A 65,080-nucleotide genomic window follows, 5' to 3' on the forward strand; every position below is an offset into this window, starting at 1 on the left:
TTTGAGATCTACTGATGAAGCATGCCCCAGAAGAGCTAGGGATTGCTATTTATTATTTTTATTCTGGAACAAGAGTGGCACTTCGCAGTTCAGATTAAACTCCGCCTAAAGCAGCATAAACTAAACTGCAAAAGGTGCTCGGATTCCAGAATACTCATCCGGGGATTATACCACTCTCATTATAGCTATTTAAATTCACATCCGAGCATGTCTTGCTATAACTTTCCCTTGTGGAGAAGCCCTTATTTTAAACATAGCCTGTTTTTCTAGGAGCCTCTGCTTCTTTAATCAAAGCAGGGGGCTGGCCCTACTTTGCATAGCCGCTCCCACTCCCCCATCTCCTACTTCCCAAGGATATTTGAGCCGAGATCCGTGCGAGTGACTCAGACTGTCAGTAGCAGCGAGGCAGACACAGGCGTGGGGAAGGCAGCTCCAGAGATCTGAGTCACTGACCCGTGCTCCTGTCTCTCTGCCAGGCTGTGAACCGCGATGGACACCCCATCTCAGAAGAGGGCCACACGGAGTGGGGCAGGTGGCACCCCGCTCTCTCCCACCCGCATCACCCGCCTGCAGGAGAAGGAGGACCTGCAGGAGCTCAACGACCGGCTGGCCGTCTACATTGACCGGGTGCGCTCGCTGGAGTCGGAAAATGCAGGTCTCCGGCTGCGCATCACCGAGTCCGAGGAGGTGGTGAGCCGCGAGGTGTCGGGCATCAAGTCGGCCTACGAATCGGAGCTGGCGGATGCCCGCAAGACCTTGGATTCTGTGGCCAAGGAGAGGGCACGACTGCAGCTGGAGCTGAGCAAAGTGCGGGAGGAGTTCAAGGAGCTGAAGGCACGGTAAGCACCAGGGTAGTGCCCATGCTAGGCAGTGGGGCAGCTGGTAGTGGATGAATTTCCCATTTCCCTCTTTTTCCAAGAATGGAGCAGTCCCTAAAAGCCTGAGTGGGAGCAACCAGGGCTGGCAGCCTTGGGAAAGAAGCCACAAATATCCCGAGGCCGCAGGCCAAGCGAATAGCCTGTTGTAATGTGTTTGGCAAACAGTGAGGGACGTGTAGGGGAAAAAAACAATCCAGAGTAGGAGGATGGGAAAAATCTCTACCCTGGCTGGAACGTTACTGAGGAAGCTGGTGTGTCGTGGTGGGGTGGGATGATTCTTGCCTTCCCCCACCACCTCTCAATAAATTGCTACATGGTCTGTGTGTAAATTCAGCACTGGGTGTTCAGGAGCTGGCGCCGTCCTTGGAGCGGGATTGTCTCGGCAGCTGTCAGCTGGTGCGGCGAGATCCTGGTGAAAGTGCCTTTAATAATGTGACGTAGAATTAGCCTGGGAGTTCAGCTCAGATCCCTTGCTTTGGAGGGAGTGGAGTGGGGTCGGTATCCGAATCTGAATCTAAATTCTGTGTCTGGCCTCCATTTCTCTGATAGGCTGGACCCAGTGCCCTGTGTCCAGATGCCTCTGAATTTGCATCTCAGGACCTGTCTCTATCTTCGATTCTCTCTCTGAGGCTGCTGAATAAGCCCTGTGGTAATTGGTCTAGCTGGCCCTGGCTCTCCTGCCTGCAGATCTTTCTTCCCTGGCATATTCACCCACTCCACCTTTGCCAGTCATTTTAAAAACCTGTGTTATGGGAGCTGAGATATCCCTGTTGCCGGTGGCCAGAGGGTTTTCTGTGTTTATGGTGCGAGACACCAGGCGGGAGGGTCTTTGGGAATGGGCTGGAGTGCAGATCCATGGCTTTGCTGAGCCTCTTTCGATTCTGCTGCATCTCTTTCGAAACTAGCCTGAGCCTGCTCAGCCAGTGGATTCAAGGGCTTGGCGGTGCGTCAAACTCACCTTCTCATTGCGGCGCTCTGGGGTGTGCTGGGGTCTCCCTGGTTCTGTCTGTCCAGTAGCTTCAAATTCTGCCCCTCCCCTCCCTGTATGGTATTTTCCTTTCCCCTGCTGCTGCCAAATTTGCCTAAACTCCCCTTTCCCCACGCAAGCGCCTCCCTGCTATGCTAGAGTTGGCACCAGGGAGCTCAGTAGCACATGGTGGCATTCTGCCCATTCTGACGAGCTGGTTCCCTCCCATGCTTTGGACCTTGGCCCCCAACCAGCAAGGGTTCCCTGGAGACTTGGGTTTCCTGTTCTGTGTCTCCTTGGCCACATGGCAGAGGCACTTGTCTCCAGCGGGCAGTGGTGAAGGTCAGAGGGATCCAAAGGAGGTTGGGAGTGGCGCCTGTATCCAGAAAGCTTCAGAGCCCTGCAGCTTCACCCAGTGGTCCTGCTTCAAAAGTCCTGGACTCCCATGGACTTCAGATCAGAACATGACCCTTTAGGGTCCACAGCTCTGGCGTATTCTGGTCTCTGCTGAGACTCGATCCTTGCTGAGCAGCAGGGGACACTCCCGTAAGGCGAAATCTGCTGCCTCCATCAAGCTCCCCCCCACAGTCAGTTCCAGGGAGTGTGAGCGGGATTTGAACCCAGGTTTGCGTGATGGCAAACAGAGCGCGTCTCCCATTCCTGCATTAGATCCTCAGCGTCTTACCTCCCTGGCTTTGCTATAAAGGAGTTTGTTTTCTAAAAGGCCCTCAAAAGGGACATTCCGCCATGAATAATCAGTTCATGTAGAAAGCAGGAGGAACATTTTACAGACTTCTTTAAAAGCTGCCCAGGATTTTATATTTAGCTTCCTGTCTCTCCCCCCAACCACGGATCTGTCTCTAGATAACTCCATGGTCATCTCTGCGTAGAACTGTAGCTAGTTCTGCATTTAGATCAGAGAGTCTTGTTACTATTTGGAGATGGATTTTGAATGCAGGTTTCCGTGTGCTGAATGTCTGTGTCTGTTCTCCCCTGGCCATGGGCATGCCAGAAATCAGGGAGGATTTTGGAGGGATGGGGAGAAAGAGATTTTGCTACTACAACAGGAGCTGTGTTTTCTAAAGATTTTGCAGCCTTAAACTTTAAAACAATCTCCTCTATCTTTTTCTTAAGCCATCCATTACAATAACGCCCAGCCTGCAGCCGGCTCCTGCTGTTGTTTGGCTGTTATACAGCTGGCCTGCTCCACTCCAGAGGTGGCTGCAGTGCAGAGATCCCTGTATATAATCTGTACGATCTGTTGCTTACTGGAATGGAATGTGCATTCTCGAAAACTGGATGTTGCTGCTACCTTTCTCTGACACAACAGACCCCTTGGGGAAAAAAGTCCCTTCCCCAAGAGGATTCCCAAATGACCACTCTCCTGTTCTGAGCCTAATTATTAAAAGCGACAGTTGGTGACTCAGGGCATTTATCTTGAAAGCTCCGCTCCTACCTTGCTCTGTGCTTGGAGAACAGGCAGTGACGGTCGTTACCAAGAGAGACCAAAGTGTTGTGATATCTCAAATAGAGACCCGTGAATCAGCAGTGAGAGTGAAGAACAGGGTTTATTTCCCCGGCTGTCAATATTGCATTATTCATTTACTACTTGGGGTTACTGTACCGGTTACTGTGAGCACGACTTCTGGGAAGAGCTTGACAGTGAATGCTGGGGTGGGTGAGTGTGGAGGAGTTGTGTTGGGTTTCAGAAAGTTTTCTGATCTGAAAAATCCTTCTAAGGGACTTTCCCCCTTGTAATGAGCAGAGTTCATTGCATTCTGCTCTGATTGCTTCCTCCGGGCTGTGAAGTTATTCAGAGTGAGGCGCAAGATAAATTAATCAAAACAACTCCGCTTTGGGGAGGCGTTCCAGTAGAAACAGTGTTTCGTGCCTCTGTAGCGTGACTCCTCCGAGATTCTCAAACCACTTTAATACACTGCCTGCAAGAGAGGTAGTTACTTGACTCACTTTACACATGGAGGGTAACGGAGGCATGGAGCTGAAGTGACTGGTTCGAGGTCCTTCACTGAGTTGCGAATGGAGTCCCGGGGCCCTGGCTTTCATCACCCGGCTCTAACCACAGACAGGGAATTCCAAAGGATAATCTTTTGGGGCGGAAGCTCCAGATTGGGCAGTCAGGGCTCCTGGTTGCAGCTGGGGCACTGCGACCTATGGAGCACATCCTGTCCCCTCTCTGTTACTCAGTTTTCCCCTTTGTAAAAGGGGGCAGGGACAATAACGCTCACCCAGGTCCCAGAGAGGGCTGTGAGGCTGGACTCATGGGGCAGGACAATGGAATCAGGCCCCTCCTGCAGTCACTTATCCCATTGCTAAAGGGGTGCAACACGTTACCAGCTGGGAACAGGTTCTGAGCTTGCTTTGAGCTGGGGTAAATGGCTACACAAGGGGACGAAGGACGGGGCCCATTGTCTGAAATACTCCAAGCGGCCCTGGGGGAAGATGCTCTAGGAGCTCGACTAACCCAGTCCACGCGCGCACTCAGTCTTGCATCTAGCGCCGAGGCGGAAATGTTTCCTTGGTATCTTCCCCCACCAGGCTCCCCGACCTCCAGCATGAGCATTATCTGGGGCGAGCAGCCACTGTTCCATTCGAAGGGCTGGTGTGATAGCATCTACAGCACGAGAGAGATGATGAGAGCGAACCAAGTGTCTAAAGGCTGGTGGGTGTCAGCAGCCAGCGTCTCTCGCTCATGAGCTCTGCATTGAGTGTCTCGTTCCCCAGGCGAGCTGAGCCATTGGTGTGGCTGGATCCACCCGACAGGGTGTGTCAGGAGAAGGGAAGCTGTGGTGCTACTCATAGCACTTGGCTCTGTGTCAGTAAACGCAGGCATGGTGATGATCTGGTGTTGGGGACGTTGACTCGCTCAGCGGAGATGCCCTCCCCTTGCTGTAGGTGCAGATCCTGCTTCCTTCCAGGGCTGGAGTCTCTAGTTCTTGCTGGTGAAATGAACGCCGGAGAAAGGTGCCGCGTTGGCTCAGGCCAGGGGCTGAGTGCTAAATTAGTGCCGCTTTCTAACTCCTTTCCGCAAAAGTATTGGGTGGTGGCTTGGCAACTGTTCACCAAGCCTCCCGACAGCTTTGTGAAGTAGGAGGTACATTATTGAACCCATTTTAGCAATGGGGAAACTGAGGTAGAATAAGGCTCAGTGACTTGCCGAAGTGCTCAGATTCTGTCTGGAAAGGGACCCATAAGTTTTGACTCCCCCATTCGTCCCCCAGCCCCTTGCTCGGATCATTAGATCACACTCCCCTCCCAGAGGTGGGGGACTTGACCCAGGAGTCTGATCAAAGTCCTCTGCTCTAACCGGTAGGCCACACGCTCTCCTGAAGGCATTCCAGTCCCTTATCAGCTGAATCCGCCTGGTGCAGGCAGTGAGAGTGTAACACCAGGTCTACCCTAAAAAGTTAAGTCGCCCCAGCTACATCAATAAGGGGTATGACAAAGCCACCCCCCCCATCAACAAAGTTGCTCCGACGTTACTCCCAGTGTGGACAGTACTAGGTCCAGGGAAGAACTTCTAGCTACCACGTCTCGGGAAGCTGAATGAACTACAGTGACAAAAGAACCCTCCACTCCTTGGATTTGAGACCGAGCCCCCTTCCTGGAGCCCCTGCCACAGCCCTGCATGTACAAGGCCGAGGGAGTGGGGTCTCCCTGTCCTCATTGGCCTGGGGCACTCGCTCTAGTGTTGCCAGTTTCCGTGGTCCAGTCCCTGCGCCCTGCCATAGAGGGTGTGGCTTATCGCTGGGCTTCCAGCAACATCCGGCCCCGAGTTCACACCCACCCCTGGGCACGGGGTGGCACGTCGGGTGACCAGATGTCTGGACTTTATAGGGACAGTCGCGATTTTTGGGTCTTTTTCTTATATAGGCTCCTATTAACCCCACCCCCCGTCCCGATTTTTCACACTTGCTGTCTGGTCACCCTAGTGGCATGTGCCAGGGTCGGGCTCTCCCAGCGTGACTGGTGGTGGGAGATGGGCACGTGGCTCCTTCCGTGTAGGGCCGGCTGTGAGAGCTGATCCCCGGTCTCAGGCAGCAGCTGGCGCGCTGGAGCTCCTAACGCTGCCCTTGTGTAAGAAGGCGCCTATTGTGTGCCTGCTTTAACGAGCAGGACTGGGCCGGTGCGTGGAGGTGAAAGGTGACGAAGCAATAGACCACAGTGCAGCAAGGGCTGGGTTATGATTAACTAGCCTGGTCCGGGCTCCGAGCTCGGCAGTGGAGGCACAGCAGTCATGCATCCCTGGGCAGCTTTGCTGTTGCCTAGCTCTTCTCACTCTCCCGGCAGTGCCCTCGTCCAGACGGGGCAGGGGCGTCTGGTTCCTCCTTCGCTTGGCTCTGAGCAGGGCTGGGTGGCGTGATGGTGAAGATGCCAGGGCCCAGTGGGTACTAGCACTCCAAGTGGCAGGGGCTGCACCTGTGCTGGAAGAATGGAGGGAGATTGAGAGCATTGCAGAAACAGCCTATAGATTATCGCGCGGCCCAAGGCAGATGGGCACAGGACACCAGCCTGAGCCCTGTCCTGTGCTGGTCTCCCAGCTGGCTGCTGGGCCGTTGCTCCTGTGCTGTGCAGAGCTGGCTCTGGGGTGGGGCCAGCCGCACGTGTCCCTAACAGCCAGGCTTGCCTGCCTGCCTCCGCCCCCAGCAGCCAGCGGTTTTCCAACAGGCCAGTCACACGCCAGGGCATTCCCTGGCAGCCTGTGATTGGGCGGTGGATTGGTAGTCTGCGGGGGCTTTGGATTTAAAGGGTGAGATCACCTCCGGCACGAAGGCGTGGCAATGCCGGGGCGGCCCATGTCTGACTCACATCTGCAGGCGGCAGCCAACGGCCTTCCCCTCCCGCTTCAAGAGGCCTGGGATTCATGGGGAAAGCCAGGCCTCCCCTACCACGCCCAGCCAGGCTGGAGGGATTGCAGCCCAAACACGCATCTGCCCAGTGCCCCTCAGATCTGGGCCCCCTTCACGCCACCCGCTGTGCCACATCACAGCCGTTTTCCTGTGCCGTGGTCCCTGCCCCCACGGCGGCGATTTTCCCCAGCACTGCTGTGTCGGCTCGGCCGTGCCTCCGAAGGACAGCCATGTCTGCACTGGTGCATCTTGGGAAAACCTGGGTCGCTCTCCTGGCCTACCTTAGCTGCTGGAGGAGAGGATTGCCGGATGCCATGCGATACCGTGGGCTGCTCTCCCAAGTGGAGCAGCACGAGCTAGGCTGGGAGCAGGCGGTCACCAGACGAGGGCAGGTTGGGGGTTTCCCTTGGAAAGCTCTGAAGGGCAGCAGCACTGGGACTCGTTAAATGCAAGTCAACTGACCTCCTCCAGAAGGTGATTGACAGCCCCATGGGACAGGTCACTGGGAGAATAGGTTTGTCAAGCGCTGCTGCAGCTTATCCTTTCCTCTCCGTGGTTCTCTGCTTGGGATGAAGGCGTCTTCAACAAGCACTGCTCAGCCCAGCCTGTCTGCTCCTTCATCGCCCCCTTTCCCAGCTTGGGGCAGCCCAGGCGCATTGTATCTTCCAGGCGGTGGTATCCAAAGTCTGCACAAGCCATTGCTCTGGGCCGGGGGGAACCTGCAGGCAGGAGAGGGGCTGGGATGGAGCCCTATCTTGGGTTTACTTTGCTGTAAAAGCAGCCCCAGCTCTCCTGCTGCTCCCTCTCTCTTTCTCACTGCCCCCCACCCCCGAGCCACGCAGGAAGCTCAGTGGTTGGTTTCACGTGTGGTTATGTTCCTGTCTTAATCGGATCCTGCTGCTGCCCTCCTGGGTCCAAAACCACATTTGGCCTGATCCTTTCAGCACCACGGTTCTGCCAGCAACAGATCCCAGCTGGGTGGAACCAGAGCCTCCATGGGGAGCTAGTCCCTCGTGCCATGCTCCCTTAGTTGCTTTGTGTTAGGCAGTGACGGTCTGGCTGTCTCTGGGGCCCCCATGGGAATGGATCTGGACACCTGGCTCTACAGGGCTATTTCCTCTGGTGAACGAGGAGCTGCATTGCCAGAGTAATGTTGATGCCCTCGCTCTTGTTCAGGCGAGTTAGCCCTTTGTGGGTACCTGACCCACTCTTCTCTCACTGCTGGAGAAATCAAGGGCCTTGCCCCACAGCAAAGGGAACTGGATGTTTCCTGGGCCTCCCTGCTGCTGCAGTGCCTGGGGAAGTGCAGTGTGCTTTGGGCTCCCCAAAGTCTCCAGACGGTATACTGTTCATCTCAGCCAATGCTTTGTGTCTGGCCTAATAATTAGCTAGTTCCATTCCCGCCTCTGCTGGCAGTTTTGGTAAGAGCCTGATCGGAGACGAGGAAAGATAGAAGTGGTTTTTTTTTCCCCCCCCATTCCTTCTCCGAAACAGGAACCAGACCCTGCTCATTATAAGATTGTCTGAGCGATTGCTTCCTGAATTGCAGCCCCTAACCTGATTAAGCCAGTAGCTTGGTAGCTCAATATTGACTTTCGCTCCTTCCCCAGCCCAGTTCTTCTCCTGCTTCTTAAAGAAGAAGAGTCTCTCGGCCTTAGAAATCTGTGTGGACGTGGAGTGACCAAACAGCCGCATCTGGCTGTGGGCAGTGGATGGTTAGTTAAATCTAACACTGATTTTTTTCCCCTTCCTCACCAGACCTGAGCAGCAGCACTTTGTTAGTTGTGGGTGGGTCTTTGCCTCCTCTGGGATTTAACAGGAGACACCTGCCCTACCTGCTGGGAACTCCAGTGAGGCTCCATCAAACTCATTCCACACAGAGGGTCTCCAGACATCCATCAGATAGAAATAGTGTTTGATCCCTACTAAACTCGGCTGGACTCAAGCAGGCAGGCTGGAGATGCCAGGCTCAGCTGCACATGGCTGGTCCCCTGTGCCAGCCAGCCCCGTAGAACTTCCACGTCTCATTGTATAAAAAGAATTACAGGGCTGGTGTGTTTGTTTAATCTGAGGGCTCTCTTGCGTTGTCTAAACAGCCGATCTGAGCCTTGTTCCTGGATTCACTTCCTAGGTCTGGAAGGGGGAGTGTGACCCAGGGGGTGAAGCAAGGAACTGACAGTCAGGACTCATGAGTCCTGGTCCCAGTTCTGGACCAGAGCAGGGGAACTTGGGAGTCAGGACTCCTGGGTTCTGGTCCCAGTTTGCTACTGATTTTATGTGACCTTATGCAAGTCACCTTGCTGCTGTCTGCCTCAGTTTCCCCCATTGGTAAAATCTCACATGGGGACATGAGACTTAAAGTCCCCAGAGTGCTTTGAGAGCCTTGTGTGTATAAATGATCTACAAGTGCACATGGTTGCTAAAACTCCCCATGCTGGAAGCGATCTGTCCTCTTCCATTCATCTTGCGCGGAGCTGGGCCAACTCCTCTCTGAAATGCTTCACAGTGATGATGATGTGGTTTTGCTGGAACGTTGTGCGTGGGGAGAAAAATTTGATCTTTATGGAACATTCCTCCCTCCATCACCACCCGCTTCGTGAAAGGCCTCCAGCGGAAAAAAATTTTACTTAGGGGGAGATCTGCCCTTCTGGGATGAACAAAGAGCAGATTGTACGGTCAGACAGGACTTCACAGGACTGTACAGGAATCACAAGAGTGATCCGCTAAAAGAAAGGTACATTGGGCAGGGGAATATCCTTGCTAATTTCATAGCCACGGGGCCTGATGCTCATTCACACTTGGGCCCCTCCCCCCCGCCCCACAACATAATGAAGCCTTAGAGTGGGTGTCAATGCGAATCGAGCCCGGTGTGTTCAGTTAGAAGCCCCAGATTATTTCCCCCAAACATTCAGTCATTGGCACTCCAGCCTGGGCCCTGCAAATGGGAATTGGCCAGGCTGGGTTAGACTCGAGGTCTGTCAAGTACAGAATCCCGTCTCTAACCGGCCCAGCAATGCCTACTGCTTTGGAGGAAGGGGCACAATCCCTGCAGTGGTGGGGTAACTCGCAGGGGACTTGCCATGCGTGTTGTGTGTATAAAGCCAAACCCAGCTTTTCATTTGTATGTCAACAGACCTGACTCGTCTCTCCGTTAGAGCCATTTTGAACTCCTCTGGCAACGTAAAGGGGCCTTAGTGCAAATGATAATGTTCGGACCCAGGCAGGGTTTAGCTGGCAACGTCCGTGCTGTACACAGAATGAAGACTCCCGCTTGCTCCCCTGAAGCTTCAAGGTTAGCGGGAGCAACAGTTCCCCTATCCCAGACAAACCTGACCCAACCCCAGAGAGGCAGAAGGGATGTTACGTTAGGAGGGAGGATCCTTTTTCACATAGGGTACTTAGACCATGAGCTCTTTGGCACAGGGACTTATTTTGTTCTGTTTGTTAGTTGTGGGTGAGAGAGTGTCCCAAAAGCGCTCACAGCGAGACTGGAAAGGGGAAACTGAGGCACAGAGCGACGCGATTTGCCCATGGTTGCCAAGCAGGTCACGGACAGAGCTGGGACTAGAACCGAAGTGTCCCAGTCTAGTGGCTCTATCCACTGGATTGTTCTGCCTCTCTGATTTGAAGGGGTTCTTCCCAGGTCCAGCAATGCTGCAGGGTCACGGGGTGAGGAAGCCAGATTGTTTCCCCAGCACCAGGCTCGCTCTGCGGAGTCCCTTTCTGCTGAGCATACTCCAGTCGCTCGATCTTCCTGCATGAGGCTGCATGGCTGGGATCTCCATGTCCCTGAGATAGCCGCCGGTATGACAGGCGTTTTATGAGAACCGGCGCTATACATAGCCCCTGTCAATCAGACCCCGGCCTCGTCTCTGATCATCCACCTGTTCTCGTGTTCTCTGCCTCCCCAGCAGGCGCTCAATAGCCTCAGTGTGAGGCTAAGCAACTGGCCAGGCAGACAGCTGTGGAGGGGACTGGAGGTGGCGGGGGGGGGAGGTTAAAGAGGATCCAGTGACGAAGTAGGCAATCTGTGTCAGTTTCACATCCACAGCTGCGGTGGAATGCAGCAGCCTGTCTTCTAGCAAGGCCTGGCAGTTGAGCTCCCCGCGGCATCAGGAGAGCTGAGGACAATGAGAGAGCAGGGCTCAGTTCTCCACTGCCCCGTTACATGGGTGCTCATTTGCACCAGTGCGTAGCGGGTCTGAAACGTTGCCATTCTCACCTGGTACCACGTTGCGCTGGTGCAGCTGGGAGCACAAGGAGAGCGGGGCAGCGGAGAATCAGGCCCCGTGGTGTTGCCCCGCAGGCCCTCTCGACTCTGCAGCAGGCTCCAGACAGCACTCAGCATTAACCCAGGGACAGACGCACACCCTGGCTGCACCGTGAAAATATCTGGTTGGGGTTGGGGAGCCCTCGCAGAGGGGCTGTGCGCCTCTCCGGGCGGAATTAAACTGGACAAAACACATGTTAATCACACTCCAAACTGCACTGAGACCTTGGACTGGTCTGTGGCTAAAACATGCTTCTGCCCTATTTAACGCTGCAAGAGCAGCTGTTCTAACCATGTTGGTGTGGACACCCATGTTGTTAGCAGCTCCCTCCAACACAGTATGTTCTGTAGCATTGCAGGATCCTAACTGGTTGTAGGTTATACAATAACTTCCTGAGCACACTGGATAGGGAGATGGCAGAACAACCATGGGAGAGCACTTGTCAGTCCCCATTCTCATAAGAGGGATGGTCTTGGGGTTAAGCACTGACCTGGGATTTGGAAACCTGCCTTCGATTTCCTGCTCTGCTGCAGACTCCCCCGATGACCTTAGTCAAACCACTTAACCTCTCCATGCCTCGGTTTCCCCAGCTGTAAAACGATGGATGATTCTGACCTTTGTAAAGTACTTTGAGACCTACTGATGAAAAGCACTATAGCAGATCTAGAGATTATTATTCCTTGTCTTGTCGAGTTAGACTGCCTGTGGCAGGGACAGGCTCTTACTGTATATATGTACAGTACCTCGGACAATGGGGTCTTGATTTCAGTTGGAGCCTGTAGATGTTGCTGTAACACAAACACAACTGTGCTTGGAACAGTGTTGCTAACACCATTCCAGCGGTTGTGGGAACGGATCCTTGCTATCTATGGTGAACTGGACCGTTGTTCTGTTTAAATATCGCAAGTGCCATAAACATATCGACTGGGACAAAGTCCTCTGTTAAGAATCAGGAGCGGAAGAGATAAAACACACACACCTGGAGATCAACACAGGCCGATGTCAGATTTTTTTTCCCGGATTCTAGTGTCACTGCTATATTCTGCCATAGTATAAGCTGCAGTAACTGCCTATGAGAGGCAGTAGAGTTTGTAGGTCTTGTGGTTTCAGAGAAGAGCTTGAAGCTAGAAGGTAAAAACCCAAACCCCCTCCCTTTTTTAAAGAGCCCCTCATGATTTTTAGACCATTTTCATAGGTTTTTTCATTGTAATCCCTGTCTCCCCCCCCATGGTAAAGTTCCTATGTTTGCTATCAGTTCCTTAAGATCATCATCAGAAAGCAGCAATCCTGACTCAGTCTGCTCTCAAGATCCTCTCCCTTCCACCCGTGTTTTGTTCCCTGGCTTCCTGCAGAGGAAAGAAACCCCTGGGAATGCACAGCTTTGGATCTGATGCCGGCCTTTCTGTGATGGCAGCAGCAGATGAGGCTCATGGAGCTCTTTGCTCATAAGGGGATGTGGCGCTGAGCTCACCTATCCTGCCATTGTGCTGAGTGGCTGCTTTGAACGTGCTTTCTACATTGGTCTTAGTGCCTGCAAACCCCCGGAGGAGGTGGAAGCCTCCTGTATTGGGCCAGCTTATGATGCCGTAGGTACAAGGCAGTAACAATCCCCTGCCCCCATATTATATGTATTACAGTAGTGTCTGGAGACTTCAGTTGAGCCTGGGGCACCACTGTTAAAGCGTACAAGCTAAACAAAACAAGGGGTGGCAAGGGAAACTGAGGCACAAAGAGGGGCCGCATGACTTGCCCAAGGTCCCACAGGGTTCGTCTCACAGCACTAGCTATGCACAGGCTGAATCCATCCAGCGCGCGGGACAGTAGCAGAGATGACACTGCAGCGAACCCATCCGGGTGCGTGGTTGGCTCACAAGCCTGTCCTCAGGCATGCGCTGCCCTGTCTTCGCTCCTGTTGTTACCTGTGCTGGCAGGAGTTGGGCTGGCTTGGGTGGCTAGCCCATGCACAGCTGTCACTGTGTATACGTACCCACAGTGAGTCGGGGGCCAAGCAGGGAATTGACCCCTCTGGCTCCCAGTTCTATCCTGTGTCCGCTGAACTGTGGAAAATGCTGGATGCTCAGCATCCCTTCGTGTTGCTCTGCTGCAGCCCCGGGCCCTGGAGTAGGAATTGAGAGGAAGTGAGGAAATTCTGCTCTCTTGGTTGGTAAAAGTGGTGGGGTCGGGGTGTGACTCATGTTCAGCTGCCTGCAAGCAGAATTTCTCCAGGGAGTGGTTGCTTCTGGGGAAAGCTGTAAAAACTGAATGGAAAGGTGGTGGTTGCCTCCCTGCCTTCCTCCCTCCCATCCTGACACACACACACACACATTATGCTCTGCTGCTGTTTCCTTCCTTAAATATTGCATGAGCCGACATATGTGCATCGGTGGAAACGTGATCTAACCAGAATGTCGTCTCTCTATAGTGATCCCAGCTGTTTAGCCGCTACCTCTGCCTGCCGCACCTGGCTGCTTGGATCAGAGGCCTTGCCTGCGTTGCAATTTCAGCCATCTCTGTATTGTGCCAGTGCAACTGCCCCTAACGCGGAGGGGATTTGCCCTGGCACAAATGGTTCTGCCCCAGGGTGAATGGGCAGTGGCGGCTGAAACCCCAGCATAGACAAAAGCCAGAGGCCTGGTTCTCCGGAGAACCGGGATAGTCCCGCAGCCAGAATGTCGTGGCCAGCTGCAGACTGCTGTTCTGGCGTAGTGGGCAGTATTGTGGGTCTGAGGGGGCTGTGTATTGAGCCAGTAAAGCAACCTGCTCTGTTGCACATGGGGAGTGAGGAGCCCTCAGTTCTCCAGCAAGAACAGCCCTACTGGGCTGGGTCGGTCTCATCTCATGTCACAGCAGCCAAGCACGCGTTTGTCTTCCCCCAATGCAGCCAAGCAAGAAGCCCAGCTTTGTTTGTCCTTTCTGGCAGGAGGTCGCTCTGAATTCCTGAGCTGGCACCAAGTGACTGCAGTGCTGCCAACCCCGCCCTGCCCTGGGGGGGGATACACCCACGCTGGATATGCAGTCTAGGCAGCGGAGTCAGGGCAATTGGATTCCATGCTACAGGGAGTGAGATGATTGTCCAGTGAGTCAGAATTTCCCCATCTCCTTCCCCTCTTGTTCCTCAACTGCGCTGGGAAGTGGGCATTGGACATGAGAAATTTTCACTTCTCACCATAGGGAAACAATGGGGTCTGATGGTTAAAGCTGGAGACCGGAGTTCAGGACTCCTGGATTCAGTTCCTTGCTCTGGGAGGGGGAGTCTGCTGTTGTGTTAGAACAGGGGTCCTGGGTTCTAGTCTTGGCTCTGTCGGTAGCTTTCTGTGATCCTGAGGAACACTAGACCTAAAGTTTAAGTGTCTGTCTAATTTTGTGCACCCAGCTTGGGAACACATGGAGGCAGATTTTTTTTATCTCCTGTGTTGGAACCCACAACTCCGAGTTAAGCACCTCTGAAAATCAGGCTCCAGAGGCCCCCAGAGCTAAATGGATACTTCAGTAAACTTGGTGTCTCAGTTTCCCCATCTGTAAAATGGGGGTAATGCTCCCCCTTCACCCACCCTGTGGGTTGGCAAAGTTGTATAGATTACCAAGCTAACTTCTCTCTGTTGGATGTCAACGCTCCTTTTGTTGAGCGTCGGGCTGCTTATGATTTCTGGCCTTGGTCATGAACAGAATCAAAGATTAGTGGTAGCTCAGACTTGCTGTGTACCCGGTGCTGGCATTTTTCTTCTCATAAATCTCAGCCCCGTTCATAAAACAAGGCGCTGTTCATAGTCCCCTAACGACTCTCGGTTACTCTGTATCCTGATCGCACAAAGGTCGCGGCAGGGCTGTTTACTCCGTGCGTGCACGTACAGGAGAGCCGAGCGCTATGCTAACAAACCTTGTCGCTGCTCCTTGCGGGGAGGCGCATGCTTGTGTTTCTGGATGTGCCACAAAAGAGCCTTTGGAATAACTGCCAGCCAGGGCACGTTGCAAACATCTGCCGTTCTCTTTGGGTGCAGACAGCAGAGCCGGTTTGACTGCAGCACAGATCGTTGACTGTACATGGAAGGAAGGATTGGCTAGTGGGTGGGACACTGGAGTTCAATCCCTGGTTCTGCAAGACTTCCTGTATGACCTTTCCCCTGTGCCTCCATTCCCTGTCTGTGAAATGGAGTAATCCTTCCCTACCACCCACAGGGGGATTGTGAAGATAAAATCCCATCATCATCACACCTCGCTCTTTTCAGCTGTGGATCTCAAAGCACTTCAGTAGTAATAGCTCTGTTTTTACAGATGGGGAACTGAGGTACAGGGAGGGTTGGGGACTTGCCAAAGGTCAGCTGGCAGGCCAGTGGTAGGGTCAGGATTAGAACTCAGGTCTCCCGAGTCCAAATCCCCAGTTCTCTATCCATTAGGCAACACTACCTCCTTTGGTGTTTGTGCCTCAAATACTACATTTCCGAGGGTCATGTCGGTACTTAGACAAAATTGAATTCTTTCTCTCCCTCCCTCGTCCTCTCTTTTTTTCCTTTCTTCTCTTCCCTCTGAATTTACAGGCCCATTTTCTGCAGCAGCAGTTACTGCCAGCCCTACAATGCCACGTTTATAGACACAACAGGAGTTGAAAACTTGCTTTAAAGGGAAATGACTCATTCACAGGCATCCCGAACTGGGCAAACAAGCAGGCTCCTCCGTCTGCTGCCAGCAGCTTCTGTCAGGTCTTTCTTCTGATGCTGCTGCTTCTCTATCTCATGCAAAACAAATGCCCCGGCCTTGTGTAAATGTAAATAATTCTCCTGCATTTATCTGCGTCTTTCCCTGCCAGTCAAAATATAAACCCCCCTTTGTTCCAGCAAGGTCAGTCGTGGCTTATCTTTAAACAGGAACCTGCATTCCCTTTTCTTTTCCCCAGATATTACCTACTGGAAATTTGCATATAAAAATATGTGCAAAAGGCGGAGGGAGAGGAGAGTTTCTTTTACTGCGGCTTGATGATGGATAAAGAGCATCTAGTGGGGAGCTCCCTCCCATTTCCCAGTATGATTGTCACCACCCTTTGATGCCCGTTTGGCAAGTCCCTGATTCAGAACTTCTCTCCTGTGTTAGAATTTCAGGTCTTGTCTGCTCGCCCCCCAGACAACTGGAGACCCAGAGGAGCTCTGGTTATAGAACCAGGATCCTGGATACTATCTAGAGAGGAGTTGCTGCGTGGGCGAATTATCTTTGGCTACATCAGTTCTTCCCAGTCACTCACGATTAAATTGCAGAAAATCTCCAGCGCTCTGTGGGTGCTTCTTTGAGTCTGTTTGTATTACAGACTCCTACGGAGATCTGGACACTGCACAGACACGTAGTAAACAAGATCTGGGGCCCATTGTACTAGGCTCTGCAGAGACCACTAGGGAGGGACAGTCCCTGCCCTAGAGAGAGCACAGTCTAAACAGACCAGATGGATTCAGGGTGCCAGAAAGGAAGGATGGTTCTCCCCATTTTAGAGCTGGGGGAAACAAAGGCACAGAAAGATGACATGACTTGACCAGTGGCACCCAAGGAGTTTGTGGCAGTGCTGGGAATCGAACCCAGCTCTTCAGAGTCTCAGGCAGTGTCCGAGTTACTGCAGAGAATTCTTTCCCAGGTATCTGCCTGGCGGCTCTCGCCCACATGCTCAGGTCTAACTAATTGCCATGTTTGGGGTCGGGAAGGAATTTCCCCCTGGGTCAGATTAGCAGAGACCCAGGCTTTTTTTTTTTCACCTTCCTCTGCAGGATGGGGCACAGGTCACTTGCAGGTTTAAACTAGTGTAAATGGGGAATTCTCTGTAACTTGACGTCTTTAAACCATGGTTTGAGGACTTGAGTGACTCAGCCGGAGGCTAGGGGTCTGTTACAGGAGTGGGTGGGTTAGGTTTTGTGGCCTGCAATGGGCAGGAGGTCAAACTAGATGATCACAATGGTCCCTTCTGATCTTAAAGTTTATGAGTCTGAGTCTTAACCTCAGAACAGCCTGTTGATCTACCCGCTCTATGTGTAAAAAAACCCCAACCCCCCCTGAACATAGACAACAACTGGCGAGGTCCAGGCACGTTGACTGTGGAGGTCCCCCTTGATCGCATGTCCTGTGCTCCTCCATTGAGCCGCTGTCTCTGTCTGGTCTTGTGAGTCTTCAGACTGTGTGACCCTTTCTGCAAAAGTGAGCATAAGACCTTGGAGGCCAGGCTGTCCTAATGCCGACCACTTCAAAGAAGATCACGCCCCGGCTGTATGACCTGTTTGACAAGCTCCAGCAAATGTGGGCTATGTGTATATAGATACGTAGAGGTAGCAAGCTAACCCCTGATACATAAACACAGTAAGTGCAAGGTTATCAGTGTAAGAGATTATCACGGGTTAGCCTGCGATGGACACTTGAGCTGAGTGCATCTTTTGTCTAATAAATCCATGTCTACCAAAGCTTTCACCTCTGTTGTGCTGCATGTTGGGTCTCCAGCAAGAGTGGGGCTCTGATCCAAAAGCACGGGCCCCTACCACTCGGGCTAAAGGAGAATCCCTGTTAACATTACAGGGTATATGAAACATAGTTGGGCAATTCCAGTTCCATCCAGGAGAGGGCAGCAATTTCACCAAATCTTAAAATCTGGCACAAGACATGTAAATTAGCTGTGAGGTTTGAGAACTGTCGGGCCGGTTTCCCAGCTACCTCATTCCTGTGCTCAGGGCTAGGGTGGAGCAGAGAGGTGGCTTTAAGCCACCTTTGCACTTCTCATATCCTGGGCCCTACCTGGCACCCTGGGGGGCCCTGGGAAGCAGAGAACAGCTGTAGTGTGCTCCAGTCACATACTTGATCTGCCCCCTGTGCTGGGAGCAGGGCTGGCGCAGGGTCTTACATGCTGGCTTGGGAGACCCCTACATACATGGGATTCTCAGGATGCTCTTTGCACCCACTTTAAGGCCCCCTGACACTACCAGAATGGCAAAATGGGGCCGATGAGTAGCTGATCTGTGACTATGCCAACACTCTCAAGTCCCATCCGTTCTATACAGTTCATTAACCCTGCTCTTCTGCCTTCATTTCTCATGGGGAGCCACATGGGGGCGACAGTGAGGGGTGCAAACATTTTGGCCTGAGGGCCGCATCCGGTTTCGGCTGTGCCTTCCCAAGCGCCAGGCATGGCCCAGCCCCGCCCCTCATCGGCCCCCTCCTGCTTCTCGCCCTCTAATGCCCCCCCTGGGACTCCTGTCCCATCCAACCACCCCATCTCCCTGACCTCCCCTGGAACCCCCTGCCCCTGCCCCTGGCTGCCCCCTCCTGCCCCATTCAAACCTTCCTCTCTTTCCTGACTGCCCCTCCAGGACCACTGCCCGCATCCCCAACGCACCCCTTTCCCTGTCCCCTGACCGTCCCGGACCACCCTGCCCTGACTGCCCCTGCCGCCCCATCCAACTTCCCTCCTTCCTGACTGCCCCCACCCCTGTCCCCATTCAACACCTCTGTTCCCTGCCTCTGAACTGCCCTGCCCCCTATATACCCACAGCCCCCTGACCACACCACCCCAAACTCCCCTGCCCTCTATCTTCCCCCCACCCCACTCCCCACCCCCTTACTGCGCTGCCTGGAGCATCAGGACAGGGAGCCACGCTGCCCGACTGGATCCAGCCACGCCACCACGCAGCACAGAGCACTGGGTCAGGCTGCGGCTCTGCAGCTGCGCTGCCCGGCAAGGGCAGCCCCACCGCCCAGAGCTGAGGCTGCAGGGGAGGGGCCAGGGGCTAGTCTTCCGGGCCAGGAGCTCGGGCTGGGCAGGAGGGTCCTGCGGACCGTAGTTTGCCCACCTCTGTTCTAGCTCCGTTTTTGCTTCGGGAGCATGGAGCCAAGACTAAGACGTGGCAGAGGGTCACATTTTCCATTTCAGTGCAGCTCTCGGCTGTGTACGAGCCTTTCCCTCTGGTCTGAGGCCAGCTGTTGTTCACATGTGTGTACAAGGCGAAGTGCTCGAAAAAGGAGCTAACCCACAGCGTTTGCATGTTGGAAGCAAGTTTTTGGTTACTGCCCTCTGCCCTAAAGGGAATTAGACAAGACTTCTGCATTCCTACATTTAAAGGATACGTATCAGCCCTTCGTATTTTTTGTCAGAGTAGCAGAGTCGTCAGCTCTTACAATTTTATGATGATCCTGTGAGGTTTGGAGTTTTTCTTTATGCCCCATGTAGTTATCTAAGAGTCTCAGCTTTTATTTAACAAAAAAAGTAAATTTCCAGCCTTCCTGGTTACAGGGCAAAGTGAGAAAACGTGACTCCTAAAGGCTCAGACACCAAAAGGCCAATAAAAAGGACCTCAGCTGTTTTATGCTTTAGCCAATCTCGGTGTGTCTTGGGGTGAGACTCATGATTTTTGAGTCCCTGAGGTTCGCGATGCTGAGTTTGCGATCCCTCGGCATTTGCACCTATTTGATCTTCAGAGCTGCCTGAATATTGCTGTTAGCGTTATGTTCTTTTTACATCCCTGTAGATTCCAAGGCGCAAGGAGCCACTGTGATTTGCTTGTCTGATCTCTGGCTTTCGATGGCTTTTTAAAGAGGAGGAGGACAGTTCAGGCTCTGAAGCTGCCCTCCCTGAAAAAACAGCCAAGCTCCTCACAATCTCTGTCCTGTGGGGGCGGAATTGTTAGGACTTCAGTCTCCTTTTAGGGCTTGTGTTAGGCACTCAAGTTGCATCCGTTTAACTCAGGCCTTGTCTAAATGGGGAAATTGACCAGCATACACAAAGCGGAATAATTATCTGGAATAAAATCGCTTTTGTTCTGGAATAGTGTCTATGTGGGGTAGTTAGTCCAGAAGAGTTTAATAATAGCAATCTATAATAGTTATGCTGGTCAGTTTCCCATGTGTAGACAAGGCCTTAAGTCTGGTTTTTAAACTGATTTAGATAAACCTATGCAGACCCCGGTGTGGATTCTTTCTTCACTTTAAGAGCAGCTTTTTTTGATTTATCTTAAACTTGTTCCTAATTGACTTAAACTAAACCGCAATAAGCCTGCTTTAAACTGAAATACAGGGGTTGGGTCCGAAAGGCTGTGTGGTTTAGCTGATCAGTTTGAGGTGTCACACTGGTGTGGTGGTAAAGTAGTTCTGCATGAAGACTATCTCTTAGACAAGGGTTAAGGCTATGTCTACACTACCGATACAGTTGTGCCGCTGTAAGATCTCCTGTGTAGCCGCCCTGTGCCGATGGGAAGGACATAATTAAACCACCCCCAACGAGTAGGGGTCGCTATGTTGACGGGAGAGCGTCTCCCACTGATATAGCACTGTCCACATGGGCACTTCTGTCGCTGTAACTTACGTTGTTCAAAAGACTGTTTTTTTTTCCACACCTCTGAGCGACTTAAGTTATAGCAACAAAAGTGCTAGTGTAGACAGGGCCTTAGTTACAACCAAACTGTCTTCAAAGTTGCACTAGCTGAACTGAAGATGCGATTTGAGTTAAACTTAATCAATATAAACAGGTTTAAATCAGATTAAATGTGCCCACACAGAGATTTGCAGTAATGATCCCTAGCTTTTATCATCCATAGATCTCAAAGCACTTTACAAAGGAGGGCAGTATTATTATGTCCATTTTACAGATGGGGAAACTGAGATGGACAGGGTGGTGATTTGCCCAAGATCCCCCCGCAGGCCAGTGGCAGAGGTGGAACTAGAACCTTTCAGTCAGCGCCTTAACCACTAGTTCATCCTTCCCCTCCCTTAGTCTTGCAGGGGTGGGAAATGAGGCCAGTCATCCGAGTGAGATTGTGAGGGGCTTGGCTGTGTTTGCTGTGGGTGTGTTGCGCGGTGGAAGTGATAGCAAGTCTGATGCTGAGCCAAGGAGCCGGGGTGTGTGGTGGAGGCACATGAGCTGCGGGTTGACCTGTAAATAAAAAATGTCTCGTCTTCAAGCTCTTGTCTGGTGACTGGGAAATGTTTTTTCTAGCCCGCACAGCTCCTCTTATAGGCTAGAGAACCCTGTTAACAAGGCAGGAGCCTGGCAGTGGTTCTGTGCCTGCTTTCCCACACATTAGGGGGCTGATGGGGCGTAAGGCAGAGAGGGAAGGGTCCTTTGCTGCCGGATTGCCTTGGGAAGACCAATGACCTGGATTAGCTTGTCAAGGCAAAGAGGCATGTGTATGCTCTGTTTGTCTGATGGGAGCGGTCCCAGGGAGGCTGGAGGGTGGATTTACGCACACAGGGCTGAATGCCGATCTCTGTTGCATCGCTGTGAATCTGGAGTAACTCCATATTTCACTGGGCGTTGCAGTATAGCTGAGATCAGGGTAAACCAATGGAGCAACTCTGGATTTACTGCAGCAGAATACAGATCAGAACCTACCTGAGCATGGCCAGCTTTTCCCCCTGTTGCTCCCAGGGGCCCTGCTGACTACAGTGAAGTTGGATGGGGTGCTTTGCAAAGGCTGCCTGAGCCTCACAGCCACCTGTGGGGTAGCATTATGTTCTTGCACATGGGGAAACTGAGGCACACCAAGGTGGCATCGATGCCAGAGCTGTGACTAGAACCCAGGTGTCCTCGTGCTTGCCTTGAAATAACCACTGGGCTACACTTCCTCCCTGGCTGCGCACTTTTGCACGGCATGGGTCAGCTACGTGCATGTAAATAAGCACATGCATTCAGTATACAACATGCTTCTCTACACGTATGTTGCTGAACTGTGGTGCATTCCCAGGGCTGGCTGTCCTGCAGAAGGCCGAGCAGGCTGCAGCATCGGACAGCAAAACGTCACAGGCCACAGCGTCTGGTTAGTGTGTGACGGCCAGGTGCTTCCACTTTGCCTGGAGAACGCAATGTTTTGACCATTGGCATTTTAATGAAGGCCTGGGAATGCTGTCTAGTGGTGAGAGCCAGAGGGGCTGGGCACTAGGTGACTGAGATTCTGTTACCAACTCTGCCACAGACTGCTGACAGACTGTGGGCACATCACTTCCCCCATCCCGTGCCTCAGTTTCCTTGTCTGTAGAAAGGAGATATAATTATTTAGCTGGCCCGGGGCAGCGTGTGTGGGGCTGATCTGATTCTGAAGCGCTCCCAGATACTCTGCAACAAGGCGCTACATGGGCACAGAATAGTCACAGCATCTCAGCCTATGTCAGCATGTGCACTAGCTTGTTCTTTCATCTGTACGTCCTGGTAGCACACAACTATTTGCATGCACCCGGCTCTAGAAACTCCCCATGTCCTGCCTAAGCCAAATACAGCTGCTAAGGAGATTCCCTAGGCAAAGAGCTGCCTGATAGACTGTAGCAAAGGGAAGAGGAAACTTTGTTACTCCAGGAATCAGTTGATACCTGGAAATCAGGCCGCCTGATCCTCTGCCCCCCGGCGCCTTGTGAAGTCATTCCCACCAGATCAGCAAGGTCGTGTCCTGAACCCGGTGTGAATGACTGGAACGGGCCCCTCGACCATGCTAGGAGATCGGTTGATGCTCACCAGCTGAAGTTCTGGCCCAGCCTTTCAGCTGCTCTGTGGGAAGCAGAGTTCCTGTCTCTTTTCCCTGAAACTGTCCCAGCATAACTGGCTGATTGCTCATGGTTAAAGCTCTGCTAAACATTACCATTTGAGTCAATCGTGGCCCACTCCTGGTGAAACCCAGCCAAGATCCCCTCCCCTTCAATACTGCCCTCCACCTGCAGCCGTTCCTAACCAGAGCCCAAGCCCACCCCGTTGCTAGGGCCACATCAGCCCAAACAGGAGCGAACGATGGTGACTCGGGGTTTCCATTTCTGGCCTTATGGAAACCCGCTGAGTGGCTGGGATGACTCATCAGTATGGGCGTGGCAGGTCTGGATGGATATGGGATCGCTTCCAGCCACTGGTCTGTGTGAGGTTTGTTAAACGCAATATTTGTTCTAAAATCCTGTTTCTTGTTCTTAAGCAACTGAAAAAAAAACAGCTGCTCTGTGCTCACAGATTTTGATCTGTTGTAGGAGTGACTGACTCCAGTAATCAGTAGCTAGGTAAGATCTGTTGGGGAGGCAGGTGTGTTGAGGTGCGTGTAGATGTCTTGTGTTGTGGTGGGAGGAAGGATGGCGCAGTGGTTAGGGGATTAGTCTAGGACTTGGAAAACCCAGGTGCAATTCCCTACTGTGCTACAGACTTCCTCTGTGACCTTAGGCAAGTCACTTAGTCTCTCTGTGCCTCAGTTTTCCATCTGTAAAATAGGGGTAACAGCACAACCCTGCCTCACAGGGGTGTGTGAGGATAAATAAGTTGTGGTTTTTTTTAAATGATGAGGCGCTCAGAAGCTGCGATGGCCATATAAGTACCTACGGTGGTTGTTTTTCACATAAACAGCAGGATCATAAAAAAGCACACAAAAAATCAGTGTGTATTGCAGTGTCTGAAATCAGAGCTCCAGTGTGCCAGGACCAGTACAGACACACAGCAAGAGACGGGACCTGTAAGTTTCATTCCATGCTGGGCTTCATTGGTGGTGAATTTCTCCAGTGAGCAGAACCAGCTGAAAAATGGAGGGGGATAGGGTTAAAAAAAGAGAGAGAAATCTTGCACAGAAAGTTTTGAAAAATGGGAAGCAGTTTTCATTCGGCGGCTTTAGAAAATGGATGCTTGTCCAGCTACTCAAAACTTACTTTTTTTTTTTAACCAAAGATTCCCCCCTCAACCCTTTTTTTTTTCCCTTCTCCTCCCCCATCCACTCCTAATTTTGCCACTGAAAAGGGGAGAGGCAGGAAAGTGTGAAGGAAAATGTTGGCGGGAGGTGGGGGGGGAGCATGCAATTTAATGGATTTGTTTCCTAGTTTCATTTTAAATCTTCCTTTTATAAGAAACAAAAGCTGTACTTGCGATTTCAGGAAGTGAGGAACACCTCTAATTTTGGGTGAGGAAGCTGCTGTTTTAATGGGAAAATGGCTTGTTCAAAACTTTTCCACCAGCTCTGCCAATGAGCTGTTTCCATCCTGTTGAGAGCCTGGCAGCCCTGAGCAAATCCCCATCTCGTCTTAATGAAATGCATGTGCTTATAGAGGCCTCTTGGGCGTGGTCAGTGGGTGCCTGGCAGGGAGGCTGCTTTCAGCTCTGGGTTGGCACCTTGGGAGGCCCCCAGGTCTGGTGTGTCTGGTTCTGGGAAGCATGGTCTCCTAGCATCCTCTGATACAGGATGGATCAGAATCAGTGCTGGGTTTGATGCTCCGACAGGATGCTCGCACTGTACAGATGTTTCGCTAACGCAACCCTCCTTGGATACTGGCGTCTGTTTACCCAGGCGATTGGCATTGTCTCTTCAGAGTATGGATGAGTCAGAAGCCCTGAGAAGCGGTTTCTCCCCATTCCCACATTGTAATGCTTCCCATTCCACCCTTTCCTGCTTTCCACATTGTTTTCCAAGCCCAACAACATTTCAACAGGGACCCTGTGCCCTAGGGAGCCCTTCAAACTTCCCAACCTGCTTCCAGTGAGTTTGACTTGAAATCAAAGAGTACCTGGGGCAACACCTGCTCTTGTAGCAGGCAGTGAGGCTAGAACTGGGGGCTGGGAGGAGGCAGGATTCCTGGGTTCTGTTCCCAGCTCTGGGAGGGAAACACGCTCCAAAAGTGAGATCAGGTAGGGACTGGGAATCGGGACCCCTGGGTTCTATTAACAGATCTGTGCGAATTATAGTTGCTCTTCTGTGTGTCAGTTACTTCATCTGTGCGTGGAAGCTCAGCGGCTGGCTGGCTTGGCACAAGTATCCGTCAGTTCTTCCGCTCCAGGTTAATTCTGCTTGAGCAGGCATTTTGCATGGCGCGGTGTGGGATGGATTTTAACTTAGAAACCAGCAGGGGAGGCAAAGCCCATATTGCTACCGATTAATCCCGGCATGCTGGTTCAGTGCCAACTTTGCAAACTTAAAAAAAAAAACAAAAAACCCCCACCCCAAATCGCCCCACCCCAGGACCCAGAATAGAAGCTGGTGTCTCCTAGCAAGGAACCTCGTGACTGGGAAGGGAAGGCTGCTGCTGATTTATTTGTAATAGGCATATTGGGGAGGTGTCGCTTCCTTCAATGAGCCTAGTGGGAAGCCCGTGGCAGGCATGGCTTGCGGAAGTAAATGAGTAGGCAGGGCACTGCCAGTCACTCTGAAGAGCCCAGTGGCATTCCAAAGCTTTCTCCTCTGCTGCAGCCACCGCCCTGCTGTTTCCGCTCTTCACCTGAGGGCCTTCCGCATTCCCTCCGGCACCTCTGGAAGCCAGGCCCTGCTGCAAACATTCCTCAGGTTATTTACACCCTTTCTTTGCCCTCCAGTCTGGCTGGGCTGGCTTGGTCGCAGGTCCAGTCTGCCTGAGCAACATTGTTCCAAGGCAAAGTTTGCATGAATCAGAGCAGTGCTGGGCTGGAAGGGACCTCGAGACATCATCAGGGCCAGCTCCCCGTGCTGAGGCAGGACTAAGAAACCCTAGACCAGCCCTGACAGGTTTGTCCAGCCTGTCCATAAAAAACTCCAGTGATGGGGATTTCCCAACCTTCCTTGGACGCCTGTTCCAGAGCTGAATCCCCTGAGAGTTAGAAAGTCTTTCGAAGGCTTTGTCTACACCAGCACTAGTCTAGCTGAGGCCTCACCAGCGTCGAGTAGAGCAGGACAGTTACCTCCCATCTCTTATATGCGACACTCCTGTTAATACACCCCAGCAGGGCTGGCTCCAGGGTTTTTGCTGCCCCAAGCAGCAAAAAGAAAAAAAAAAAAACGCGATCGCGATCTACAGCTCTACTGCCGCCGCTTCAGTCTTCGGTGGCAATTCGGCGGCTGGTCCTTCACTCCGAGTGACCCACTGCCAAAGACTCGGATGTGCTGCCCACCACCGTTGGCCACCTCAAGCAGCTGCTTGCTGGGCTGGTGCCTGGAGCTGTCCCTGTACCCTAGAACGATATTCACGTGTTTTGCAACTGCATCACGTTGTTGACTCATATTCAATGTGTGATCCACTCTGACTCACAGCTTCTCTTTAGCAGGACAGCTGCCTGCTCAGCCAGTTATTCCCCCTTTTGTAGTATCACTGCTAATCTGTAAGTGACCAGGTATTTGACTGGCTTGTGGACATGTGCACCGGCTCGTCTCTGGAACGCGGAATTTGGGATCCATGTGTGTTAACGTGGGGACCCCGTTATAGCGGGGACTGCGTTAAATGAATTGCAATTAAAGTAATTAAATTTGGGATCCACAGCCATGCCAGCGTTGTTTTCGAATTTGCGCTATATAGACGTGTGTTCTAGCGAGGGTCCGATGTACCTCCCTTCTCGCTCTCACGGGGCATCTCTGAAGGTCAGGATTACGGCATGGTGGCTGGGCAGTGTGGATGGGAGGCTCACCCAGCGCTGTACCTGCTCTGTGGATAAACAGAACTTCTGTTCTCTACTAAATATTTAATCTGGCATCTTGATTCATGAGAAATGCAAGAGCTGCAAAGTTGGGCAAGTCACTTCCCTTCTCTCGGTGCCGCAGTTTCTCATCTGTAAGAGGGGAGTAACAATGTCTCCTTTGTCTGAGTTGCCTTTTTAGATTGTAGGCTGGTCGGGGCAGGGATTCTCTCTCCTTATGTCTGTGCAGCACCTGGTTCAATGGGGCCCTGATCTCGGTGGCTGCCGTCATAAGGAACAATAAAGTTGAACTCCTCCACTCGGCCAAGTATTTAGGCAAGATCTCACTGATGCAATGCAGAGACTCGCTGACCTAAACTGCTTCCTCCAAAGGGCTGTTCCCTTGTATGTCCCATTGGATCCCGAGCTGTCTTTTCTCTCTCCTATCATCAGATTAGAAGATTTTTCTCCTGTTTCTTAAAAGACTGCCTTTATTGGCAGCAGCATCTGCCTGGAAGTTTTTTGGTTTTTTCCCCCCCCTGTACTAAAGTCATGGAAACTTGGAGCTGATCTAACTGTACAGTTTGGATTTTCTCCCAGTTCAACCAGGTTGTTTTTTCTGTGTTTAAAAGCTAAAAATAAACACCCCGTATTGAGGCCCTTTCCTCCCCCTCTCATATTTTCTCTTGTGACTTTTTCTTCCTGACGATTGGATGCATCAGTTGCATTTTTGTTGCTGATCCTGATAAAAGCCTTTTTATAAAATCTAAATTTAGATGCAACAGGGGCTGGATCCTCTGAGACTCTGAGCGAGGTCTGGAGTGCTGTGCACCAGCCGCCTCCAGGGGAGGGCGCTCAGCCCCGTGCAGAATTGCTCCCTGCTCTGTAATGAAACTTGAACTAGAATCATAAGTGGAGAGGAAGGATTGTCTAGTGGTAAGGGCACTATTTAGCTTCAATTTCCTGCTCCAGCACAGACTCCATGTGTGAACAAGAGCAAGTCGCTTTATTTTGCTGTACCTCAGTTTCCCCACCATGAGCGAGGCCCCCAAAATCCTGAGATTTTAAAAAAAAAAATTGCCTTCTGGCTTTTGAATGTTAGGCAGCGTGCCCCGCACATTTTCCAGTTTTCTCCATGGTCCTAAGGGCTAAAAATTTACCTGATTAAAAAGGAAAGCTGAGATTTTCCCCTGACTCCAGGAGCTGCGCTTTAAGAAAAATATCACAAGATCTGGCAACACTGCAAAACCTTTCCCAAGCTGATACTGGAACAGTGCTCTGATATCCTAATCTGAAAGACAGCCAGTCTGAGTAGCACAGGGCCTCCCTTGCGCCATTCTGGGGTTTTGGTTCAGGGCCAGGCTGAATCTAGCATGGAAGTGTGTGGATCCAGAGTTTAGCTTGTGTCTGTGAGGCTTCAAAGCATTATGATTGTGTCGTCTGACCTCCTGCGTAGCACCGGCCAAAGAACCTCCCCCTGTGATCCCTGCATCAAGCCGAAAAACGGATAGTGGAACTAAGGCATATGTTGAAGGGCCTGGATTTTCAGTAGCTTCTGTGTCACTTAGGAGCACAAATTCCATTGTAAGCCAGTGGGATTGTGCTCCCTAATGATTTAAGTGCTTTGGAACCCCCCACCCCACCCCGAAAGATGCTCAGAGGCAGTTTCAGAAATTCCAGGCAGTGGAGAATCCACTGGATCCCTCGAGACCCTCTTCCGATGGTTAATTCCCCTCGCGTTTAGCATTCAACTGTCTTCACTCAGTTGACTTGACAAAGGGAAATTAACACTGTGGCAGCTGGTTTAGTCCTGAAGGTGGCAGAGATCTTGTAGGGAGAAGTGGAAAAATCTCTTGAACATCCCAGTTCACAGGAGCAGGTAGGAGACTTTTTTCTTTTCCCATGGAGGTGGGAAGAGCCCAGCTCCCGTCAAACCGGGTTACTATTTTTAGCTTGGCACAGACAGGCTAGAGGGCAAAGGGGCTGTAAATGAAAGCGAAAGGCCAACACATGCAGGAGTAGATGGTACAAGATTTGTCATTTTTCTGTAGTAATATAGAGCTTCCGGGACAATCTACCAGGCAGAGTTGCTAGAGGAAACGCTGGGATTCCCTGGAGAAATGAAATGGCTCCAGGGCCACATTCTGGCTTCCGATGCACGTGTTGAAATTAGAGGGAGCTGAGCAAACGCATTCAAGGTCAGAAGTTTGGACCAATGTGTCGATTGCCCTAGGCGGCTTCCTTTAGAAAGCTCTAATGTGGCTGGACTTTGAACTGGCCACTTGCCTGAAATGGGCCAGCCCCGTGGGTATGGGGAAGTGTCAAGAGCATGCCTGGTACATCCCCAGGGCCGACGACGGTGGGGGTGGGGAGAGGCCGGTACAAATTCCCAGGGCCCAGCGTTCCGGAAGGGGGCCCGGGTCCCAGCTTCCGCGGTTTCATCGGCCCTGTTTAGCCAGTTCGCCCTTGCTGGGGGGCCTGAACATTTTTTTTTTTCACCGGGGCCCAAACCCACTCTTGGCAGCCCTGTATATCCCACAGGCATCATTGGTACCTTAGGTCAGTCTCTGTAGGTGCTCGTACAGCCCCTATCGCTCAGGTATCTTAACAACCAGTTTTTAATATGAGCCCCCAGTTAGCATCAGATCATGCTCAAACCATAGGCTGACCTGGTAACTTTATCCAGCCAATTAAAGAGCCCCATTGCTCTCTGAGTGGTGGGGGGAAGCTGGACTGTGGGGCAGTGAAAAAGCTCTCTCTCCGGTCCCCGCAACTGACTAACCAGCTCACACTTAGCATTCACAGTAGCCCCCTTGCGTTTGCAGGAATTCCCCCCCACAGCTTACGCCCTTGTCTGTTTCAAATGGCCCAGATGGCCACCATCCCATCCTAGCACTTCTGCTTGCTAGGCAGCTGTAATGGAGCCTAGAACCATGTCATCCCTTGCAGCGTCTGGCAAAGGGACTTGCCAAAGGCTAAAAGCTAATCCAAACTTGCTTCTCTAGGCTAATTCCAAATGTTCCAAGCAAGTAAAGCAACCCATCTTTGCCTTTGTTTGCTGAGCTAGACTGGAGAATGAAGACTCCCTGTGCTAATTGCAAAATCATTTGCCTGGAGATGGCAGTGCTGTCCAGAGTTGGATTGGCCTCGTTTGATCACACGCTGGCCAAACTGGAGCCAGACAGCTCTTCGATGGTTGCCCGGCACAGGAAAACCTCTAGCACCTGTTTCTAACACCTGCTCCTAATCAACCAAATGCAAGTGAGGAACTCCTGCACCTGCCAAAAATAGGCGCCTTCTGATGCTAGGGGCTCATGGGATCTGCTCAGCTGGTGACGGGAGGCTGCAGCCCACACTGATGGCAGGAGAGCAATGCAAGCTGCTTCCAGAGGATTCCCCCTCCAGCCTGTGGGACCTGATCAGCTCAGCTCTCTGGGCCCAATTCTCCATTGCTGGCTCCTGGTTCTCCACTGCCCTGCGCCATGTGCTGGCATCTACACCAGAAAAAAACAAAAATCAGAATGGGTAGCGGCACTGCTGTAAATAAGGATGCAAGATTCAGGGTGCTGGAGAATCAGGCCCTTCGTGGTAGCCGGTCAGTGCCATAAGCCTCGTCAGTCTCACGTTAAATCAGCGGTGACTAGATGTTCTTGCACTGCGAGATGTTCATGCAGGCAGGTCAAAGCAGGAGCACACGAACATGCAGATCCACCGAAGCCAGGCCGTCTGTCCAGTCCCACCAGCCCGCCAACACAGCCCTGACCATCTTGAAATGTGGTTATTTTTTCCATGCATCCTTCACCAGATGTTTTGTTGAAAGCTTATCCTCCAGCCAGTTCTCTGTGCTTAAGCACAAGCAGCGATGACTCTCAGGCCCTGGGTATTTCGTCTTTTCTCCCCTCACCCCCGCTTCCCCACTCCTGGAGCACTGAGTTAGTGCTTTGAGCATTAGAATTGAAAAGGCACTTTCACTACCGAGTCTTATCCCCACATGTTGATTAAAAAAGACCCGAAACTAATACAGCCTTACCAGCCTCAAGGCTTCAAAAATCCTGAGACTGGCTTAGAAATCAGGAGATGCTTAAAATAATTGGGGTATTTTTTCTGCTTTTGGTTTTGAAGCTTTTTAAGGAGCCACTTTTTCAAGCTTTTCTCTGCAGCTGCGAGGGCCAGAAACATGTGAGCTTGAATTCTCACGTAGCTCAAAAATCACCCATAGCCCAAGGCTTATGATAGAATCAATGCTGCTGTGCTTTTCAGCTCAACCAAAAGCTGCTCCAAAGCACGTAACTCATGCATCTGAATAACAGACAGATGATAATATAATGCTTAGCACTTTTCAACAGTAGAGCTTAAAGTGCTTCAGTGTTTAATGTATTTATCCTCACAACAGCCTTGTGAGGCATGGCAATGTGGTCACCCGCCTTTTACAGTTGGGGAAACTGAGGCACAGAGAGCTAAATGACTTGGCTGAGGTCACATGGCAAGTCTGTGGCAGAGCAAGGAATTGAATGCAGGACTCCCAGACCTCAGGCTAGTGCTGTAACCATGGGACCATCCTTTTTCAGGAATAACATGGGTGTGTGTATTTATTTTTCTCTCTGCAACACTTTACAGCAGTAGTTCTGGTGGAACATACAAGAAGCAAGCAGGGTTGTGCCAGGTCCCTTGAGATGAATCGCAGTCTTGTTAGGATCAGCCAGGTTTTAGATGGTGTGGGAGGAAAATGACTGGCGCACTGACTTTTTGATTTCTGCTTAGTAAAAGATCCCAGCAGTATACAGTACACACACGTTCCCAGTTCCTATCAAAGGAGTCCAGCGTGTCTCATTCTGCTGTTCAGGCGAAGTTTAGCACTCTAATCTTGGCATTTCTGCGTCTTTATTCCCGTGTTGCCGTTATTGCTGCATTGAGAAGGCACAGGCCAAAGGAGAAATTGGAGCCGTTGAAAAGGCAGAGAATTGCTAAGTGCTTAATAGCGATTTGCTTCTCAGTAGAAAAACACAAAACAGCCATAAAAATTGTTTAGTTTTTGCATGTGTATGTTTTAAACTAAATTCTGGGAGGAAAGGGTGGTCCAGTGGTTAGGGTGCTTACCTTGGACTTGGGTAGCCTGGGTTTAATTCCCTGCTCTGCCCCAGACTCCTTTGGGTTAATCCCTTAGCCTTACCGTGCCTCAGTTTCCCATCTGTATAATGTGGTAATAGCCCGGCCTTGCCATGAGGGGGATTACGAGGGTGAATACACCAAAGATTATGAGGCACTCAGACAACTGGGGGCCACATACAACATGGTGACACCTGTTTCTGTTGCACGGATGCTTCTGGCTGGAACCTTTGTTTCTTCCCAAATGGTTAATTGTGGGAAAGGGCATTGCCCAGACAGACCAGCCTGCCGGCATCCCTGTGATTTCTTTGTGGGAGCGCCAGCCATACACCAGGACCCCATGGCACTAGGGGCTGTACAGACACAGACCAAAGGCGATCTAGTTGTCACGACACTCTCATTTTTCACATTGGCCAGTGTGGTTGTTGATCGCCCTGTGCCTCGCATAGCCGTCCATAACCGCCAGCACAGGATGGGTGTGCATTGCTGCCCGGTCTGATTGGTAACCCTGGAGTAAAGCCCACCTGAGGGGCAAGCCAGGGACTCTGGCTCTGCAGCTTTGTCCTGGGCGGTTCTCAGTTATGCTGTTTGACCCCAGCCTTTCTGCACTGGAAAGATACATCCCACTTCCTCGAGCCAGTGGGCAGCCTCGGAGAGAGTCGCTCCTTGGCATTTGGGGCCAGCTTTTCGTTTACACCCTGAGTTTTGGGTTTGGGGGTTTGATTCAGGCCTGTCTCAGGGCACTAGGGCTGTGCTGGCGGCTGTCTCTAAAGCTTTCCTAGCCCCTGGCTATGCTCTGCATGCAGTGACCCCTGTGTTCCTGGAGCCTCGGCTGGCAGGAATCCTTTTTCCCTAGCAGCAACCCTCCGGGAGGCAGTGCTGGACTAGTGATTAGAGGGAAAGGGGGACTGTGGGTAGGGAGATCTGACTATATTAAAATCCGAGGCTGGCTCTGCCACTCACTCATTCTGTGGCCTCGGGCAAGTCATTTCCCGGTCTGTAAATGCTACTGGCAGTGTCCCAACTTCCCTGGGGAGAGAGAGGAGGGATTTTCCAAGTCAGTCGGCCGTGGGGTCCTAAAATCGCAGTCAGTGTGAACTGACCTTTGGCTAGCGCATCGAGAACTCCATTCAGCTGCTCTCCGGGTGGGATGGAGGATTGCACCCAGGACCCTCTGTACTAAAACCATAAACCTCTGCGGCTCCAACCCAATAAAGTCCATTAGGTTAGACTCTGCGGCTGACTCCGAAACCCCTTTTATCCAGGGAGAGACGAGGATACGGCGTTACCAGGCGATGGAAGGTTCCCGACAGGCACAGCGTGGTTGCTGCTACTGTTGTGTCACTTGGGGAGGCTGTATTACTCGGATGGTTATTTAAGGTGCCCTATGACTTACGAGGAGAGGCTGAGGGAACTGGGATTGTTTAGTCTGCAGAAGAGAAGAATGTGGGGGGATTTGATAGCTGCTTTCAACTGCCTGAAATGGGGGTCCAAAGAGGATGGATCTAGACTGTTCTCAGTGGTGGCAGATGACTGAACAAGGAGCAATGGTCTCAAGTTGCAGTGGCTAGGTCTCAAGTTGCAGAGGTCTAGGTTGGCAATTAGGAAACCCTATTTCACTGGGAGGGTGGTGAAGCACTGGAAGGGGTTACCTAGGGAGGTGGTGGAATCTCCATCCTTAGAGGTTTTTAAGGCCCGGCTTGACAAAGCCCTGGCTGGATGATTTTGTTGGCATTGGTCCTGCTTTGAGCAGGGGGTTGGACTAGATACCTCCTGAGGTCCCTTCCAACTCTGATGTTCTAGGATTCTATGAAAAGTGAGCTGAACCCTGGCCCAGCTCTTCAGAGTTGCAGGTCTCCCGGCTTGGCTGCATCAGGCCAGGGAGGAAAGAGTTAAGGGAAGGAATAACTGGAGTGAGAATTTAAGTGCTGGCCAATAATCGAAGGCCATGGGGTTTAAGCTCCAGATCCCTGTGTCCCCATCATGTTGTCTGTAAGGAAGAGGCTGCTGCCAGATGAGGATAATTCAGCATTAAAGAGTGTTTATAATAAGCCGGAGAAGCTCCAGAAATGCTCTCAGTTGGCGTTTTCCTTCTCTGAGTCACTGACATGTGCAGAGCGTAGGGTTCTGTGGCAGTGACTTGGGAGCCCCGGAGGCTGGGGAGGGCCAGCCAGGAACCATCTCTGCAGTGGGTGGTGTGTTTTGGCTAGATTAGGGCAGGTCAGATCTGCTCATGAGCCTCTGGAGCTTGGTTCAGGCCTGCCTCGTGCTGGCAGTTGTTTGCAGGGTGGTTGTAGCCGTATCACTCCCAGAATATGAGTGAGACAGGGTGCGTGAGGGAACATCTCCATGCCATCCTCTGCCGGCACTGTGTGCAGAGCAGGCCAGCTCGTGGCACTGGGTATCAGCCTTGGCCAGCACCGTCCTGCTATTTTTATCCATGAGCTAATAAGCCAGGCGTTTGCTCCCGCCCTCTGCCTTTTCTCCTGCCTGCGGAATGTGCGCTGGGATTCAGCTTGGCAGCCTCACAAAACTGGTCAGTTGCTGCACCAGTGCAAAGTGGTTTGAGAGGAGGCAGAGTGGGCTAGAGCAGAGGCCTGGGACTCCCGGCTTCTATCCGTGACTTGGTGATGGGATTTGCTGGGTGACCTGGGGCAAGTCAGTTCACCTCCCTCCGTTTCCCCATCTGTAGGATGGCAGTAGAGATGGGTATGAAACCAAGTCCCTCTCACACACAAATTTCGTTCTCTCTTTAAAGGTCACCTGCCTGCAGGTGCTCAGATTTGGGGCTTCCGCACACAGATGCCCATTTCACACTGCCAAATAGATCCCACTTGGACCCCCAGGTTATGAGATCTGAGCCCACGGTGGCTATTTAGAACACGACTGAAATTGATGTTACTAGCTGAATTAACAGTCTTGCCTAGACCCTTCCTCTTTCCAGCCCAGCTTTTACTTGAGTGTTGACACCCACAGCAGATATTTCCAGTACAGTTTTAGGGACTAGGAATGATCAGCGCCCTGATTGTGCGGAAGGAACATAGAATCTTTCTTTTTATAGGTGCTACCAAAATAGCGTCAGATAGTGTTTGGTTGGTTTTGGTCCAGCAACCTCCCTGAAACCTGACTGATGATTAGCATGAACTGCATCAAATATTGAAAGTAACCTCGATGCTTTCTTCTTACAGGGTTATGTAGGCTACTGACATCTGCCCAAAGCAAAGACCAACAATTCAGAGTGTAATGGGAAAGCCAGGGTTCTTGGGTAGGATTTCAAATATTGCAAAATGTCCAGAAGGCAGGAAATATCAATAGCTGCAGCGCCCCAGATCCAGATAAAGAATTTGCACGCCTAAAAAGTCCTTTCATACTTTACACTGAGTAATAATATTTAGCAGCATTTCCATGGTGCTTTAAGTCCTCCCATTGCTTTATAAACATTATAGCTCCTGTTATCAAAGGATTTTGAAGCATTTCACAAATGCCAAGTAAGCCTCACCCTGCTGATGCAAGGTGGGGAAACTGAGGCCCAGGCAGGGAAGGCTGCACAATTGGGAATAGAACCTCGGAGCCCTGACCCAGGACTTCTTGCGGTGATCATGGCTCTGTGGCAGAGCTGGGAATAGAATCCAGGAGTCCTGAGCCTCAATCTCCAGCTGAGATCATTCGAAAGGAATCTGGGTCAAATTCATTCCAGCTCTGTCCTTAGGCAGATGTGGCTCTGGGGAGCTAGCAGGGATAGCGAGTTCGTCAGCCTGTATCAACAAGGGCAGCAGACAGCTGAGCTGCCAGCATTCGGCTTGTCTCTCTGTGCAGGGCTCACACAGAGCGTACAATGGGAGGGATTTGAAGCGGTCTCTGCAGCTCTGGTAGGTGGCCTTTATGACGCAGTCCAGCTGCCGCCCACGGGAGGAAGTGCGTGATGTTTATACTGTTGTACCAGAGCTGTCCTCCCTTCAGCTCAGACTCGCTGCAAGAATGAATCCACTGGCCCCAGCCCTGCACAGTTCTTGCTAGTAGGGTGACCAGGTGTCCAGTTTTTGACCAGAACACCCAGTTGGAAAGGAACCCTGGCGGCTCTGGTCAGCATTACTGACTGGCCGTTAAAAGTCCGGTGGCGGTGCTGCTTGGCTAAGGCAGGCTAGTCCCTACCTGTCCTGGCACTGCGCTGCACCCCAGAGGGGGCCAGCAGGTCTGGCTCCTAGGCGGGGGGGCCAAGGGGCTCCACGTGCTGCCTCCACCCCCGAGCACCGGCCAATGGGAGGTGCGGGGGCGGTGCCTGTGGGTGAGAGCAGCACACAGAGCCTCCTGCGTGCCTCCTCCTAGGAGCCAGACCTGCTGCTGGATGCTTCTGGGACGCAGCGCGGTCTGCGGTGCCAGGCCAGGCAGGAAGCCTGCCTTTGCACCCCCACTGCGCTGCTGACCGAGAGCCGCCAGAGGTAAGCCCACGCCCCAAGCCTCTGCCCCTACCCTGAGCCCCCTCCAATCCCTCATCCCCGGCCCCATCCCAGAGCCCTCACCTCCTATATCCAAGCCCCCTACCCCAGCCCAGAGCTGCCTCTCATGCCATGAACCCCTCATCCCCGGCTCCAGCCCAGAGCCTGCACCCCCAGCCCAGAGCCCTCACCTCCACCCACAACCCCCTGCTCAAACCACAGCCTCATCCCTGGCCCCAGCCCAGAGCCCTCACCCCCTCCCACTCCCAACCCCTTCCTCAACCCGCAGCACTCTCCCTCACTCCATATCCCTTGGCCCCACCCCCCAGCCTAGAGCCCCCTCCTGCACCCCAAATCTCTCCTTCCCAGCCCACCCCAGAGCCTGCACCCCCAGCTGGAGTGCTTACCCTCTCCTGCACCCCAACCCTCTGCCCCAGCCCGGAGCCCACTCCTGCACCCTGAACCCATTTCTGGCCCCACCCAGAACCCTCACCCCCTCCTGCACCCCAACCCCCTGCCCCAGCCCAGTAAAAGTGAGTGAGAGTGGGGAAGAACGAGCCACCAAGGGAGGGGGAATTAGTGAGCAAGGGGCGTGGCCTCAGGGTGGGGGCAGGGCTAGCGTGTTGGCAACCCTACATGCTAGGGTCTCTGCAGTTTGGGTTCCAAGTGGGGATATTTCGGAGGTTCCGTTCCTCTCCTTCATGCCTGCTCAAGGCGCTGATTGACCTTGCCGAGCCTGGCTTGCACTGATCAAGATGAGAACACACCACTTGGATTTCTGTATTTTAGGCAGCTCTTCATCCCGAGGCATCTCCTACTCTAGAGTCTCAGCACTTCCCCTTCACCTGTGGTCTGTCGTGTTTATTTAGCCTGTAAGCTCTCTGGGGCAGACACATTCTCACTGGGCACGCAGCGCCTAGCACGATGGAGCCATGATCTCAGTTGGGGCCTCCAGATGCTACCGTAAATGCAGACAATAATAAATAGCTACGCATGGATCAACATGAGGGAGGAGATGTTAACCTCATAAGACTTGGAGGGTTGAGCTGTTCCGACCCTCCCATGCTGTCGTTCTGTATGGAGTCAAAGTCCATCTTAAGCAGGTTTTTATCAAAATTGCTACAGATCTAAGCAGACTTCCGTACAGCCCAAGTTCCAGCTTTGTCTCCGTTGTATGCCAGGGATCACGCCTACCTTGGAGCTACATGTGGTACCCACCACCATCTAGTGGGTACATCATATATTGCAAGCAAACATGTCACATCCACCAACCGGAGAGCAGGATCGCTGTGGTTTGCCCAGCACTTAAGTCTGGTTTTAAATATCCTGTGGAAGACTCTTCTGTCTTCTTGCGAGGAGGCATTCCCTGATGATCAGCCTGCAACTCCATTCTCCTTCATCTCCTTGCTCTTCAGAGCACCCTGAATAATTCCTTCCTCAGTGTATATATCTTTCAAATACCCTCAGACCCTTAGGTCCTGGCTGTAAATACTTCTACTGTAAATCTCTTGGTCTTTCCTCCTGAATCAATCCCTTATTAACTGTCCTCTTAGGCCTCAAGTTTCACAGGCAGCTAGTGATTTGAGGGGTTTTCAATGCACAATCTGAGTTGCCTTTTTAAAGGGGTTTCCCTTTCATACTGCCGAGCACTATCCCGTGGGAAATCTGGTGCTTTTGCGGTGTCTCGGGTCTGGTGCCCAAAATCACAAGCCACCAGAACGTTTCGGCTCAATTTCCCACTCACCTTTTTCCATCCCTGCTTTGTAAAATGTTTCTGAAATGTCCTGTGGATCCAAGACCTCTTTAGTAGGTAGCGTGGAGGAGGGAGGTTGCTTACATTGGTGGGTCTTTGAGGCAGGGACCATCTTTTTGTTCCATGTCTGTTCAGCGTCTAACACCGTAAAATCCTGGTCCATGACTGGGAGGCCTAGACGCTGCTTCAGGACAGATAATAAATACTAATGATACTGTACTTGCTTTTCCAGTCTGAGTTGGAGGCTGGAAGGGGTGTAGGGGGGTGTGTGTGTGTCTGTTTTCCGTCAGATGTCTGTAAAAGGGATCATTGCTTTAATTCCCCAGGGAGCCGCTTGCCAATTCATACATTAGCCTGTGTTTAATTTTTAAACACCCACACGCCGCTCTGACTCACCAGCCAATAAACGCCATCAGGGTAGGGCCATAACATGAGATGGAGCACAAGCTGCTTTCACAGCTGATCATCCCGTGATGCGTGTAATGGGAAGCTGGGAGCTCTGGGAGATCAAAGAGCCTCAAGCCTTGTCTATAGAGAGGGTATTTGTAGCAGAGTAGCTATGTCTGGCGGTGCAGGGTGGATGTGCTGCATCCGTGTGAAATGGGGCTGGCTCCCGTGTCGTTTCTCCAGGTTTTGAAGCATCACTAACTACACTGGTGCAAAACCCATCCTGTCTGTGTAGATCCCAAGTTGGGGGCATGGTAGCTGAATGAATCAGAGCAGGAATTGGGCAATCTGGACCTGTTCTGTGGGTACATAGGTCTCCGAGCACCAACGCTGTCAGTCTGGCATCTTCCGCCGTTGTGAAATTCACCAGGACCCTTGGGATCAGGTTCTGAGCTGTCCCCTGGGGCTGGAGGGGTGTTTGGACCTGGGAATTGTGCTCTGGACCTCTCTCCAGCATTGGGCCCTCGTTTGCATGGGGCAGGGGTTCCCCAAACACATCACCAGAGCAGTTTGTTGGCTGTGTTCCAGGAATGGCAAGAAGGAAGGGGACCTGCTGGCCGCTCAGGCTCGCCTCAAGGACCTGGAGGCCCTCCTCAACTCCAAAGAGGCTGCGCTCACCACCACCCTGGGGGAGAAGAGGAACCTGGAGAATGAAATCCGGGAGCTGAGGACGCAAGTGTCCAAGGTTAGCAGCAAGTCCTGACTCCTGAGCCCTGCTGCCCCAGGGCCCCCGCAGCACCCTCTGCAGCGCCAGAGATCATGGCATTTCCCGTGTGTGTCCTGCCAAGCCTGCTGAAATGCCCCTTATGGTTCAGAGTGGCTGGGGCCCCGCAGCAGTTAATGGTCCCAGCTAGACCCCTTCCTCTAAGTATCCCTGGGAGAGATGCAGTCTCAGGGTTTGACTGGTGTCTGGGGGAGTCGAGAAGGCTCCAGTTCTAATCACGCTCCTACCACTGATTTGGCAGCTCTGGGATCGCTTCGCTGATGGGAGCGGCGAGGCTGGAGCCTTGGCTGGCTCCTGTTACAGCGGGGGACAGATCCAGCTGGCCCATGGACTATTGCTGGCCATGGTCCCTTCTGCTGCCCTGGGCAAAGTAGGAAATGCCTTGTCAATTCGCCCAAATTGGCCTGGAGACCCCCAATTTGGAGGGTCATTTCCTGGGCTCCTGAGCTGCTGTCTCAGCCTTGTGATAGGGAGAGCCACTGACCTGCAGGAGGTGGGGGGCTGAAGCAGATGGAGGGAATGGATTTGACAGGCATGATTTCAGTTTGGGGGGGAGGGAAGAATTGATGGGTTTAGCTCTGATGTGGTTTATTCAGATGAAGCAGTGAATATGTATAATGTGCAAATTAAGTAATCACAATTTGCATAAAGTCTCCAGATTTGCAGGCCTGCAGTCCCCAGGCTCAGCATTCACCTGGCTAGGGACCTCACTTGAGACCCGCCTGCTGGGTCTGCGAATCTCCCTCTAGCTGCGCTCACTTTCCCCTCTCTCCTTCCCAGCTGGAAGCCGCCCTGGGCGAGGTGAAGAAGCAGCTGCAGGACGAGATGCTGCGTCGGGTGGATGCCGAGAACCGTCTGCAGACGCTGAAGGAAGAACTCGACTTCCAGAAGAACATTTACAGCGAGGTGAGCGAGGTCCGGCTGCCCCTGAGCAAGGCCTTCCCTAATACAGACCCTTGGCGCAGACTTATACACCATACAGGCCCATGATTTATCGCTCTCCTTTGAGGACAGGTCATGCCAACGCCCTCAGCAACAGAGAACTCCAGGCAAGATGCATTAACGGTGTCAGCTCAGCTGAGAGCGAGCAGGGGATCCATTTAGCAGCATTCACAAAACCCCACCTAGCTTTTGGGGCAGTGGGGAAGAATCCACACCTCTGAGCAGTGTAGTTAAGCCGATCTAAGTCCCCATGTAGACAGCACTAGGTTGATGAAAGAATTATTCTCTCGGGGAAGTGGATTCCCTGTGTTGACAGGAGCAGTGTAGAAAGAGTCTACACTTGACTTGCTACAGTGGCCCAAGACTAGATAAACCCTGAGGATCAAATGCTAGGTTCTGGGGCGTGTAAGTTGCGCGTGGAGCAATTCCACTTGAGCCTGGCTCGGCACAAGTCCCACCTAGGGGGCAGGTGACTCCCAGGCGATGCCAGTGCAGGCCCCAAAAGCAAAGCTAACAGCTGTTTGCTGCCCTGTGCCAGTGAGCTCCATCTCTGAGACCCATGGCTCATGCAGCCCCTTATTCATGTGACACCCTCCTCCCCTCCCCACCAGGAACTTCGCGAGACCAAGCGTCGCCACGAGACCCGCCTGGTGGAGATCGACAACGGCCGCCAGCGGGAGTTTGAGAGCAAGCTGGCCGACGCCCTCCAGGACCTGCGGGCCCAGCACGAAGCCCAGGTCAGACTGTACAAGGAGGAGCTGGAGAAGACCTATGGCTCCAAGGTAACACGCTGCACCGGGCGAGGGAGATGAGATGGGGTGTGTTGGGCCAGTGGGTCAGGACTGGGAGCCAGGAGTCCTGGGTTCTAGTCCTGCCTTTGCCCCCAACGCTCGGTGACCTTTAAGCAAGTCACTTAACCCCAAATGTTCACCCTCAGCCTCTGATCTCTGGGAGCTCAGCTCACAGCCCCCAGGGGCCTTACTTTGAGAGGCCTGGAGCAGCCTCCCCTCCGCGTGAAATCAATGAGGAATCAGGCTGAGCTGGTAAGACGGCTAAAGCTGGGCACTGAAAGTTGGGACCCACTTGTGAAAATGTTGGGGGCCTTTTCCTCTCTTTGGGCCCTGATTTCCCCACCTGTAAAATGGAGAGAACACTTAGTACCAGCCTCGCCGGTGGGGAATGTGGAGCTAAATCAGCATCTGTCAGGCATGTTCACAGCCTCCGATGGAAGCCGGCCCAGAGGCCGGGGGTTTTGTCTCCTGCGAGGGGCTGATGGATAGCTCACCCTCACAGCCCCCTGACCGGCCTCTCCCGGGGCCGTTCGACATCCTATCGTGGTGGGAGCGGTAAGAAGCTGCTCCTCTGCAGTTCTAACCCTGCCTGGCCTGTGGGTTGCAGCTGGAGAACGCCAAGCAGTCGGCGGAGAGGAACAGCAGCATGGTGGGTGCTGCCCATGAAGAACTGCAGCAGTCGAGGATCCGCATTGACAGCCTCTCGGCCCAGCTCAGCCAGCTGCAGAAGCAGGTGAGCAGGAGATGGCAGTGAGACCGTTGTCCAGCCACCTGCCCCCTCCGCCCACTAGTTCCCCCTTGTGGTTGCTCCAGAGCCAAGCTGAGCGCCTGTCATGGGCGAGCTCCATTCAGTACATGAACACACCCTTTCAATCCGCACTAGGTGCTGCCCTCTAGCCACGGAGCTGGGCAGCACAGGGGGGCTGATGGGGCTGACCAGCTGCCAGGGTCAGCATGCGCAGCCCCGTTGCCCTGATTGTGGGGCATGAAGCAAAGGGGAGGGATGGGCAGGTTTGGAGGGAGCATGGGCATAACACCCCCAGCCTCCCGCAATCCTCTGGCTAGCACTTGGCTGCAACAGAGCTGTGCCCTGGGAAGTCTGTCAGGGGCAAACATCCCCAGCAGGTGCATGACAGCAGTGTCTGTGTCTAAGGGGCCAACAGCCCTGGTAGCAATGGGCACCCTCTGTTGCTTGTGCTCTCCTCACCCCCTTCCTCCACGTCTCCTCTCTGCTCCCAGCTGGCTGCCAAGGAGTCGCAGCTGCGGGACCTGGAGGACGCACTGGGCCGGGAGCGGGAGACCAGCCGACGCATCCTGTCCGACAAGGAGCGGGAGATGGCGGACATGCGGGCCAGGATGCAGCAGCAGCTGGACGAGTACCAGGAGCTGCTGGACATCAAGCTGGCCCTGGACATGGAGATCCATGCCTACCGCAAGCTGCTGGAGGGAGAGGAGGAGAGGTGGGTGCAGAGAGAGGCTCCTTGATGGGGTGGGGGAGGAGCCTGCTGGGGGCGTGGCCAAGGAAGGGTGGGGGAGAAGCCTGCTGGGGGCGTGGCCAAGGAAGGATGGGGGAGGAGCCTGCTGGAGGCGTGGCCAAGGAAGGGTGGGGGAGAAGCCTGCTGGGGGCGTGGCCAAGGGGGGTGAGGGAGGAGCCTGATAGGGTGGGGGATGTGCCAATGGGGGCTGGGGGAATGGAGGACATGCCTGATTTGGGTGGGCTGGTAACACAGGCCTGGTCATGTTGACGTGACACTAATATGAAGGGGGTTGATGCTGCAGTGGTGGGCAGATTGGAGGTGGGATATGGATCCTACTTGCCTTGATCCCACCTGCCCCAATGGGGAAGGGGGGCCTAGCTTGTTACAAAGACAGGAGCCAGTCACAAAATCTGTTCCCATCTGACATGATCAGAGCCTCCCAGATGCAGTCAGGTGCAGAGCCTGGATCCAGGCAGGGATGGGGATTTTAGGGCGTTGGTGAGGAAAGGGGGGACATCTGGGAGCTCAGATGGGCAGGGAGGCCGGTGGCTCAGAGCGGGGCCTGGCCAGGAATGCAGACTGACTGAGCTGAGCCCGTATCCCCGCAGCCATGCTGGGGGTCTGAGAAGGGCAGCTGGTTCCTGCCGCTCCAGTCAGTGATTATCGGAAACACCCTGGACGTGTGTGGAAGTGGCATCCCCAGAGGCTGAATTCCTTTTCTGAGGAACAGGCAGCATCTGGGCAGGCCTGGCCCCTTGCCCTGCTGATGAGCCTCCCAGCCCCATTGCTCATCCACCACAGCCAGTTCAGCCCTTGGCATCTCAGCCGAGAGGTTGGGGGAAGCTGTGGGGAGGGATTTGGTGATGGAGACGTGTCCTTCAGGGGATGTCCTATGGGGTAGTGGCCTCTGCCTGCAGGTCACCCTTGTCCCCTCTGTCGCTTCTAACTGGGATTGGCCAGTGCCCTTAGAGGGTCCAGGCCCTGGTTCCCACCCAGCCCGCACTCACTCCCTCTCCCTCTCTCCCAAGGCTGAGGCTGTCTCCAAGCCCCACCTCCCAGAAGGGCTCCAGGATCCACGTGAGCCACTCCACCACGCCGGGCTCCTCCAAGAAGAGGAAGCTGGAGGACGGGGAGCGCCGGACGAGCTTCTCCCAACATGCAAGGACCAGCGGCCGCGTGGCCGTGGAAGAGGTTGATCTGGAAGGGAAATTTGTCCGTCTCAGGAACAAGTCCAACGAGGTAGATTTCCTGGTAGCGATGCTGGTCATGCCTAAGCCAGGGCAGGATCAGTCAGTAGCTGGAAGGGAAACGATGTAGTTCTTGGAGTGTCCTTCCCCTCGAGTCGGCCTTAAACCATCTGTGCAGACAAAGGGTGCTGCGATTTTTGTGAGACTTAAAAGTTAGAGCCAATTCCTAGTGTAAACCGAGTGGTTTTCTGTTTTGTGTGCTGTCAGACAACTGCTGTGTCCCACCCCAGAGGTGGATGCATTTCAACAGTTGCTGTTGTGTGTGGCTTGCAAATCGCTTTGGGATGCTTTAGAACAAAAGCAGATCTCATCAGATGATCTCAAAGCTCTTTACAAGGAGATGAGTATCATTATCCCCCTTTTACAGATGGGGAAACTGAGGCACAGAACAGGGACATGACTGCCCATGGTCACCTAGGAGACTACTGTCAGAGCTGGGAGTAGAACCCAGCTTTTCTGAGTCCAGTCCAGTGTGCTATCTACTAGGCCATACTGTACTGGGAGCTGTACATACACAGAGTGAGAGACAGTCCCTGCCCCAAATATCTTTGTGTATATCAACAAGACAGACAAAGGGTGGGGAAAGGGATACAAGCAGAAGATGGGGAAACTGAGGCGAAGGCAGGTGAGGTGACTTGCTGAAGGTCAGTGGGTCTGTGGCAGAGTCCCAGCTCAGTCCCTTGACCGCAGGACTTGTAGCCAAGGGGAGGCAGAACCGGAACAACCTTGAAGGTTGGTTTCTCAAGGCATCTGCCTTCCGTTACACAGGACCAGGCAATGGGGAGCTGGCAGATCAAGCGTCAGAATGGAGACGAGGCCCCCATCAGCTACCGCTTCCCTCCCAAGTTCACCCTGAAGGCCGGCCAGGTGGTCACGGTGAGTAACAAACTGCACTCGCACGGGGATAATGAAGGGTTAACGCCCTGGGCAGCTGATGCCCCGTTCTCAGTGGGCATTTGTCACCCTGGAGTCGCCCCTGGGCGATGGAGCAGGGTACCACCCTCCTGAAGAGCAGAGCAAACCCAGCCCCTCTGAGTGCCCAGGAATCTCACCCCCAGGTCCCTTGGTAGAGTGGCCATGGGGCTCCCCCTTGGGGACGGATGGGGATTTCAGCTCTGATTCTAGCTGAGATACAAAGCTCCAATGTGGGGGGACTGATCTCCCCTTTGCATGCAGGAACTGCTGACATTGCCGGATATGAGCTTGGGTTGGCAGAAATCGCCCCCCAGCAGCAGATCTTGTGGGATTCATGCCATTTGGGACTGAAGTGGTGCTGGATTTTGACATCTTAAGCTCCAAGACATGGCCCCAGCATAAGCAGAGGCCTGATGTAGCACCACGCTCCCCTCTGCAGATTCAGATCCTGCCTATGGTTTTCTTAGCCCATCTCCCTTGCATCCGTTCCTTGCAGTTTAGAGAGTAATGACACCCCCACCCCACCTCCCTGCTCCCAGGTCAGCAGTCCAACACGGGAGCTTGAACCTAGAACGAGCTATCAGAGCAGTTCCTTTAGTTAGCAGCTGTAGTAGACTTGTATCCTCTTCTGTGGAACAGCCGCTGGACGGGGCAAAGACCCACATGGGGAGTTAGGGTTAGGCTGATGCTGCTGGCGCGAGGTGCTACCGATCACTGTGTGTTCCTTTTTAGATCTGGGCCTCCGGAGCTGGTGCCACCCATAGCCCTCCCACTGACATGGTGTGGAAGGCCCAAAGCTCTTGGGGCTCTGGAGACAGCCTGCGTACTGCCCTGATCAACTCCAGCGGAGAGGTGAGACTTGCCTTGGGGGTGGGGCAGTGGCAGCTGGGGGATCGAGGTCTTGTGGCAACATGCTCTGGCCGGATGCAAGAGTGGGATGGGTAAAGAGTGGAGGGTGAAAGTGACGCATCAGCCAGTGGAGTCAGGTCTGATTCCTCCCTTGTATGTTCACTGTCTGTGGGCTGGGAGTCGCTATGGTGATCTTTCGCCTGAGCCATAGAGCAAAGGGGGATTTTGGAAGGTGTAGCTGCAATCTGACTTTTCCCTCTCTCCCTTCCAGGAGGTGGCCATGAGGAAGCTGGTACGCACGGTGATCATCAATGATGAGGATGAGGATGACGATGACGAAGTCAGTGTCCACCACCGTCACCACCATGTAAGCATCATGCTCTGTCAGGACAGGCAGCGGGATCCAGTGGGTAGGACACTCAAGACCTGGTTCAACTGCTGGCCTGCTGGGTGACCTTGGGCAAGTCCCCCTCCTGCTGATTGATGCACTGATCCTGCACCTTCCAGGACCAGACCCAGGGGAGCAGGGAGTTGAGGTGATGGGGGAAGGGCCCTGTGACTTATCTGGCTAGAAACCAGGGAAGCAAACTGCTCTCCATCGACTGCATGAGATTATCTCTGCACATGGAGACACTCCAAGCACCTGCATGGAGGGATCGAGCTGACAATGGGGGATGTGGGTTTGTTTGGAGCATCTCAAACAAAAGGGATCTGATCATCCCCATGGAGGAGTGGCAGAATAAGCTTCCAAGCTGGAACCATGAAGATTAATTCTGCAATCCAGCCCAGAGCCTGGAGCACACAGGGTTTTGTCCGGAGGACAATCCAGGCTTTAGTGGAAATCACTATGTAGATAGCTGCTCCGATGCCCTCCGCGTTGCCACGTAGCAGGTGTCAGCTGAAACGCGTCCAAGGATCCCGATGGCTGCTGTGGTTTTAGCTGCCCTAGTGCGTTCTTGGACTCGTGCTTTCCTCCCTGCAGAGCTGAAGGTGTCCTTCCTAATCTGGGGCCGTTGACAGACAGATGGCTTCGTTAAACAGAGGATGGACTGGTGCCCAATTGGAAGCGTGTTCAGTTCTTCTCCCCTAGACAACGTCCCTTGTCTAAATGAGACAAGAGGCAACCTGACAGAGGCACCTCCAGCGCGTATCAGACAGCAGATCTAGGGTGCAGTAACTCCACCTAAGGGATGGTGCCAGATGCAGCTCTCAGCAGCTTGGGTTGGTGCAGCTGGGGCTGTATCGTGCGTGATCAGCTTTTATATTTCATTGCTCTGGATCCAACCAGCCATGTCAGGATGAATATTTATCAGCCTAGAGAAACAAGCCAGGATCTCCTTCTGGCTGGATTTAATTCCTTCCAGGAGTGATCTTCCTACCTTAAAGCGGAGTCACTCAGCCCATGTTGGGTTCTTGACAGGGGGGACGTTAGCTGTTGAGGATGGACTTGGATAAAAATATCTCCTTCCAGGCCAATCTCCAGCCTAGCCATCAGAGGCAGGGCTGAGGAATAGACAGGACTGGTTAGCTGGGTGCTAACTGAAGGCAAACCACTAATGACACTGCTCTTGATGTCTTCAAAGCACTGAATTGTCCATATTCCTTCCAGAGAGGAAGGAAGCAACAGATCCGACTCCAAACTGGTCCATTTCCTCACATAGCATGGTCATGCCACTGCTGAGTATCCTGCTGGGTGGGCCTGACTCCGATACCCCAGGGGATGGACTCACACTAAGACCCTGAGTGGAACAGGCTCCAAAGCATCCCTCCCCTCCCTGCAAACTCAGCAGATTGGAGTCTTACATCCTGGGGCCTATCTTGGGTCACCCCACCCTGGTTCTACATGTGGAGTGGTCCGAAGCGTGACTAACTCGGCTCAGGGACTGCACCACTTAATTACGTCTTAGGTGATCTTGACATGAAATTTCAGTGCCGCGCTTCTGGTTCCCATAGTGCTGTTCCCCCAGTACAAAGGGCTGTGCTGGCTTAAGAGAGAGGCGATTCCCTTCTTGATGCACTAATCCAGCTCCCGTCACCTGTTAGCAGGAGTGGGGTACGTGTGTGACAAGAGGGAGTAGCACCAGTGTCTAGACCAGACTATCCCACAGCGAGCTATTCTGGGGGACCGTTTGCCATCCTGGGTGTGAGTTACTCCCTTTGGCTTTGGTAGGAATTTGTCCATTCCAGAGGTTCTCAACCATTTCTCATACACTGACCACCATGTAGCCGGTACCCCTTGCCCCCACATTCAGCAATACGGGGATGGCAGGGAGGTCACAACCCCCAGGTAGAGAACCCCCCAACCACACATTCTATTTTATTCAGGTTTTTCTAATGCACCCGTCACCATAGACTCAGGACTCCACAGTTTCTGAGCATCCTGCAATGGCAGAACATCTGCTGGGGTTCGACGTCCCAAAGTACCGATCACAAGACTAGGCTGGGTGTTGGACAGGCACAATCCAGCCCTGCCATGGCAGAGAGGTTCTTGGCCAGTTCCAATCCCCCTCTGAAAACAGCAACGGACAGTGCCTCCTCTCAGGGACCCCTGCACAGTTATGGGGCTCTAGCGGGGCGGCGTGGGGGTAGCTTGAGAGCAGCCTAGGCCTCTGCCTCCTTGGAGCGCTCGTTAAACCCTCGAGCTGACTCAGCTGGGCCTGGGATCTGTTCCACTCCTCGTTCTGATCTTGGGGGCCTCTGGCCCTGGAGGAAGCTCCATCGAGTACTGAAATCCCCTTGTTTCTCTTTCCACCCCTCTAGGCCCACTGCAGTGGCACAGGTGATCCTGGGGAGTACAACCTGCGTTCCCGCACCGTGGTGTGTGGCACCTGTGGCCAACCGGCCGAGAAAGCCAGCGGGGGCCAGAATGTCGCAGCCGGATCCATGTCCTCGGAATCGTCCGCCTCTAGCCTCACCATCACCCGCAGCTACCGCTCCCTTGGGGGAACTGGCGGGGGCAGCGGTGGCAGCCTTGGAGAAAACCTGGTGACCAGGTCCTACATCCTGGGTAACTCCAACCCCCGCACTCAGGTCAGTGCATGAGGAGAAAGTCCCCTGTCTCTGGGGCAAGGGAATCCCAAGGTAGCCGAGTGTCCCTGCACAGCCTGCACTCCAGGCTAATGGCTCTCGCTCATCTGAAGGTCCAAGTGGGAATTCCAGCTGATGGAACCCGTCATAGTTTGGTTCTTCCTTCTGCCCGCTGGCCAGGGCCCGTTCTGTGTCAGGATCAATGTGCTTTAAATAGAAATAGGTCGCCCACTCGATAAGCCAAAATCCAGCTCTCTCCTCTAGCGGCTCCTGCCACAAACGTGAGTAGTTTGTGGATGGGGATCTAGTGAAGGCTCCTCTCTGCAGATCTCTGAGCTGGACAGACTGGGAAATGGTCTAAATGGATTTACTGACCCAGATTTAGCTCCCCCGTGGCTAAGCCAACTGCACACACGCTGTCTTTGAGATTGTTTTTGTGCACCTGGCGGCTCCCCAGGCCAGAGTGTGCCTGTTCTGAGTCAGATCCCATCTCTGCTGCTATAAACCTGCTCCAGACGCCACTTGCAGCCAGTTCTGATGCCCCACTGCCCCTAGTCCCCTGGTCCTCACTTGGGCCAAACTCCCACACAAACCAACAGGAGTCTGTCCAGAGCGAGGACTGCAGGGTTTGCTGGCTGTGTGCGCACAGTGGTGGTGAATGTGGAAGGGTCCCCCACCCGCTTTCATCAGAGAGAGCCCCACAGCCTCCAGGAAGAGGCTGTGTTATTTGGGTCTGCAACAGAAAACCTGTCAAAGCCAGAGAAATATTCCCCAGAGCAAGGAGCCTGGCTAATGAGGCTGCATCCGAATCACCAGCTCCCTCTACGGGCCCCAAATCAGCTGTATGCTCCCTGCAGCAGAGCCCAAACTAGCTGTCTAGGACAGCACTCCCCCCAAATGGGCCCGTCTGTCCATAACCAGACTGACCAGGCTCCTTCAGAACGTGGGCGTTCTGAGCCTTTCACCTCCAAGGGAGCTCCCCTGACAGGAAGGGCCCATGACACATCTTAGCTGGGACTGTGGGAATCGCCAGTGGCCCATCAGAACCAGCGGCCTGTCCCCTAGGGTGACCTGTGGCTTCCAAGGAAAGTACAAGAGACCCCTCCCGCCCCCATGGAATTACCTGACTGTGGGGGATGTTTCTTCCTTACCCAGGCAGCTAGTGACTGGCTCATTCTTGAAGCAGGATGGTTTGTACCTTGTACATGGGTGACTATGTTAATTATACTGAGAATATTCAAGATAAGGACCTTATTTGTAGGGTTAAGCCCCTAGTTCCCCACCACTCTTGATTCTGCCTTACCCATGTGTCCCCTGGGCTGTTTTACTGGCCAGTGGCTCAGATCTCCAGGGCTGGCTGCTAGCCAGATTTGCAAGTTAAAAGCCTCCCAACCCTGAGCCACACACTGAGGATCCCACTGGCAGCCCCACCCCAGCAAAGCCAGTAGCCAGGAGTCGTGGCTCCTATTTTAACATTAGCTGGGACTCTGGAGCCAGGAGGCAAAACTTGCACCGAGGACTCAGCTGGCTCAGCTCATCTGAGTGAGAAACCTGGGTCCTGGGAGGAATCCTTAACCCTCCCCCTCTGTCATAGTTCTACCAGAGGCGATGTTTTCAACCCTCTTCCATCTCCTGGCTGCTTCGGTTCCTTTTCTGGAGCTTTCCCCTTCTCTCCATCTCCTGGCTGCTGCTGCTGCTGCTTCCCTGCTGACACTCAGCTGCCCACATCTTCCCACACCCCTCACGGCTCCCTCCTGGCAGCCTCCTCTTGACTATATTCATGGCCCTGTCCAGGCATCCTTCAGCAGAATGACTGATGGAAGGTGCTTCTCTTAGGGCAAGTGGTTAGGTCCTTCCCGCCACTGAAATGTACATCTGTGTCACCTCCAATCTCAGGATAGAGCCCAGGCACCAGGCTTCCATCTTTAGTGCTAATGTGTCCTTCTGGGATCATTCCAATACTGCTGCAAGAGGAATGCTGAGTTCCTGAGCTCGGGATGGATTTGAAAAGCAAAGCCCAGTTGCCAATCAAAGTGAGGTCACTTATTTGTTACTTGAAATCTGGCTGGTGAAAGGTTCCAGTTGTCAAGCATTTTGTCACCGTCCGTAAGCAGAGGCAGGTGTTCCCCCAGCCAGACAAATGAAATCAGTGAGAGGAGTCGCTTGTTAAGTTAGAACTCAGGCAAGTACTGGGGCCAGGGAACTTCAGCATGTAGTAATTAGTGCTTAGCAAGACATTTTCTTGATGACTCCTGCTGTTCCCCTTTAACTGAAGCAAACAGAAATTAATAATTATTTATTTTCTCTTTTCTCCCTCCAGGGTCCTCAAAACTGCAGCATCATGTAACCAGCAGAGGGCGCTCTCCTTGCTTACACCCTGCCATATCATGCTATTTTTTCCCCCAAGGCTAGAAAACCATTCCCCCCCCCCCCCTTTAAAACAAAGGGGGGGTTTTGTGTTTTTTCTACAGCAGAAATTTTATATATATATATATATATAAATGCTAAAAGATGCTTTCATTTTTTTTAAGAAAAAATCTATTTCTATAAAAAAAAAAATAGCTTTTCAGCTTCTAATTTTTTTTAAAAACTAAAACCAAAGAGGGCAAAGAATTGAGGTTACCAAAAAAAGAGGAAAAAAAAAAAGATTATAGTTTAATAGCTTTCTAGATGTATTTTTTTGCCAAAGCTTTTTATATAGGACTAGCAGCTGTAAAGCGTCAGAGCTGAAATGCTGACTGGCGTTCCCCAGGGGCTGTGTTGCTCTCAGAACCATGCAATACCACTGCACTTAGACCCTATGGCAAAGCTCACTTGAAGTCAGTGGGTCTCACGCTGACAGCAGTGAGCTTTGGTTCAGGCCCAGGATCCTTTAGGAGGAGGATCAGATCATCAAGCCTGTTTCTCATATACACTAAGGCCCTTTTACGTCGCTCTCACCGTGGAAAGTGGCCTTCAAGTGGATGGAACTGTAACTTACGAGCCCTGCGAAAAAAGGACCTTGGTGCATTTCACCCAGTGGGCCTGATTCTCACTGACAGCTCTGGGTCGGCTTCCGATTCTGTTTAATCGCATGGGGGCATTATCTTAAACTCTCTCCGTTTGTCCCATTTCCTCTGCTTAACTGCCACCCCGCCCCCCACCACCAGCTGCTGCACTGCTATAGCCAGGGGAGAGACTGCTGGATTTAGTTCTCGTACTGTACTGTTGTTAGTCAATGACACTTCTTTTTCTTCTTCTAAAGGCAGCCAAGTTGTGCCTTAGGGGGTGATACTGATTGGTTGAGCTTAATCAGAAAGGGAGAGGCCCGAGGAGCCCTGTTAGAGAGCTTGGTAGCATGGGATCCAGTTCAGAGACCAAGGACAGAACGATCAGGGAAATGGAAAGAGAGACGGTTTTGGAATATGCTTGTTATAAGTCTGGGACCAGATGTTGACACCAGCCCTGACCAGAGCGACCTTTAAGGTCGCCAAGAGGCTGAGCAAAGCATGTTGGGTTGTGGGGTTTATTCTCAGTTAACGTGAGCCAGATCCTCAGCTGATGAGAAGCCTTAATGGAGCTTACTGACACCAATTGAGGCTATGGCTCTGTGTGATTACGGCTGCACAAGCTGCTGCTTCTCTGATCCTGCGTCACACCCCACTCCTCCTGCTGACTTCAGTGGGAGTTCGGGGGGACACCGGTGGGCGGGATCAGACCCCGAGTCCACTAAGGAATGAGGGGCTCACATGGTTTGCAGGAGGACAGGTCTCCTTCCCACCCTCTGTTACACTAACTAATTTGTTTTGGAGGCCTGTCTCAGCCCAGGATGGATCAAGATGGCCCAGCAAGATCCATCCAGTCCATTTGCCCTGTTATGCTTGGTGGCTTTTGTTTTCCTGCGTGGCACTGTTTGAGCCCACCACATGCCCCTCCTCCGTCGTAGCCGGGTGGGGGAGCCCAGGGCAGCTCAGAGCAGAGTCAGCACAGAGTTGTCCAGTCAGTGCTGTGTTGGCAAAATGTTGCCTTTTTTTCGGTGCAAAAATCCAACACTAAAATAAAACCACCCCAGTCCCCGTATCTATCGATCTTATTGTCTTGGAGACGCTACCATTGGCCAAGGCTTGTACCTACTACAGCGCCCGTCCTCTGCCCCAACACCTCCCTTCAGCGTCACCCACCTCCATCCACTCTGCCGGGGGCCGATCTCTGTTCCTCGGGGGCCGTCCTGGCTTTGTCGCTGTTAAGGTTTGGTTGCTGTGGGTGGATCTGGCAAGGCCTTGTACTGTTAATTGGAAATATTGCAATATTTCTGTTTTCCAAAATTAATACACCAGAGATCCTACCCAGCCTGTGTCCTCTCGTTTTTTCAGCTGCCGGTTGTAATGCAGGGGGCACGAAGTGGGGAGGAGGGGGATAGTGGGCTAGCACACTGGCTGCCATTGTTCAGTGCAACTGCACTGGTATTCTCCTGCCCAGTAGTCCAGCCAGGTCACTCACTCTGGGCTCCAGGCTCCTCAGCTGTCACCTCTCTTGGTGGAGACCAGAGTTCCCTCTAATTTTTACATCCATGTGCACCAATATGGAGATGGTGTGTGGTGGGGCCAAGGAGGATTCAAAGTGGGACAGGGAGCTCAGGGCTGGGCAGAGGGTTGGGGTGTGGGGGGGTGAGGACTCTGGCTGGGGGTGTGGGCTCTAGAGTGGGGCTGGAGATGAGTTTGGGGTGCGGGAGGGGGCTCAGGGCTAGGGCAGAGGGTTGGAGTGTGTGGGTGGGTGAGGGCTCTGGGATTGGGGCTGGGGGAGAGGCACCTCTCCCAACCTATGCAGCCCTTGATAGCCTGCCGTGTGGCTTAGAGGGAAGGTGAAGACCCATGTGTCCCCCGCTCCTGACCAGGGTATTTCCAAGCTACACAACTCCCTGATTACACTGAGCTCAGCAAGTCGGACTCTAGTTAATCTGTCCCCTTGAGCGACAGAAGCAAGGTCAGCAGAAGAATTCTTCTCTGACATAGCAGCGTCTACACCAGGTTATGTGGGCCCTTGTTGCCAAGGAGGCTAACAACATATTAGGCTGCATTAGTAGGAACGTTGCCAGCAGATCGAGGGAAGTGATTATTCCTCTCTATTCCGCACTGGTGAGGCCACATCTGGAGTATTGCATCCAGTTTTGGTCCCCACACTACAGAAGGGATGTGGACAAATTGGAGAGAGTCCAGCGGAGGGCAACGAAAATGATTAGGGGGCTGGGGTACGTGACTTACGAGAAGAGACTGAGGGAACCAGGCTTATTTAGTCTGCAGAAGAGAAGAATGAGGGGGGATTTGATAGCAGCCTTCAACTACCTGAAAGGGGGTTCCAAAGAAGAGGAAGCTTGGCTGTTCTCAGTGATGGCAGATGACAGAACAAGGAGCAATGGTCTCAAGTTGCCATGGGGGAGGTCTAGCTTGGATATTAGGAAAAACTTTTTCACTAGGAGGTGGGTAAAGCACTGGAATGGGTTACCTAGGGAGGTGGTGGAATTTCCATCCTTAGAGGTTTTTAAGGGCTTGACAAAGCCCTGGCTGGGATGATTTAGTTGGTGATGATCCTGCTTTGAGCAGGGGGTTGGACTACATACCTCCTGAGGTCCCTTCCAACCCTGATATTCTATGAATGCAAGTTGGAAAAGATAATCCCAACTACACACAGAAAATGATTATATTTAAATTGGCTGTTATCGGTCAAGAAAGAGATCTTGGAGTCACCGTGGATAGCTCTCTGAAAACAGCCACTCAACATTTGGCAGCGTCAAAAAAATAACAAACAAACAATCCCGCTAGCAGAATGTTAGGAGCTGTTAGGAAAGGGACAGATAATAAAACAGAAAATCTCATAATGCCACTATATACATCCAAAATACACCCACACCTGGAATACTGCGGGCAGTTCTGGGTGCCCCATCTCAAAAAAGATATATTAGAATGGGAAAAGGTGAAGAGAAGGGCAACGCAAATGATTAAGGGCATGGAAAAGCTTCTGTAGGAGGAGAGATTAAAAAGATTGGGAGTGGTCCACTTAGAAAAGAGATGACGAAAGGGAGAGCTGACACAGAGGTCTATAAAATCATGACTGGTGCAGAGAAAGTGAATAAGGAAGTGTTATTTTTTTCACATAACACAAGAACCAGGGGTCACCCAATGAAATTAATAGGCAGCAGGTTTAAAACAAACAAAGGGAAGTGTTTCTTCACCCAACGCACAGTCAGCCTGTGGAACTCGATCCCAAGCGATGATGTGAAGGCTGTAAGTGTAACTGTGGCCAACAAAGAACTTAATACAGTCATGGAGAAGAGATCCATCAATGGAAGTCGTTAAAGTCAACAGCCCCAGGCTGCAATCTGGAGAGCTCTCTGTAATAGTGCTTCAAGGAGGTGTCAAGCACCTTTCCTGAGCAGGGCAGTCGTTGGGACTGTCACATAAATCATAGGCTTGCCCTGTGCAAGTCCAGGCCTGTGTTTTAACACTGTAACGGGGTGACCTAGCTGGGAAGGGATCAGGTTCCTGACAAAGTGCAGCCCCCAAAAGTCTCAGTTGAAGGTAAGTTTGCAAGAGGGAGGTTGGCTCCTCTGATTAGTCCTGTCCTGGAGCAGGGAGAGCGGAGCAAAGTGAAAGGCTTCTGGGTCCCAGTTTTGGGTTTGGTTGTTTGAATTAATAAAATGGTGCCCGGATAAGGCTGCAAACACACATTCCAAAACAGAACCTGTACCGTTATACAGAGAAAAAACCAAACGAAAACCCTGTCATGACAGCTAAACCCCTGGAAAGGGAGCCGTTAGTGATCTGACTAAGGTATTTTTGGCCAACGTTTCTTTTCATTGGTGAACGTTTCTTGCCCCATAAGTGGAATCAGCCACTGTTGGAATTTTTGTGCATGATTCTGACTTACACGGAGGCCCCTTACGCTACCAGAGCAACGTAAAAGAGTCGGAATAGAAATGACCCCAAACCAGCCATTTCAGTTATATCCACAAACAATAATGAAAGGTTATATAGGGCCATTTCACAGGTGAATATTACAGTCTATGCACAAAAGAAGAAATGAAGCCATTCGGGTGGCTTGCATATTGAATTTACACACATTAGAAGCTCTGTCCTATTAAGCTAGGTTGAGATGATATCAAAGCAGTTGTCACACCCTACAGCCATCAGCTATGGAAGCAGAACTGCTTGAGAATTTGTCAACAAATAATTTTTTATCAAAGAAATGTTGATTTGTCAAAACCAGAACTGTTTGCGAAACAGGTTCAAGTTTGAGAAATTTTCCATCTCAGAGAAAGCTGAGAAAAAAGTTTTGAAATAGTCAAAATGTTTCATTTTGATATTTGCCAAGCAATGTTTGTTTTCCTGTTTAAGCCCAATTTGTTTTGAAATTTAAACTGCAAAGGTGGTAAAAAAGTCAAAAACAAAATGAAACAATTTGAAATTATCTAAACAAAATGTTTTGATTGACCCAGAATGAAAAAGCAAATCGGTTTCTTGGTTCGCAGGTATTCTCAAGATTCCAACTTTTCATCCTGATCCAAGATGAATGTTTTGTACGTTCTCAAAAATATTCATGGGACATAAAACCGTTTGCCGCTCAGCGCTATGTGAAAGGGACTGAACGAACATCCAGAAACGCGTGCCATGAAGTTCAGTAGTGGTGTACATATATTGTTATGAGCTGGGTAAAACCTTGTTCTTTGAGTAATGTCCCTGTGGGTGCTCCACTTTGGGTGTGCACACTCCCTCGAGCTCTTAATCAGCATCTGAGCCCAGTGGCAGGGCCTCAGATACCAACAAGGGCACGGCGATGGTCCTTGTTGGACCTTCGTAAACCCGGGGGCCAGAGCACATCCAGCCAGATTGCAGGCAACATCTACTGAAGAATGTCCCAGTGCCTGAGACGTGTCAAGTGGCTAACCTGGTCTTCAAGCCATACGTTTTCAAAGCATGACACCCTGCTTCGTGCCATTAGAGCTGATGTAACACTTGTAGCTGGATGATGCTGCTTGTCGGCGGAATTTCAGCGGATGCTCGTCCGCCGGCCAGTACGCGGGTGCCCTTTGATGCCCTGGCAGGTGCCATGGCACCGGCGTGGGGAACCCCTGGCTTATCTAGCACCCAAATACATCTAGTATAATCTTTAAGGTGCCACCGGACTCCTCCTTGTTTTTTTCCAGTAGAGGGAGTTCTTGCACTTTGCTCTGACGCAGTGGTTACTCGGATCCTAGAATCACAGGGTTAGGAGGGACCACAAGATAGTGGCCACTAGCCTGGGATGGATTCCTACGTTTCCGTCCAATTTTCAGCCAGGGAAATGACCCTGGACTTCATTTACAGCTTCATCTGAATAAAGGACTTGACTAATTTTTACTAGTACTGTTTTTTTTTTCATCTCTGCCTTGGTACAAGAGCTTAAACTGCCTAGCCGGCAGAAGGAGGGCATTCCTAGCGGGTACATTTTAGAAAATGATTTTATGGTAACTTGAACAAACTTCCAAGCTTACCAACAAATCCCGGGTTCCACGCAGAACTGGGCCAATACCGGCCTTTTCAGTTTGTTAGCTATTTAAAAGGTCAGGCGAGGCAGCATTTTGGATTGGGCACAAAATGAAAAACTTCAGAACTACGAGCAAATCGAAATAGTGGCAAACAAATTTCATTGGGGGGGTCGACTGAAACATGTTATATCAACCGAATTGAAACGTTTTGTTTGGATTTTAAAAAGTTTTGGGACGTGGTTAAGGAAATCACAGGAAACTTGGATGCAAAAGGGTGTTTCAAAACGACGACAAGAAAGAAACATTTTGTTCTGTTGCGTGACTGCACCATGAAACAAAGCTTGGAGGGCAAGCTGCCTGGGTTCAGACTCCTACCCTGGTGGAAACCCGGCTGTGGGCAAGAAGCAGGCGATGGTGCCAGCATGGGCTTGCTTTGCTAGTCCAATCTATCCTAAGGGACCCTCCATGTTGTATTCCAGTTCTGGGTTGTTCTGCAAAGGCTGCGCTGTGTCCCTGCAAAATATCAGCTGCTTGTATGACTCCCAAGAGAGGTAAGTTTCCAACTGGAGGTTCATGTGTTTTTTGGAGCCACCGTGAGAAACAGGCATGCTAAAGCCAGAGACCCAGTCTTGGAGGAGTCGGGGGAGCCCCTTGCAAAAAGTGGAGGCCTAAGACCTAGCACTGAAGGGATACATTGCCAGAGACTGTATAAAGGTCAGAGGTCTAGCATGCCTTGTGGATCCATGACACCCCCTATGCAAGGGTCCCCCACCCCTATGCCAGGGGGGTCTGCAGTGACATGTGGGATCTGGCAGCAGTAAGGCTGGATCTAGAACAAGCTGGAGGCATTGGGCCTCTCGACCTCTGGGAGCAGGTGGCTTTGTCTCTCTTTCTGTTTGTTTCAGGTGTGGTGGTGTTCTGGATTCTAAGAATACAAGCAGCATCCCATTGCAGCCCTCCAGCAAGAGCATTTGAGATTTGTATCTAATGTCGCTGGATGTGTATGCGGTGAACATGTGAGTAAGTAGCAGGTAAGACCTACTTTGCTCCAGCGCACAGGATGGTGCAGGGTGCTGGATGACAGAACAACAGATCCAAGGGTTGGGATTGGTTTTTTTTGTATGCAGCAAGTCCAAAGAGGTGAGCTGAGTCCAGAGGCGTCTAGTGGTCTCGCTCCGGGGCCCCATCAGAAACTCCATCAATCCTGGCCAGGACTCTGAAGTCGGGGGCTGGATCGCTTGAGGCTGGCATGGCTCGCAGCAGCAAGTCTAACCCCTGGAGTGTTTCTTGCACTGGGAAGTTGCAAAAGTGTTTGGTTCTTTTAGCAGCACGGGTTTGAAGTACCAGGCGGTGCTCTGCTGGCAGCCGCTCGCCAGCTAATGCAGCGGCACTAATGCTCCAGTGCTAATGAGGCTGGGGTGGAATGAGGCAGAGCTGGGCAATCAGCAGCGTTAAAACCCATTAGGAATCTGCTTGGCTGGGCACGGTGCTGGGGAGCAGCTGTGCAAACGGGTTCTGGGGCTACCCTCATGGACAGTGAGCTGCGGGAGCGGCCATGCAGAGAGGGCGCCGGAGGAAACCGGGCCTGCACCATGGCAGTGTAAGTGACAAACAACATTCCCTGCAGTTTTCCAAAGCATGAGGCCAGGGGGAGCTGTTAGCAGTCACACTCCAGGACTTTTTACGGTCGGATTTACAGATGTTGCATGAATGACTAAGGAGAGAACGGGGGAAAAGGGATTTCTGTTTCATGGGGAGCTCGGTGGATGTCCCAGTGCACAGAGGAGAAGATCAGATGTCAGGCTGCTTGGATTTTGTTACACGCCCTGCCACTGATTTCCTCAGTGGCCTCAGCCATGTTATCTTCAGTTCTCTGTGCTGGAGCTGAAAAGAATAGTACGTGGCATTCACAGAGCTGCTCATCCTCCCTACAGCCTGATGTGAGCGGAGTCAGTATCATTCTCCCTGTTTGGCAGGTGGGGAAACTGAGGCACAGAGACAGGCGGCGACTTGCCTGAGGTGACCCAGTGATGACAGGAATCTTTACCCTCCTTTGTAAAAAGGCTGCGAGATCACCAGAGGGAAGACGGATGCTTGGGCTAAGGCAGCGTAGTGTGACCCAGGAGTCCCTGCCTCTGCTACTGACACCTTGTGTGTCTCTAGACAAGTCACCGCTTCAGGTCTTGTTTCCTCTCGGTGCAATGGGGGTGACAATCCTGATGATACTGAGTGCTGGGAGGCGAAATCCATCAATGCCTGAGAGGTGCTGAGACATACAGTGAATGGAGGCCCTGGAAGTACGGAGATGACGTGATATTATCATCGTCCAGGCAGCAGGATAGAAAGCGCTGCTCAGGCTTTGGCCTCTCTCGCCAGAACCCCAAAATGGGTCCTTTAATTCTAATGGCAGTCCGGGAAGATCTTCATAGTAGTTAAACCTGCCTGCACACTGGGTTGTCCCAGGAGCTCTCCCTGGCTATGAAAATGGCAGTTAAAAAAGGGGACCCAACCAGGGTGAAATCCTGGTTCCATTAAAATCAATGAGAGGTTTGGCTTCAGTGGGGTCAGGATTTGGCCCCAGGACTTTAAAATAACAACAGAGGGTGGTTTAGTGGCTAGGGTGTTGCACAGGGACTTCCTCGCTCTGCCACAGAGTCCCTGGGTGACCCTGATTTCAGTGGGAGCTAGGTGCCTAAATACCTTTATGAGGCTCTGGGCCTGTATCTAGCTTGTCCCTTGGTTCCCCAGCTGGGGCTTCTATTTCCACTGTGTGGTGTTGAGGGCCAGGTGAGGATACATGTGTATATTTGAAGCTTGTATCAGTTCCCCTGATGGAACAAGCTGTCCCGGCAAAGGGACCTTTTTGCACCTACACTAGGGCTTTTGCTGGCACAGCTGGGTCCGTCAGGGGACTGATTTTTGTCACACGAGCACGGCTGCCAAAACTTTTCCGTGGAGAGCAGGCCCGTGGCAGTGAAGTGCTGAATTCTGGGAGCTGGGCAATTAACTCCCTTAATCTCCTGGGCACTTAAACTCACCAAACAAACCAAGCGTGTTTCCTCTGAAACACTCCCATTCCTGGCCAGAGTCTGCTAAGGTGACCAGAGGTCCCGATTTTATAGGGACAGTCCCGATTTTTGGGTCTTTTTCTTATATAGGCTCCTATTACCCCTCACCCCCTATCTCGATTTTTCACACTTGTTCTCTGTCGCCCTAGAGTCGAGGTTCCCTCAGACAGGTCTCTAAATCCCTTTTGAGGCACTAAAGGAATGAGCTCGATTGGCCAAAGCTCATTCTCCCCTGTCATTGAAGAGCAGACCCCTTTATGGAGGGGGCCTAGCTGCAGGCATGGGTTGGCCGGTGTATTTTACAATTGTAACCCACCCAGACTTGATGAGTTTTCTGCCTCTGTGGCTAACAGTGGGGTCTTTTCATGCAGACAATAGCAGCTCCTCCTTTTGGAACCAGAAGCCCCAGGTTCGATCCCCACTGCTGATCATAGAATCAGAGATAATCAGGGTTGGAAGGGACCTCAGGGGGTCCATTTAGCCCCCACCCCCTTTGGGGCCAGGGGATTATTACACTGTGTCCTGTCCCCCCCCGCCCCATGCTTGCTTATTAAAGAAGACTGAAACGTTGGATTGACTGTATCCCATCTTCCCCGATTTGCTTGCAGAACAACACTTTAGGAGGAAGGTTGTGCATGGGACCCCTGGGCAGCAGGAATTTCAGCCGCCTTTGAGAGCGGCTGATAAGATATGATACGCTGAGCTCTGCTCGCCTGCTTCTGCTGAAGTCAATGGGATTTCCTCCCCATGTTAACTTCAACAGGGCAAGGATTGGGCCCAAGCTACTTATTGTGCAAGCACCCTGACAAGCGCAAACGGTAAGATACCAGGGCTTTATCTCAAATATGCCAGTGTGTACAGGGCGGCAGGGGTGCTTGGAAATTACAAGTGGGTCTAAATAAAGCAGATTAGCAGACTTCAGTCACGCCTGGTATTTACTGTTCAGCCGTGGCCCCTGACCACAAACTAACAGCGCCAGAGTCTGAAGCTACCGTGAGTTTTAAGCCAAAGTTACAGGCATCTGAGTTGGGGGAGAATCTGTAAACAGGAATTTCTTTCCCCTGCCCTATGTTTGCCAGAATCATTCAGTTGACATGTTGTATAGTGAGCCAGCTATGTGTGGAAGAGAGATACTGCGTGCCTTCTGCTGAGTGGAATCAGAACTGTTTAACTGTGTGTCATAAGCCTTATACTGCTACTAGCTAGTGAGGATTCTCCTTTAGCTCACATGCAAAAAGCCTGGGTTTTGGAGCTGGAGGATTTGAGTTTTAGACTAGCTGCTGCTGCTATAAAAGCCACAGTGACTGGCCTGGTAACCTCTACAACTTGGCTGAGGTGTCTACAGATTTGTTGCAATATCAGACTCAGTCCCTGTCCCTGCCTCATTCTAACCACTAGCTAATCCTGCCTTACGGAGGTGAGATGAGAACCCAGGAGTCCTGACTCCCAGTGCCCGCCATGCCCCAGCTCTAACTACTAGTCACAGTCTCATGTTCCCCAGAGTTAAGAACAGAACTCAGGAGTCCTGCAGCTGATTGGACTTCGCAAATACTCCTGACTGCGCCTTAAGCAACTTACACAAGTAGCCCTTTCCTCACCCCCACAGCATTACAAAGCTGCTCATTGAGGCTCACTTTGCCTGCACATTACTCTGAGGGGTCAGTACTTAGGGTCACTCCAACAGCACACTCCATTGCTTGGCAAGTTAACTGCCTCACTTAACATTTTACTGCCCTGCATGAAAGCTCCCGCGCCCACTGGCTAATCAATTGGTCTGGCAGCCCCTCAGCGGACACATGCCCCCTTCAAGCAGCACCTGCCTCCAGATCCAATCCACCCTGGAGCTGGGATCCAGATCTGGATCTGTAGTTGCAGGCCTGCTGCTCCCTCCACCGATGGGGCCGGTCATGAACCTGGCTCTGAACACCCTCCTGGCCCCCAGGAATGCGTGAAATGCAGCCCCAGAGCCCAATATTCTGACTTGAATTCACTGTGAATCCAATCCCATGTGAACTGCAGCTGCTGAGTTTTACGTTGTTGGCTTTCAGCTTTTTCTAAGCAGATCAGCAGCCGGGCAGACACCAAAATATGTGGCTGAGTAAGGGGCTGAGAGTTCTTCACAGCCGGTTCAGTAGTTCCTTTTGTTGACTGCCCAGCGTGGGAACGAGCTCCCTCTGCCCCAGGCAGAGAAAAGCTGCAGGACAAAGACTGGGTGGTGAGGTCTACCAGGGGACCGGGAGTCAGGATTCCTGGGGCCTTGTCCCTGCTCTGTGTAGGGTTTGTTCGGTAGCGGTCGGCTCATGGGAGTCGGGCTGGGAGTCAGGACTCCAGGGTTCTACCCCCAGCCCTGGGCGGGGGCTGCGTTCAGTGGTTGAGGCAAGGTACTGGGAGTCAGTGTCTTCGCTTCAATGGGCTTTGGATCAGGTGCGAGTTCTCCCTGCTGTTTGGTGTCCACAGGTAGCTTTAGGAGCTTTGCAAACAAGGCGGATCACGGAGCGGGCAGGCATGAGGCACAAGCTCCTTAGTGCATGAGATCAAGGTAGCTTAAGCCCCACAGCACCGTGGGAACCAGCCATTCTGACTCCTCCAGTCTTTAAAATGACTCTCACTGTGTGAGATCAGCCCTGGTGGGAGGAGGAGCAGACCGCTAATTCCCGCAGAACAGAGCAGGGCCCTGGGAGCTGGGACTCCTGGGTTCTATTCTCAGCTCTGGGATGGGAGAGGGTTTCTGGTGGTTAGAGCAGGGGGAGTGGGAGCCAGGACTCCTGGTTCTCTCCCCAGTTCTGTAACTGGTGGTTGGAGCAGGAGAGTGGAAATCAGGCTGGATTCATGAGTGCTAACTCTGGCTCTGTGTGACCTTGGGCAAGGGACAGCCTCTCCCTGCGCCTCAGTTTCCCTATCTGTGGAATGGGGCTAAGTCACAGGGCTCAGCTGAAGTTTGTAAAGTGCAGTGGGCTCCATGGTGAGCGGAGGCTCGAGACGGGCAAATCTACGCAGAATAAAGGGCTTTCAATAGGGCCTATTTTGCAGCCGGGGCTTCCCTGGGAGCAGGACATGTGATGGCAGCAGCTGGAGCTCGGGGGATTAGTGCTAGTCCTCTGGCAGGACATCACATTGTGGGTGGCCCTGGAGCAAAACTGCCCAGTTCTCTGCTGCCCGGAGCCTCGCACGGTCATTTGCACGTGAAACGCTACCGACACTGCAAGGTGGGAATTTGACGCGTTTGGGCCTGCGTGAGCCACCAGCCGCTAGGGAATCGAGGCCGTTGTGCCTCCTCCCGGTGCAGGAGGCATTGCGTTGCCTTTCAGTGCCAGCCCCGCCTCTGTTGGGCCTGCAGCCCCTGGGGACCATCCAGCTCTGGCTGGAGCTCTTTCTCCGGGCAGCTGGGACATTCTCTGGCCTCTCCTGCCCCTCTCTGAATCTCTGGCAGGAGGCCCCTTGTACTCTGCCTCTGTTCTTGGGCTACAGCCAAGTATCCTCGGTTTCCTCCCCCCAGTCCACAGCTGCCAGCGAAGGCAACTTGAGGAAGGGAAGAACATTCAGTCCCCTTCAGCAGCCGGGTCTCAATCCCACACAGCCTGGGAGCAGCAGTCTCATGGGGGCAGGGTTGCCTGAAGAGTAGGATGCGGACCTGGCACCCTGCAGACCCTGGTTCTGTTCCTAGCTCTGACCTGCCGTCGCTGTGCCTCAGTTTCCCATCTGTAAAAGAGGGGACAACAATAGTGACTCATCTTCATGCAGTGCTCTGAGAGCCAGGGCTGACAAGAGCTAAGCTAGAAATGCAACTATGGTCATGATCACAGCTGTGGAGGGTCCTGGGGGGGAGGGGGATTTCACCCATCTCCTTCTAGATCAGGGACCCAAGGGAGTAGGAATGGATGCCACTTGCAATGCACCATCCCAGTTTTAGAGCCCCTCTCATCCCACTGGCATGCAAAATTGCTCTGTCTCCATCTGCATAGATGCTACCCCCGCATGTGGTTTCACAGTCACAGGAGATGTTTGCACAAGGACCTCCCTGTGGCCGGAGAGTGTTGCAGCTTGTCAGGCTGATGATTGTCCCCCTGCCTTGAGGAAGGACAGTGAAAAAGCCGCAACAATGTAGAGGCAGCTGTGCTGTGCAGCATGCCATACAGCAAGCACCCCTGTGCAAATACTGGTGCATCATGTAGCTGTTGTGCAAAAGCTGCCACATGCATAAAGCAGTGATGCTTGTCGTAGCCACTTGTGCCTCATGCAACCACGCACAGAGTGCGGATGCATGGAGTAGCATCTGTGCACCTTGCAACAAGCAGCGGGCATAAAGCAGTCATGCAATAAGTAGCAACTGTGCAAACCCACTCGTGCACCATGCCAAGAGCAGCCGTGCACAAAGCAGTGGTGCACTGAGTGGCAGCTGTGCAAACCCACTCGTGCACCGTGCATTGAACAGCCATGGCCCAGGCAGTGATACAGACGCAATTCCAACACGCTGACTAGAAAGACGAAATGAGCTCTGCACAGGCAGGTTTCAGTGTCACTTCCCACCCTGGGCTGTAGTCACAGTGTGCACCCAAGGTACAAGTGATACAAAGCAGGAGTGTGGCGGGACCTGAAGCGAGGGGTGAGCCCCATGCCCCATGGCTGCACTGCTCGCTCCTTCTTCCCTCCTAGGAGCAAGTGGGGGAGGTCAGGCTCCCTGGCCCAATCCATCCCTGACCTCTCTGCTGTCTGCCAACAAGGGGCCTGTTGTGATGATGGGGACGGGTTGTGACTCAGACCCTCCAGTGAAGGCTGAGAACAAACAAACTCGTTGTGCACAGGCTGTCGCTCCCAACCCGGCCTGGATTTGAACTCGCCACCTAAAGGAGATGGTCAGAATTAATGACAAGAATTTAGAAGGGATGTTAAACCTCCTGCTTTGGGCCATGAGCTGAGCTCTGATAGAGATGAGGGTGAGACCTATGGGTGGCGCGGGAGAGGGCGAATTATCCAGCATCTGCTACTGCAGGGTTTGACAAAGGGTTACCACTTCTGAAATGCAAAAAAAAAAACCCAGCACCCATCCCCTGCACAAAGCCAGCCCCCCACAACCCAACCCCCATGTAACTCCACAGCCTCCCCGTCAACAGCCACTTAGAGTCACTTGAGAGCGACCACATCCAGCTAATACATCACTGTCCCCTCACTCCCACGTGACTTTCTCACATGCGTGGGGCCAGCTCCAAGCACCAGCCGACCAAGCACGTGCTTGGGGCGGCTTCTTGTAAGGGGCAGCCAATCTTGGGCTGGCGGGGCAGCACTTGGGTTTTTTTTTTTCTTTTGGCTCGGCGGGGTGGCGCTTGAGGGTTTTTTTTGTTGTTTTTGTTTTGGCAGCGCAGTGCTCGGGAGGTTGTTTCGGCAGTGTGGGGCTTGGGGGGGATGATTCGGCGGCGTGGGGCTCGGGGGGGATGTTTTGGAGGGGCGGAGCGGCATGTTCCGGCGAGGCGGCGCGGCGCTTGGGGGATATTTTGACAGG

At 52.5% G+C, this 65,080-nt stretch overlaps 1 protein-coding gene and 2 long non-coding RNA genes across 3 annotated transcripts; 2 read left to right on the plus strand and 1 right to left on the minus strand.

The window, feature by feature from the left end:
* The first annotated feature begins 362 nt into the window (after positions 1-362).
* Positions 363-52,343, plus strand: LMNA (lamin A/C). Its single transcript, XM_032792134.2, has 12 exons — positions 363-839; positions 38,571-38,727; positions 39,547-39,672; positions 40,320-40,490; positions 41,107-41,232; positions 41,739-41,959; positions 43,006-43,216; positions 43,993-44,100; positions 44,872-44,991; positions 45,260-45,355; positions 47,749-48,018; positions 50,336-52,343. The coding sequence occupies exons 1-12, from the start codon at positions 490-492 to the stop codon at positions 50,360-50,362; spliced, it is 1,983 nt and encodes a 660-aa protein (XP_032648025.1). The 5' UTR covers positions 363-489; the 3' UTR covers positions 50,363-52,343.
* LOC116831827 (uncharacterized) lies at positions 847-4,416 on the minus strand. The gene is made up of 3 exons (XR_004375295.2): positions 4,328-4,416; positions 1,837-3,785; positions 847-1,300 (listed from the first exon to the last, which is right to left on the minus strand). It is a non-coding gene; the product is annotated as an uncharacterized LOC116831827 (long non-coding RNA).
* Positions 13,436-15,820, plus strand: LOC142047531 (uncharacterized). Its single transcript, XR_012656851.1, has 2 exons — positions 13,436-14,060; positions 15,520-15,820. It is a non-coding gene; the product is annotated as an uncharacterized LOC142047531 (long non-coding RNA).
* Positions 52,344-65,080: the final 12,737 nt, after the last annotated feature.

The sequence above is a fragment of the Chelonoidis abingdonii genome, chromosome 11, assembly GCF_003597395.2.
Source record: "Chelonoidis abingdonii isolate Lonesome George chromosome 11, CheloAbing_2.0, whole genome shotgun sequence".
In the NCBI taxonomy this organism is placed as follows: Eukaryota; Metazoa; Chordata; order Testudines; family Testudinidae; genus Chelonoidis; species Chelonoidis abingdonii.

What these genes read in the sequence shown, in the direction of transcription:
- LMNA (XM_032792134.2), top strand. Translation starts at nt 490, where the DNA reads ATGGACACCCCATCTCAGAAGAGGGCCACACGGAGTGGGGCAGGTGGC. An exon ending in AGGCCGGCCAGGTGGTCACG is followed by an intron (nt 44,101 to 44,871) that starts GTGAGTAACAAA and finishes GTTCCTTTTTAG; the next exon opens with ATCTGGGCCTCCGGAGCTGG. An exon ending in ACTCCAACCCCCGCACTCAG is followed by an intron (nt 48,019 to 50,335) that starts GTCAGTGCATGA and finishes TTCTCCCTCCAG; the next exon opens with GGTCCTCAAAACTGCAGCAT.